The sequence below is a fragment of the Mus musculus genome, chromosome X (assembly GCF_000001635.26).
Source record: "Mus musculus strain C57BL/6J chromosome X, GRCm38.p6 C57BL/6J".
NCBI classification, from domain to species: Eukaryota; Metazoa; Chordata; class Mammalia; order Rodentia; family Muridae; genus Mus; species Mus musculus.
Window position 1 is genome coordinate 30,039,787 of NC_000086.7, and position 72,089 is coordinate 30,111,875.

General features: G+C 41.1%; 1 long non-coding RNA gene across 1 annotated transcript; it reads left to right on the plus strand.

Annotated features, from left to right (window-relative positions):
• Positions 1-31,866: 31,866 nt before the first annotated feature.
• On the plus strand, positions 31,867-48,132 carry E330016L19Rik (RIKEN cDNA E330016L19 gene). Its single transcript, NR_153315.1, has 3 exons — positions 31,867-32,036; positions 46,255-46,365; positions 46,661-48,132. It is a non-coding gene; the product is annotated as an RIKEN cDNA E330016L19 gene (long non-coding RNA).
• The last annotated feature ends 23,957 nt before the right edge of the window (positions 48,133-72,089 follow it).

Below are 72,089 nucleotides of genomic sequence, written 5' to 3' on the forward strand. Positions count from 1 at the left end.
AACAGTGGAGGACTGTTCCTCTTTCTCCACATCCTCGCCAGCATCTGCTGTCACCTGAATTTTTTATCTTAGCCATTCTGACTGGTATGAGATGGAATCTCAGGGTTGTGTTGATTTGCATTTCCCTGATGATTAAGAATACTGAACATTTTTTTCAGGTGTTTCTCAGCCATTCGGTATTCCTCGGGTGAGAATTCTTGGTTTAGCTCTGAGGCCCATTTTTTAATGGGGTTATTTGGTTTTCTGGATTCCACCTTCTTGAGTTCTTTACATATATTGGATATTAGTCCTCTATCTGATTTAGGATAGGTAAAGATCCTTTCCCAATCTGTTGGTGGCGTTTTTATCTTATTGACAGTGTCTTTTGCCTTACAGAAGCTTTGCAAGTTCATGTGGAACCATTTGTCAATTCATGATCTTACAGCACAAGCCATTGCTGTTCTATTCAGGAATTTTTCCCCTGTGCCAATATCTTCAAAGCTTTTCCCCACTTTCTCCTCTATATGTTTCAGTGTCTGGTTTTATGTGGAGCTCCTTGATCCACTTAGTTTTGACCTTAGTACAAGGAGATAGGAGTGGATCAATTTCCATTCTTCTACATGATAACCACCAGTTGTGCCAGCACCATTTAATGAAAATGCTGTCTTTTCTCCACTGGATGGTTTTAGCTCCCTTGTGGAAGATCAAGTGACCATAGGTGTGTGGGTTCATTTATGGGTTGTCAATTCTATTCCATTGTTCTACTTTTCTATCATTATACCAGTACCATGAAGATTTTTATCACAATTACTCTGTAGTAAAACTTTAGGTCAGGCATGGTGAGTCCACCAGAGGTTCTTTTATCCTTGAGGAGAGTTTTTGCTATCCTAGGTTTTTGGTTATTCTAGATGAATTTGCAGATTTTTCTTTCTAATTCATTGAAGAAAGGAGTTGGAATTTTGATGGGGATTGCATTGAATCTGTAGATTGCTTTTGGCAAAATAGCCATTTTTACAATGTTGATCCTGCCAATCCATGAGCATGGGGGATCTTTCCATTTTCTGAGATCTTCTTTTATTTTTTCTTCAGAGACTTGAAGTTCTTATCATACAGATCTTTCACTTCCTTAGTTAGAGTCATGCCAAGGTATTTTATATTATTTGTGACTATTGAGAAGGGTGTTGTTTCCCTAATTTCTTTCTCAGCCTTTTTATTCTTTGTGTAGAGAAAGGCCATTGACTTGTTTGAGTTAATTTTATATCCATGTACTTCAATGAAGCTGTTTATCAGGTTTGGGTAATTCTTTGAATAGTTCTTCTTGTTCCACTTGGTTGATTTTGCCCCTGAGTTTGATTATTTCCTGCTGTCTACTCCTCTTGGTGAATTTGCTTTCTTTTTTTTCTAGAGCTTTTAGGTGTGTGGTCAAGCTGCTAGAGTGTTCTCTCTCTAGTTTCTTTTTGGAGGCACTCAGAGCTATGAGTTTCCCTCCTAGAAATGCTTTCATAGTGTCCCATAAGTTTGGGTATGTTGTGGCTTCATTTTCATTAAAACTCTAAAAAGTCTTTAATTTCTTTCTTTATTCCTTCCTTGACCAAGGTATCATTGAGAAGAGTGTTGTTCAATTTCCATGTGAATGTTGGCTTTCCATCATTTATGTTGTTATTGAAGATCAGCCTTAGTCCATGGTGGTCTGATAGGATGCATGGGAGATTTCAATATTTTTGTATCTCTTGAGGCCTTTTTTTTTGACCAATTTTGTGGTCAATTTTGGAGAAGGTACAATGAGGTGTTGAGAAGAAGGTATATCCTTTTGTTTTAGAATAAAATGTTCTGTAGATATCTGTTCAGTCCATTTGTTTCATCTCTTCTGTTAGTTTCACTGTGTCCCTGTTTAGTTTCTGTTTCCACGATCTGTCCATTGATGAAAGTTTTATTCGATATTTGAATGGCTAGTCCAGCTTGTTTCTTCAGACCATTTGCTTGCAAAATTGTTTTCCACCCTTTCACTCTGCGGTAGTTTCTGTCTTTTTCCCTGAGATAGCTTTCCTGTAAGCAGCAGAATGTTGGGTCCTGTTTGTGTAGCCAGTCTGTTAGTCTATGTCTTTTTATTGGGGGAATTGAGTCCATTGATATTAAGAGATATTAAGGAAAATAATTGTTGCTTCCTATTATTTTTGTTTTTAGAGTTGGCATTCTGTTTTTGTGGCTGTCTTCTTTTTGATTTCTTGAGGGATTACTTTCTTGCATTTACTAGGGCATGGTTTTAGTCCTTGTATTGTTTTTTTGTTGTTGTTGTTTTGTTGTTGTTTTGTTTTTCCTGTTGTTATCCTTTGGAAGGCTGGATTCGTGGAAAGATAATGTGTGAATTTGGTTTTGTCGTGGAAAACTTTCCTTTCTCCATCTATGGTAATTGAGAGTTTGGCTGGGTATAGTAGCCTGGGCTGGCATTTGTGTTCTCTTAGGGTCTCTATAATCTGTCCAGGATCTTCAGGCTTTCATAGTCTCTGGTGAAAATTCTGGTGTAATTCTGATAGGCCTGCCTTTATATGTTACTTGACCTTTCTCCCTTACTGCTTCTAATATTCTCTTTTATTTAGTGCATTTGTTGTTTTGACTTTTATGTGTTGGGAGGAATTTCTTTTCTGGTCAAGTCTATTTGGAGTTCTGTAGGCTTCTTGTATGTTCATGGGCATCTGTTTCTTTAGGTTTGGGAATTTTCTTCAGTAATTTTCTTGAAGATATTTGCTGGCCTTTTAAGTTGAAAATCTTCATTCTCATCTATTCCTATTATCCATCGGTTTTGTCTTCTCATTGTGTCCTGGATTTCCTGGATGTTTTGAGTTAGGATCTTTTTGCATTTTGTATTTTCATTGATTGTTGTGCCAATGTTCTCTATGGAATCTTGTGTACCTGAGATTCTGTCTTCCATCTCTTGTATTCTGTTGCTGATGCTTGTATCTATGGTTCCAGATTTCTTTCCTAGGTTTTCTATCTCTAGTGCTGCCTCACTTTGGGTTTTCTTTATTGTGTCTACTTCCCCTTTTAGGTCTTGGATGGTTTTATTCAATTCCATCACTTATTTGGTCATGTTTTCTTGCAATACTTTAAGGGATTTTTGTGCTTCCTCTTTAAGATCTTCTATCTGTTTAGCAGTGCTCTCCTGTATTTCTTAAGTGAGTTATTAAAGTCCTTCCTGATGTCTTCTACCATCATCATGAGATATGCTTTTAAATCCATGTCTAGTTTTTTGGGTGTGTTGGGATGCACAGGACTGGGTGGGGTGGGAATGCTGCGTTCTGATGACAGTGAATAGTCTTGGTTTCTGTTAGTAAGATTCTTATGGTTGCCTTTCACCATCTAGTAATCTCTGGAGTTAGTTGTTGTCGTTGTCTCTGGTTAGATCCTGTTCCTCAGGTGTTTATGTTAGCCCCTATCAGCAGACCCGGGAGACTAGATCTCTCCTGAGTTTCAGTGTTCAGAATACTTTCTGCAGGTAGGCTCTCCTCTTGCAGGGAAGTTTTCCAGATATCTGGTGTTCAAACCTGCCTCCTGGCAGAAGTTGTGATCTACTCACAGAGTTCTAAATATCCCGTGGCAGGTCCTGTGTTTACCTTACGGGTGTCAGCCTACTCTGGGCCCTAGCTACCCCGGTGCTGGCGGGGAACAGAAGTGACTTGTGCCCCTGATCAGGCCGGATTTTCTGCTTCCCTAATTAATGCAGTCTCAGGTACCTCATGAGTGGATTGGAGCAGACGCTGTGTTCCACTCACCAGAGGTCTTAAGGTCCCATGGCGGGTCTTGTGGGTAGCTTGCAGGTGTCAGCCGACTCTGTGCCCAAGCTACCCTGGTGCTGGCAGGACTGGAAGGGCTCTATAAAAATCTTAATAGAACCACAGAACAAAATTTTATACAAAAAACAAGTAGCTCTTTCTACTTTGAATCCTCAGAGTGCACATGTATTCATTAACCATGTTTTTATTAAATCATATAAGGAAACTGAGGGGAAAAAGTCAGTAAGGAATTAATCATCACCTGATCACCATCTCAGATTTTGCAAAATAAATAAATAAATAAATAAGCATGTTTTTTCATAGTAATTCTTTCCAAGTATACTGATTTAATTATTAATCTGCTCCAGCAGCAATGCTTGAAAATGTTCAATCTAACTGACACTTTGGGTGACAATGACATTGGCCAGTAAGGGGCTGGAACCCCCTCCCCCTTAGAGTTTTTATACATCTCAGATTATAAGGGATGTGATGGTGAGCATAGCAAGCAGAACAAAACTCCACAACAGCATGAAGTCCTCAGGACACATTCCTCGGGGTTCTGCCTCTCTCAGGCACACCTTGCTTGGGCTAACTCCTGGGCAACATTCCATACGTTCTAATGGTTTTGCTGTTCATTTTGCATAGCACCCAACATCTATCTATCTAGTATGATGCTTCAGGTTGTATAACATACATATGGAATTCAGAAGTACATGTAATAATGTCTTGTCTTTCCTTCTACCATACACATTTTGAGGATAAAACACAGATTAGTTAGCATAGCTGCAATTACCACTTATCTTTCTAAACAGTCCCAATAGAATAGAATAGAATACTGTGTTGTAAAACAGACTTAAAGGATTATGTAAACTCTTAATACCAAAGGTATATGATATCATCGATTGCCCCTGTCACCCATGGAATGTGTACACTTCAAATTTTATATGGTTCACCTCACCAAGAATCCATCAAAGCCCAATAGTTCAGAGGTAAAATGTACAGTCCTGAGAGCCCCTCTGCCATGTTAAATTTATTTTTCTTTGTAGTAAAATTTAAAGTAAAGTAATTTCTCATATAATATTACCCTGCTTACTGTCCCCACAAATTTTACTCCCCACAGTTCTTTTTCCACTTCCCCTCGCTTCCAAATCTACTTCTTTTCTCTCATCATTCATCAAATGCCCCTCTCTTTCAACTATCTCTCCCTGCATTCCCTTCCTCAACCCCATCTCCCTCCACCATGTCACCTGATCTCTTTCTTGTCCACCTTGGTCCACTAATAAAACCATTCTATTTCGCCATACCATGGGCATCCATGGGTTTGCGCCAGTGCCTTCCTCTATATCTAACTTCCGTGGATCTACCAATTATAGACTGGTCATCACTTATGTAATGTTGAATGTCTTAGTGTTTCTATTGCTGTCACAAAACACTATGACAAAAGAGCAAGTTGGCGAGGGTAGGACTTATTTGGCTTAGACTTCTTCATTGTTGTTCATCATTGAAGACAGACAGAACAGGAACTGAAATTGGCCAGGAACCTGGAGGCTGGAACTGATACAAAGATCATGGATGGGTATTGTTTAGTGGCTGGTTCCACATGATTTACTCTGTCTGCTTTCTCATAGATAACTCATAACCACAAGCACATTGATGGTAGTAAAAACAATGGACAGGATCCCTCCCCATCAATCACTAATTAAGAAAATGCCCTTCAGTCTTGCCTGAACAGCCTAATCTTATGGACATTTTATCAAATGAGGTTTCCTTTTCTCAGATGACTTTACATTGTGGCAAGTTGACAAAAACAATACAACCCAGTCAATATCAACATATAAATCAATACATAGCATATCTATCTTAATTGGACTAGGTTATTTTACTCAGGAAGAGTTTTTTCTATTTCCATGCATTTGCCTGCAGATTCCTTATGTCAATTTTCTTCATAACAGGTGAGAAATATTCCATTGTTTAGATATACCACATTTTTACTAACTCTTCAGCTTATGGACATGCAGATTGTTTCCAGTTACTGACTATTATGAATACAGCAGCAATTAACATGGTTGAGCAAGTATCCATATGGTAAGATGAAAGCATTTTGTGGATCTTTCCAAACTATCAGGTGTCTGTTATGTCCTTCTCTTGATTTCTGGTTTTAATAATTTGGATATTATTTCTTTGTCTTTTAGTTAATTTGGATAAGAGTTTTTGATTTTAGTGATCTTGTCAAAGAACCAATACTTATTTCATGGATTTTAAAAATATTTTTCTCTTTCTATTCTATTGATATCCACCCCAAGTTTTACTATTTCCTGCCACCACTTCATTTGGGTGTCATTTTTTTCTTTTTGTTCTAGAGCTTTTGGGTGTTCTTTTAAAGTACTAATATGAAATTTATCTAATATTTTATTGGATATTTTCTTTATATACATTTCAAATGTTATCCCCTTTCCTGGTTCCCTCTCTGAAAAACACCCACCCCTTTTCCTCCCTCCCCTTCCTTATCAACCCAGCCACTCCAGCTTCCTGGCCCTGGCATTCCCCCCACATTGAGTCATAGAACATTCATAGGACAAAGGGCCTCTCTGCACATTGATGTCTAACTAGGCCATCCTGTTCTGTATATGCAGCTGGAACCACGAATCCCACCATATGTGCTCTTTGGTTGGTGGTTTAGTGCCTGGGAGCTCTGGGAGTACTGGCTAGTTCATTTTGTTGTTCCTCTTATGGGTCATCAAACTCTTCAGCTCCTTAGGTCCTTTCTCTAAGTTCTTTAATGGGGACCCTATGTGCATGGCTGTGAGGATCCACTTATGTATTTGTTAGTTTTCTGGCAGAGCCTGTCAGGAGAGAGCTATATCAGGCTCCTGTCAGTAAGCAGTTGTTGGCATCCACAACAGTGTCTGGGTTTGGTGATTGTATACGAGATGGTATATTAGTTAGGGTTTTATGGCTGTGAACATAAACCATGACCAAGGCAAGTCTTATAAAAAACCAACATTTAATTGGGGCTGGCTTATAGATTCAGAGGTTCAATTCATTACCATAAAGGTGGGAGCATGGCAGCATTCAGGCAGGCATGGTGCAGGAGGAGCTGAGAGTTCTACATCTTCATCCAAAGGCTACTAGTGGAAGACTGACTTCCAGGAAACTAAGGTGAGGATCTTATGCCCAAAACCATAGTGACACACCTACTCCAACCAGGTCACACCTATTCCAACAAGGCCACACCTCCAAATGGTGCCACTCCCTGGTCCAAGAATATACAAACCATCACAGATGGATCCCCAGGTAAATCAGTCTCTGGATGGTAATTTCTTCAGTCTCCAGTCCACATTTTGTCTCTGTAACTACTTCCATCGCTCTTTTGTTCCCAGCTTCTAAGATGCATTGAAGTATCCAGCAAATAACACCATTAAAAATGGGGCTCAGAGCTAAACAAAGAATTCTCACCCGAGGAATACTGAATGGCTGAGAAGCACCTGAAAAAAATGTTCAGCATCCTTCATCATCAGGGAAATGCAAATCAAAACAACCCTGAGATTCTACCTCACACCAGTCAGAATGGCTAAGATCAAAAATTCAGGTTAAAGCAGATGCTGGTGAGGATGTGGAGAAAGAGGAACAGTCCTCCATTGTTGGTGAGATTGCAAGCTTGTACAACCACTCTGGAAATCAGTCTGGTGGTTCCTCAGAAAATTGGACATAGTACTACCTGAGGATCCCGCAATACCTCTCCTGGGCATATATCCAGAAGATGTCCCAACCGGTAAGAAGGACACATGCTCCACTATGTTCATAGCAGCCTTATTTATAATAGCCAGAAGTTAGAAAGAACCCAGATGCCCCTCAACAGAAATGGGTACAGAAAATGTGGCACATTTACAAAATGGAGTACTACCAAGCTATTCAAAGGAATGAATTTATGAAATTCCTAGGCAAATGGATGGACCTGGTGGGCATCATCCTGAGTGAGGTAACTCAATCACAAAAGAACTCACATGATATGTACTCAGTGATAAGTGGATATTAGCAAAGAAACTTAGGATACACCGGATATAAGATACAATTTGCGAAACACATGAAACGCAAGAAGAACTAAGACCAAAGTGTGGATATTTGCCCCTTCTTAGAATTGGGAAAAAAACACCCATGGAAAGGAGTTACAGAGACAAATTTGGAGCTGAGATGAAAGATGGACCATCTAGAGTCTGCCATACCAGGGGATCCATCCCACAATCAGCTTCCAAACGCTGACACAATTGCATACACTAGCAAGATTTTGCTCACAGGACCCTGATGTAGCTGTCTCTTGTGAGACTATGCCGGGGCCTAACAAACACATAACTGGATACTCACAGTCAGCTATTGGATGGATCACAGGGCCCCCAATGGAGGAGAGGGAGAATGTACCCAAGGAGCTGGGGGATCTACAACCCTATAGGTGGAACAACAATATGAACTAACCAGTACCCCCCACCCCCACCAGAGCTCATGTCACTAGCTTCATATGTATCAGAAGATGGCCTAGTCGATCATCAGTGGAAAGAGAGGCCCATTGGTCTTGCAAACTTTATATGCCTCAGTACAGGGGAACGCCAGGGCCATGAAGTTGGAGTGGGTGGGTGGGGGAGTGGACGGGGGAGGGTGTAGGGGACTTTTGGTATAGCATTGGAAATATAAATGAAATAAATACCTAATAATAAAAAATTAATAAATCTGCTATTCTCAGACCCGCCAAAAGACATATAACAAACCTGTCCTTGGCTAGAATAACACCTGGGGAATTATAATTCCACTGATGATCTGGGACAGGTACTGTCTCTGCTCTCATTGGATATGCTCTATCTTTTGATGAATCTCATTTGCATGTGCTCTCGCTAGTTCCCAAACTCGCCCACGTTCCTTGAGAAGCAAATTGTTAGTAAGTATCATGTGTATACCTTGAAAAGTTAAACTGTACGACTGAGTGATAAACTGAAATTCTTTGATAAACACAGAAGAATTAGAAGTATAGGAGCCCAATCTCTTCTCTATCCAAGAAAGTTTGCTCAGTGAGAAGGGATCATGTACTCTGACCGTCTGGACATTGCATCTACCCCTGCAACCTCCCTTAAGGGAAGGACAGTTGCTGGGTCAGATTCCTCTAGGGTTGGAGAGTTTGGGGTTTTGGTCGTGGACTTAGAGTGAGTGATAGGTGGTGTGAAAGTAGGTGCTAAGGTAGAACATTTGGTGGGACCTGTAGATGGTGTAGAAGGAGGAGAGATGGGGCTGGCAGGCCCCAGGGAGTCTCGGAAGGGGGGAAACCGAGGCAGCAGTTTGGGTTATAAATCTCACAGAAGCTCGCCTACTGCGAAAAGGAGGTGGGTCGTATGTTTGGTCCTGTATCATAATATCATTTAGTGGGAGTTATGCAGGATTTATGGTAATAGAAGTTGAGTGGGAGAGCAAGAAGAAAACATAGCAGGGTGGGAATGGAGATGAATGAAAGATTTTACATAGATAACCTCTTCCCATTTATCAGTTTGCTGGCAGTATGTATAAAGATCCTTTTAATTTTGATGCCTTTAAAGGAGGCGTCAGCTTCAAAGACTTAAGATTTTCTAGGAGACATCCCAGTGGTGTATCTGAGGATACATTTGAAGACACGTTGTTGCCCATATTCTGGAGGTTCCTGGTGTTCGTACCAGCATTCAGAGAAGAGCTCAGAAACCAAAAAGGAAATCAGCCAGGCTAGCGTGCACAAGTCCTCACAAGGACCTCTAGTGGCTACCCAGTAAGCCCTGGACTTACTGTGGAAAGTGTTCCACCCTGGCAAGGGATTTCAGCCAGCAGCTAGAGCCCTGAGGAGAGAGAGCAACTTTCAGGAGAACAGGATCCAGATGGGCAATGTCTGCTTCTATGTCAGCTGGAACGCTAGCCCCTTAGTTCTCAGGCAGAACTGGCCAGGCTCTGTTCAGGGAACTGGAGGCCCTTCCCCACTGATGAGCCCTACTGATGGTATGCTGGTGTCTGCGTGGGAATTTTTAGCGAACCAGTAAAATGGGAGCGTGGAAGCCTGGACTATAAGGCGTGTGGAAGTGGCACAGTTCACTTAGTTTAAATTTTGTGGGTTCCGTGGCAGCTGCGGGTCAGGTGGTAGTAAAGGCAGGCAGAGGCTCTCCTCCCCCGCTGGTCTTTGTGTGAGTGCCAAGCCATTTCTCAGGCAAAGGAGGTCAATTCCCCTTATGACTGGGATTTAAAGACACAGCGGAAGGTGGGGGTCACTAAGAATTCTGGCTTAGAGCAAGGAGGGATAGGGAAGTGCAGACCACTGTGCAAAGTGGGCAGGGCTCAAGACAGTTGGATTCTTACCTTGGATGCTGTGCTCTGTGCCCACCGCTGCGTCCACTGGGGTGCCCCCTCAGGCACACCAGACACTGGTGGCTGGTTGCTCTTTATCTGAGTCTCGGCACCATTTATATGTTAATTAACACCAGATAATATTAATCTATATATTTTGAGCGGATAAACCAAACAGCAGACCAGGCCAAGGTGGTTCCACGTGGGATAGGTTTATTGTGCAGGGATAGGGGCCAGCAAAGCCATTAGAATGGCAGAGAAGAGGAAAAAGAGAAAAAGAGGCTGGAGAGAAGAAAGAGAAGAAAGAGTGAGGAGGGGGTGATCCCCTAATTTATATGAAAAATGTCACACTGGTGAGGGTGGAAACTGAGCCAAGTGGATTGTGGGATTGAGGGTTGTTGTTCTGGCAATGTAAGTCAAGGGTCACATAGTTAGACAGGAGCTTGGAGAGTCCTGGTGCTAACATTTACAGCCTTCAGAATGCTCCAAACTGATTTCTAGAATGACCCCACCAGTTTGAAATCCCAATAAGATGTTGGGATTCCCTTTACTCAGCATCCTCCACCCCAGCCCTCCATTGTTGGTTGTTTTGGTGATCTTTGCTATTTTTACTGTACTCAGGCAGATGGAATCTTTACCCTGTCCAACTAACTACATTAGTGCAGAGGAGGTCTGAGATTGGACAGGGACAAGGGGTCAGAGCTAGGAGTTATGGAGAGGAGGAGAGTCCTAGAGGGTAGGGAGGAGAACCAAGATGGCTTTGTATGTGTACCTGCGTGGCATTTACTAGCCACAAATGGCTATGATTTCACAAGTATAGAAATATTGGGATAAAGGTTTTATCATTATCAATTGTCTCTGAAATTATTGTATTGTACCTTGTAAATTGTGATATTATTGATACATAAATCTGATTGGTTAATTAAGCTTTAAGAGTCGTGATTCTACAAGGCTACTGGGTGTTGTGAGATGCAACCATGATGTTGGCGGTGCCATTTAGTTACTGGAATGTGAGATTGTGACTAGAGGGATTATAGCAGAGAGGGAACTAGTGGCTCAAGGGAAACATGAGCCAGATACTGCAGGGGCAAGCTGCAGAGAGTTGGCAGGCCTGCAGGAGCACAGAAGTGTGGTCCGGCACCAGGGAGATTTGGCAGGTTTATTTTTAAAACATATTTCCCACAACAGTTTTGATATATAATTTCCTAATTACTGGGTACAATCAACAATTTTTGAGTTATTCATAGACATATTTTCATCACTTGATATCTCTGTTCCAGACTCTTTTTTTATATTATTGAGTTTATAATTACTATATTTGTCTCTTACACTTTATGTATTTGAATAGCACGCAGGTCTCATTTCAACAACAAACTAGGCCAAGACAATCACACATGAAAGAGGATTTTTGTTTCTTTGTTTGTTTTATTTTGTTTTGTTTTTCAAGACAGGGTCTCTCTGTAGAACTTGGCAACTTGGCTGTCCAAGAACTCACTCTGTAGACCAGGCTTGCCTTGAACTCAGAAATCTGCCTGCATCTACCTCCCAAGTGGTGGGATTAAAGTCATGTGCCAGAACCGCTGGCAGTCTGGAAGAGGTTTTATTTAGAGGGAGAGACAAGTTGGTGGTAGACAGAGAAGAGGGGGAAAAGAAAGAGAGGGAGGGGTGTTCCCCTTATTTATATGGAAAATGATGTAATGCAGGTAAAGGTGGGAGGTGAGCCAAGTGTATTCTGGGAACATGGTAGCTTACATCTTGGCAACAGTTCTGTAGGTCGCTCTGTCACCTATGTGATGTCATCGGTTTGGGAGGTCCTGATGCCAACATAACTCCCTTCTTGTTATAAAGAAAAGGAAAGAAAAAGGGAAAGGTAATGATGAAAAGGGAATGAAGGCATCATGTCTTTTAAGCTGCTTCCTGCTGAATTTTACCATCTAGATCCTCTTGGTAAATGTTCACATCAGGTTCCTCTGTGGACAGCAGCTCTTCTGTGGGCAGTGGCTGGTAATCCTCTAACACGAACTGATTAGTAGTTTGGCTAGAAACTTTCTGTATTTGTTGTTGAAGAAATATGGAAACATGATGAATGAGGCAGGGAGAAAATTATAATGCCAAGAACATGACTAGGAACGGTGTTATGAAAGGGAGTATCCACTTCCATATAGGATTTTCGAAAATCGTAGAACTGGAGGTTTCATGGTCTCTGAAGTTCTCAATGTCAACTGTAGCTCCTGGATTTTATCACTATCCAGGACGGGTTGGCATAGAAACAGCAATCTTCTTGGATTGTAGCCACATGCGTCCACACTAACTGGGTTTCTGAGTGGGAGGCCAGAGCTTTATGGGAGAGAATGGTGAGAGAAGTAATGGAGACCAAAACATATTTTCTGATCAAGGCCCAAAGTTTAATATGTGTCTGTGCTTATAAAGGGGGGAGGCGAGGCTATCCTCCACCAATCCATTCTTGATGCCTGTCACCAGCCTGTAGGCAATCTGCTGGACAGAACTGGTTTGGCAAGTAGGAGTAAATTACTGGATTGTTTGCTGTCTCTGGAATATCTCAAGAACCTCTCAGCAGGTAGCAGTGTCTTGGAGAAGAGCAGGCAGGTAACAGAACAATAGAGCCATCTATGTGAGAAGGCTCCACCCAGGTGTTCTTATTCTCAGTGACAGTGACTTCTGAATCAGCCTGCTTCAAGGCTGGGGGAGGCTACAGTGGAGGAACAGGCAAAGACCACCTTCTTTAGCTTCAGAATATCTAGCCCCTGTAAATTCTGAAGCACCACCACTGCCAAAGAATCTATCTGTTTCTGGATACTGAGCATATTTTCAGACATTTTTGGAAGATAGCTTTTTAACTGGGAAGTGAACTTATTATATTGGGTCATGGAAGTCATTATCCCTGCAATTCCAGTACCAGCACCTATGGTTATTCCCATAGCAACCAAGAGTAAAATGACTTGAATTGCCCTCTTATGTTGACCAGCTATCATATTTTCAACTGGGATTGGCAGGGGCTCATTTCCCTGGATAACTCCCTGTTCAGGGAATAGGAGTACCATTGTGCAAAGTCCCGACCAGCTGATGGGTAGGCAATGATATTCCTGAGTGCCACAAAGAATTGACGTGTTCAGGACTACATGGCATTATGGCAGGTATGATATATTGAGGGATATGGTTTTATTGAAGTCTAGGGAACTTAGTGTTCCTACAGGACGTGTCCCAGAGGTCTTAAAACAGTTTGCTATGCCAAAGAGAGGGATAGAGATAAGGTATGTAGTCATGGCAACATTGGAGTCAAGGCAACTGACAAAGGCTGAGGTAAAGTTACTTGGCAGTATCACTGGAGAGGCTGTAAGTGACAATTGTGAGTTAGCTCCAGGGGGTACACATAATCAGCATTCTTTAAATTGTTGAGGCTGGTGACATTAAGGAGTTGGTATGCTGAGGTCAAGTTTGAAGCAAAAGGCAAAATGGCAAGTCAGTGCCATTTATGAGGGGTGATATCAAAGAGGTAAGGACCTCAGAGGAGTGTTTGATTATCTCCCCTACTTTTCAGATATCTAGGGGTTGGGCAATTGAGACATATTTTCTTTGGATATGGTTGGTACTTACTAGGGAACTGGGTTGATTTTTACTGTAGAGCTTACCAATAACTCCTACCTCCCACCTGGAATCCCATGAGTCTTATATGTAGAAAAAGATTGTCTTGTGGTGTTGATAGAAGAAATGATTGGTTCATGACCCTAGCATATGTATCTGACAAGACCAATATGGGCAGCCCCCATATTCATCTGACAGTTTTCTACAATAATCTTTTGTCTGGTTAAAGAAAAAGCAAGTATAGAGATCATAATATTTAGATGGGATAACAGATACAGGGATGATATCAATTTGGATCAGTTCCTGGCATCCAGCTATGGAGCAGTTTCCTGACCCTATTTGGAAAGAATGTTTGTTATCTGTGGTGATTTCTTGGACTTTGACCCTCCAGATGTTAGGGCTACCCAGATGGAAATGAACATCAGGGGGGGGATAAGAAACCCGTATCTCATCCAGTGAGGTCAAGCTTGACTGCCAGAGTGGAGTCTCATTTTCTGGGACTGGGGACATGATGGGTGGTCTCAATGTCCTCTGGAACTTAATAGATAGAGAATGGTCCTGTTAGGGTGAATGTGTATGAAGAAGTGTCATTTTTAGGTGGAGGAATGAAAGGTTTGAGGTGAGACAGATGGATCCAATGAGAGAGTCCCTTGGGTTTAGCAGCTGTAGGGGTCACAAGGATTACCTTAAAAGGGCCCTGCCATTTAAGAGAGAGATGTGATGCCAATGATCTGTAGGGGATAGAAGGACTTGATAAGAAGTGGACAGGAGACAGTGTATGGCCATAGTAGATGGTGGTCAGCAAAGTGCCATAGGAGAGAATGAAAGAGTGGTAAACTCAGTGCTCCAAGGTATGCTAATCATAAAGCAGATAGCAACATTCCTTCCTCCACCCACCCGCTTCCTGGGTTCAAAGAGTGTTAATTCAAAGAAAGTTACCCTGACCATTACCAGAACCTGCAATGCAAATGTGCTATTGTTAGGGCCTCTTAGAAGCTGTCTTGAGAGTTAACAATTACCAGGTATTTTTTGTGACACCTGTGACTTTGTACTTCCTTGTGACTCTTAACTGGTATTTTTGGTATTTTCCAACAACGCCCTTCCCACCTCCTTGAGTTGTGTTTTTTTTTTCCTTTAAATACCCCCTTACTCAGCTACTCAGGGCGCCACAGTCCTCTACCCCTACGTGGTGTATGACCCTGGGCCCGAGAGTGCTCTCGAATAAAAATCCTCTTGCAATTTGCAGCAAGAACGTTTCTCATTGGTGATTTTGGGGTGTCGCCTCTCCTGAGTCAGAACGTGGGGGTGTCCTCACGTTGTGGGTCTTTCATTTGTTGCGTTGGCCGGGAAACCTGACCACCCCTCACACCTGAGAACCGACTTGGAGGTATGGGGATCCCCTCTTGTGTGTGTGCTGGCCAGTGTCTCTGTTTTGAGTGTCTGTTTTCTGAAAGGAACATTGGAACATGTGCTTTTTGTGTTGGGTTGTTTGTGTCTTGTCTTATGTTTCTGAAGCATGGCGAAGTCTGAGTTTGGATCCATCTGAGTTTATTGAATTTGTGTCTTGGTTTCAGGGTTACGAGATCGTGGGTTCGAGTCCCACCTTGTGCCTTGGTTTTACACCTGGCAGAGTGAGGAACAAGTGTGCTTCTCTGTTTTTGGTCGTCTAGGTAGAAGTGGATGATGGTGTTTGTAGACGATGGGGTGATGGGGTTTTCTGAAATGCACACGTCTGCATTTGCAGCTGTCCTTTTGGGCCGTAAGGACCGGAGGACTGTGGTCGGCAGACGTGCTAGGAGGACCACAGGCTGTGGCCCTGGGGGACGCCCTGGGAGGTAAGGAGAGCCAGGGACGCCTGGCCGTCTCCGGATCGGTCAGAGGGACCGAGTTCTGTTGAAGCGGAAGCTTCCCCCTCCAAAATCGTCTAATTCTTTTGCCTGCTTGTAGAGGACAAGAAAGGGTCGAGTGTGTCTAGATCTGTTGGTTTCTGTTTTGTGTGTTTTTGTGTATGTGTTTAGAGCTATGTGAAAATCTAGAAAAACAAAGGTAATTCTCATAGGTGCTTTATACCCTGACTAGAGATAGTTTACACCTGAGATGTGAGAAAATGGGTTTTGAGAAAAGCAGTACTCTCCGACTATCGGGATAATTTGGTAATAAAATAAAATAAACAGTATCAATTGGTCTTTGGAGCCCTGCATCTGTAGTTAGAAATCTAGTGTGGCTGGAGAAGCCCTGCTAGGCGCGGATTATAAATGCTGCTCTTATAGGGACGAGCAGCTTCTCAAGTTCTATGGTAAGAGAACAGATGGCTGCTTTTCCTACAAAAATCTCTGTGCTTGTGATTATTAGATTCATCAGGTGACAAGGTGCTCCTCTCTTGAAATTACAGCTAGAAAAATTAAGAATTTTGTTTGGTTTATATGGACAAATGTATACGGCCATTTCATTTTTGTTTCTAAATAGTTTCAAAAGTATAAATATGTTTTATATGTCTTGGTTATAGATTAGTGGCTCATAAGATATTGGTTATGATTAAAAATTTGTAACATTGGTAAGAAAAAGTGGATTTAAAACTGGTAACTCTGAGTTAGAGTAATTTAGAACTACAACATGCAGCATGAGACAACCCATGGGAACAGGTCTCTAAAGATACGCCTGAATTGGGTAATATTCTGTGTAATTCTTATCCTAGAAACCCGATTTATAATAGATATATTGACGGCTACACCTTCTTGTGTTTGTGTGCAGGAACGGACAGCCAAACTTTGTAGCAAGTAATGTTTTTAGAGTTCATTTTTAAATAAAAAATAGATTGTTTTCACTGTTAAAATTGGGTTTTGCTTCTCAAAATTGTGGTTGTATAAAGCCTCCTGAGTGGCCTAGTCCACTACCTCCCCCTTATTCACAGCCTCAACCCCAGCCGCCGAGGGAACCCTGAACCCCTCAGGGTGGCAGGAGGAGGACCGCTGTGGGTACATGGAGCCACAGGGAGCCGCAGAGTGGAGAGTCCGGGCGGACTCTGGTGGACCCGCCCAAACTTTAAACCCTTCAGTACTGGTCATTTTCCTCTGCTGGTATTTATAACTGGAAAATTAACCACCCCCTTTCTCAGGATCCCCAACGCCTCACAGGGTTGGTAGAGTTCCTTATGTTCTCTCATCAGCCTACTTGGGATGACTGTCAACAGCGGTTGCAGATGCTCTTAACAACCGAAGAGCGAGAAAAAATTCTGTTAGAGGCTAGAAAAATAGCCCGAAAGCCAACGGCGGTCTACACAGCTACAAAATGAGATCAGCATGAGATTCCTTTTGACTCGCCCCAGTTGTGACTACAACATGGCTAAAGGTAAGGAGAGCTTAAAAAAAACTATCGCCAGGCTCCGGTCTCCAAGGTGCCTCAAGATGGGCCCACTAATTTGGCTAAGGTAAGAGGTAATGCAGGGGCCAATTGAACCTCCCTCAATGTTCCTTGAAAGGCTTATAAAAGCCTTCAGGCGGTTCACTCCCTTTGATCTTACATCGGAAGCCCAGAAGGCCTCAGTGGCCATGGCCTTTCATAAGGCAGTCAGCTCCCGATATTAGAAAGAAACTTCAGAGATTGGAAGGTGTATTACAAGAAGGAGACAGTTATGCGATCTAGTAAAAGAGGCAGAGAAAGTGTGTGTGTGAAAGAGAGAGAGGCTGGAGACAAAAAAAAAAAGAGAGAAAACAGGAGGGATCATAGACAAGAAAGAAATCTTGGCCGCAGTGATAAGAGAAAAAAAAAACAAAACAAAACAAAAGAGAGACAGGATCTAGACAAGAAACCTGGGCAACTGAAGATTGAGCCTCAGTTAAAGAGGCTCAGCTGTGTCAAACAGAAGTTACTTATTTGGGATACACCCTTCAATGTGGAAAGCAGTGGCTAAAAGAAGCCAGAAAAAGACTGTAACTCAGATCCCCAACCGACTACACCAAGGCAAGTAAGAAAATTCTTGGGCACTGCTGGCTTCTACAGACTCTAGATACCTGGGTTGGCGACCTTAGCTGCCCAGTTGTACCCCCCTAACCAAGGAAGGGGAGGTGTTTGTGTGGACCCCAGGTCACCAGAAAGCCTTTGAAGAAATTACTCCTTACTCAGATTTTGGGACTTTAAAAAAGGCCAGTGGCTTACCTATCCAAGAAGTTACACTCTGTTGCCAGCGGGTGGTTTTCTTGCCTGAAAGCTATTGCTGCCATAACACTGCTTTTCAAAGATGCTGATAAGCTCACTCCGGGACATAGTGGCACCCCACCCCACGCTCTTAAAAACATTATCCAAAAGCCCCCTGACTGATAGATGGTGACCAACGCTCCTGTGACACATCAGAGCTTTTTTGGTGTCTGAACGAGTGACCTTCGCTTCATTCCACCTGCTGTCCCACTGCGTGAGACTGCACCTACTCATCACTGCTCTGACATTCTGGCAGAAGATCAGATCAGCCTTGGCCTGAGGGCAGTAGCCTCGCGGTTGAAGGTAAGCAGAAGGCGGGGACAGCAGTGCGGTGGTGAACAGAAAGCAAGTGATGTAGGCCACCAGCCTCCCTAAAGAGATGTCGGCCCAGAAAGCTGAACTGGTGACTTTAAGACAAGCTCTATAAATAGCAAAAGAAAAGTCTACACTAACAACAGGTATGCTTTTGCCACTGTACGGGGCAATATACAAAGAGGGCTGTTGACATCTGGAAAAAAAGACCTAAGATGCTGTGGCTAAAAAAAAAAAAATCAGGTGGCAGATCTAACCACCAACAGGTGACCCCAAGGAGCAATGATCCTGGCAGTCAAGGAGCCTAAAGATTATTATGACATCAGAGAGATCAGCTTTAGACACACTGCTGAGCACTATCAAGTTATGGACAGTATTTGACTTGGCCTGGGGGCCAAGAAATTCAAAGGTGTGGTTAGGTCCTTTAACTACTATGTTACAGGACTCTCTGACTTGGCAGAAGAAATAGTCAAAAGCTGCAAGGACTGTGCTATGACGAGGTGGAATTTCTAAAAGAAATCTTCCCAAGGTAATGGACCTGCCTTTGTTGCCCAGGTAAACCAGGGACTGGCCAAGATATTAGAGATCGGTTAGAAGTTACATTGTACATGGAGGCCCCATAGCTCAAGACAGGTAGAGAGAATGAATAGAACCATTAAGAGACCCTTACCAAATTGACAGCAGAGACTGGCGCTATGATTAGATAGCTCTCCTACACTTTATGCTCTTCAGGGATAGAAACACCCCTGGACAGTTTAGACTGACTCCCCTCCACCCCTCCAGAGGTAAAAATAGCCACTGTACATAGTGCTGACATGCTGCTTTCCCAGCCTTTGTTCTCTAGGCTCAAGGTGCTCCAGTGAGTGAGACAGTGAGCAAAAAAGCAGCTCCAGAAGGCCTACTCAAGAGAAGAAGGCCTGCTACATTAGACGTCTCCACGCAGAAAACCTTAAGACTCATGTAAAAAGGCCCTTATCTTGTACTCTTAACCACCCTACTTTCTACCTTTATGGGACCCCTTTTGATTTTGTTTCTGCTTTTAATTATAGGTCCATGTGTGTTAAATAGGCAAGTCACCTTTATTAGAACAAGAATTAGTGCAGTGCGGCTTTTAGTTTTGAGACAACAGTACCATGCCCTAAAGTAAAGGATCAAGTATGTCAGGGAAAAGATAGTGTCTAGTTCTAAGATTAGAACTACTAACAAGAAGAAGGGGGGAATGAAAGAGTAGTAAACTCAGTGCTCCAAGGTATGCTAATCATAAAGCAGATAGCAACACTCCTTCCTCCACCCACCCGCTTCCTGGGTTCAAAGAGTGTTAATTCAAAGAAAGTCACCCTGACCATTACCAGAACCTGCAATGCAAATGTGCTATTGTTAGGGGCTCTTAGAAACTGTCTTGAGAGTTAACAATTACCAGGTATTCCTTGTGACACCTGTGATTTTGAACTTCCTTGTGACTCTTAACTGGTATTTTTGGTATTTTCCAACAACGCCCTTCTCGCCTCCTTGAGTTGTGGTTTTTTTTCTTTAAATACCCCCTTACTCAGCTACTCGGGGCGCCACAGTCCTCTACCCCTGCGTGGTGTATGACCGTGGGCCCGAGAGCGCTCTCGAATAAAAATCCTCTTGCAATTTGCAGCAAGAACGTTTCTCGTTGGTGATTTTGGGGTGTCGCCTCTCCTGAGTCAGAACGTGCGGGAGTCCTCACGTTGTGGGTCTTTCAAGAACAGAGATGGCAAAGTATGGGGTGAATATATGGTCTGGGAGTGGAGAACATTTAGGTGAAAGACCAGGAATTAGGAATGAATGTCCATACATGAGTTCAAAGGGTAAGATGAGGAGAAGTCACTTGTGGAGTGCTCATAGCCTAGAAAGAACCAGTGGTTGGAGTTTTACCCAATAAAGGTGAAGTTCTTGTGACAGCTTAACAAGAGTGTATTTTTTTAAAGAGCAGTTAGTTCTTTATACCTTACCTGAAGATTGAGGGTGGTAGGGAATATGAAAATGCCAGGGGATGTCTAGGGACTTAGATACGATTTGAGAAACTTGGCAAGTAAATTCAGGATTATTGTCTGATTAGAGAGAGGCTGGGACATCAAACTGGGGGATGGTCTCTCAAAGGAAGAGGAGATCAGAGCACTTTTGTCATAGAAGTAGAAAATTAAACCTCCGACTCAGTACAGCCCTTATCAGCCTGTTCTAATTTTTGATATTGTTGGAGCAACATAAGAACCTGTACAGCACTGACCCACTGTCTGTTGAAAGCCACTAGCTTGTGAATTATGCAGGGGCCTATGGTAAATAAAAGAAGCAAGATTAATAAGGGGCCCATGAGGGCAGATAGTAAAGTACTCATCCATGGGATTTGGTGAACCAACCTTCAAACCATCCTTCATTAGCTTCTCACTCTCATTTTCATTTTTCTAACCTTTCTCTGAGTTTGGCCATAGAGTCTCTCTAATTGCCCCTGAATGGTCAATATAGAAGCAACACTCTTCCTTTAGGGCTGGTACTGTTGTCTCAAAACTAAAAGCTGCAATGTACTAAGTCTTGCTCTAATAAAGGCTACTAGCCTATCTAACACACATGGACCTATAATTAAAAAGCAGAAGCAAAATCAAAAGGAGTCCCATAAGGGTAGAAAGTAGGGTGGTCAAGAATACAAAATAAGGTCCTTTCCACCGATTATCAAAGTTTTCTGCATGGAGATATCTAACGTAGACAGAATCTCTAACTTGGAAGAGATATGGGGCTTGCAGGTCTCCTTCTCATGAGTAGGCCTCGTGGAGCTACTTCTATGCTCGCTGTCTCAGCCACTTGAGTGCCTTGAGCCTAAAGGACAAAGCCTGGGGATGCAGCACATCAGCACTATGTACAGAGGCTATTTTTACCAGTGGAGGGGATTCCCCATAGAGTGATCCATAGGGGGTCAGTCCAAACTGTCCAGGAGTGTTTCTAACCTTGAAGAGCACAAAGGGTATGAGAGCTATCCAATTATTAGCACCAGTCTCCGCTGTCAATTTGGTAAGTGTCTCTTTAATTGTTTTATTCATCCTCTCTACCTGTCCTGAGCTTTGGGGCCTGTATGCACAATGTAACTTTTAATCAATCCCTAGTATCTTGGCAAGTCCCTGACTTACCTGGGCAACAAAGGCAGGTCCATTATCAGACCTGATTACCTTGGGTATCCCAAACCTCAGGAAGATTTCTTCTAGGATCTTCTTGGCCATCACTTTGGCCGTCTCAGTCCTGGTAGGAAAAGCTTCTACCCAGCTTGGAAAGGTATCTATAAAAACTAATAAGTACTTCTTGACATTTCTAGCTGGCTTAATTTCTGTAAAATCTCCCTCCCAGTAGGCCTCAGGCCGGTTGCCCCTGAACCTCTTATCAGGAGTATACATAGAGTTCCCTGTATTAGTCATAGCACAGACCTTGGAGCTTTTGACTATTTCTTCTGCCATGTCAGGGAGTCCTATAACATAGTAGTCAGAGGACCTAACCACACCTTTTAATTTCTTGGCCCCCAAGTGTGTCAAGTAATGTAAGTTGGTACCAGTCCTAATTTGTCCATAACTTGATAGTCCTCAAGGGTGTATCTAAAGCTGGTCTCTCTGATATCATAATAATCTTTAGGTTCCTTGACTGCCAGGATCATTGCTCCTTGGGCTGCCTCTTTGGCGGTTAGATCTGCCATCCGATTCCCTTTAGCCACAGCATCTTAGGTCTTTCTCTGCAGATGTCAACATCCGTCTTTGTCTGAATATTGCTCCGCTCAGTGGCAAAAGTATACCTGCTGTCAGTGTACTTTCCCTTTGCCATTCTTGGAGCTTGTATCAAAGCCAAAAGTTCGGCTTTCTGGGCAGATGTCCCTTCAGGGAAACTGCTGGCCTAGATCACTTGCTTTCCATCTACCACTGTTGCTCCTGCCTTCCACTTTCCTTCAACTATGAAGCTACAGCCATCCCTGTATCAGCTCAGACACCCAAGCCAAGGCTGATCCTTCAGATCATTTCGAGTACCAGTTTCTTCTGCCAGAATGTCAGTGCAGTGATGAGTAGGTGAAGAGTCATCAGTCTCTGGCAGTAGGGTAGCCGGATTGAGGACAACAGGGGAAGCGAAAATCACTCGTTTAGTCAACAAAATGCTCTGATAATGTGTCATACGTGTGTTGGTCATCCATCGGTCAGGAGGCTGTTTTATAATGCTTTCAAGTGTGTGGAGTGCCACTACAGTTATTTGCTGTCCCAGAGTGAGCTTATCAGCATCCTTGACAAGCAGAGCAATACCAGCAATAGCTTTCAGGCAAGAAAACCACCAGCTGGCAACAGGGTCTAACTTCTTGGATAAGTAAGCCACTGGCCTTTTCCAAGGTCCCAAAGTCTGAGTAAGGACTCCTCTGGTGACCCCTGTTCAGTGGGGCCTTTTTAATTTCTTCAAAGGCTTTGATCTGGAGTCCACACAAACATCTCCTCTTCCTTGGTTAGGGGGGTACAACAGGGCAGTTAAGGTCACAAACCCAGGTATCCAGAACCCGCAGAAGCCAGCAGTGTCCAAGAATTCTCTTAATTGCCTTGGTGTAGTTATGGTGGGGATCTGAGTTTCAGTCTGTTTTCTGGCTTCCTTTAGCCACTGCTTACTGTCTCAAAGCGTATATCCCAAATAAATAACTTCAGTCTGACACAGCTGAGCCTTTTTAGCTGAGGCTCGGTACCCCAACTCACTCAATTCTGTTAAGCACACTGTTCTTCAGTTGCCCAGGTTCCCTATCTGACTAGTTCCTTTCTTTTCTTTCTCTCCTAACACTGTGTCCAAAATTCTAGTCAAATTTCTTTCTTGTCTATGATCTCTCCTGTTTTTTCTTTCTTGTGCCTCCCACCTCTCTCTCTCTCTTCCACCTCCCATCTGTCTCTCTCTCTTTCTCGTATAACACCTTCTCTTCCCCTTTCACTAGATCATGTCTCTATCTTGTAATACACCTTCTCTTACCTCAGCCAAATTAGTGGGCCATTTTGAGGCACCTCAGAGACCAAAGCCTGGTGATAGGATTTCAAGCTCTCCATACCTTTAGCCATGTTGTAGTCCCAAACAGGGCAAGTCAAAGGGAATCCCGTGTTAATCTCATTTTGTAGCTGTGTAGGCCACCCGTCGGCTCCTGGGATATTTTTCCTAGTCTCTAACAGAATTCTCTCTTGCTCTTCAGTTAGGGTTAGGCTGCAGCATCTGCTGAAAATCATCCCAAGTAGGCTGATGAGAGAACATAAGGGACTCCACCAACACTGTGAGGCATTGGGGATCCTCTGAGAAGAGGGGGTGGTTAGTTTCCCAGTTATAAAGGTCAACAGAGGAAAATGAACAGTACTGAAGGGGTTTAAGGTTGGGTGGGTCCACTTGAGTCCATTCGGATTCTGCACTTTCCAGCTCAGTGTACTCGGAGCAGGTACGTAGACCTGGACACTTGGGTGTGGGGGGTTGGTGGTGGCGACTCTGGACAGTGGGCCCTTCTTGTGGCACAACTGCTCCTGAGGAGCCCAGCGGGTGCCGCACAGACCCCAAGGCCTCACCCTCTCCCCTCCCCTCTGCCCATCCTGTAGGCACAAGGTTCATGGCATGGGGGTGTTCCAGGACCTCCGTGTCACTGTTCCCCTGCCAGGTCTGCCTCCCCCCGGCCCCCACGCTGTGGTTTTCCATGGGAGCCTCGCCTTGGCCATTACCTTGCAGCAGACTTAGAACTGGTGCTGAATCAGGGAAATCTGACTATTAAATTAAAACAAAGCATTGCAAAGGCCTGCAGCAGGTGTTGAGGCTGTAGATAAGGGGGAGTTAGTGGACTAGGCCACTCTGGAGGCTTCATAGATTTTTGGAGGAGCCAATGGATTAGCTGGTGGCTCTGATTCGGGAGAAGCCTTCACTTTTGATTTCTCTTGTAGCACCAGAACACAACAACAATTTTGGGAAGCAAAACACAATTTTAACAGTGTAAACAATCTATTCTCTTTAAAAATCAACACCAAAGATGCTTAATTTTCTTTTCTTTTATGATGCACTGTGTTTATTCTCTGATAGTGCTATTTAGTTGAATAAACTTCCATAGGTATATATGGAAAAAAAAAATCAACACCAAAAACATTACTTGCTACAAAGTTTGGCTGCCTGTTCCTGCACACAAACACAAAAATATGCAGCCCCCAATACTTTAAAGAGACACTGCCCTAAATCCTATCTTTTATAAGTCTGGTTTCTAGGATAAGAATTACATAGAGTATTACCCAATTTAGGCATATCTTTTAGAGACCTGTTTCCTTGGGTGTTCTCATGCTGCATATTGTAGTTCTAAATTAATCCAACCCAGAGTTTCCAGTTTTAAGCCAACTTTCTGTTACCAATGGTATAAATTTTTAATAATAACCAATAATGTATGAGCCAATAATCTATAACCAAGATACATAAAACATGTTTATACCTTTTAAAACTATTCAGAAACAAAAATGAAAAGGCTGCATATATTTGCTTATTTAAACCAAACAAAATTCTTAATTTTTCTAGCTTTAAATTCAAGAGAGGAGCACCTTGTCACCTGATGAATCCAATAATGACAAGCACAGAGACTTTTTTTTTAGGAAAAACAGCCATCATTTCCCTTACTATAGACTTGAGAAGCTGCTGGTCCCTTTAAGAGCGTTGTTTACAATCAGCTCCTAGCAGGGCTTCTCCAGACACACTAGACTTCTAACTACAGGTGCAGGGCTCCAAAGACCAATATGTACTTTTTATTTATTTTTTTTCTTTTTCTCTTCTGTGAGTTTTTGGAAGACTAGGACTCGGGAGCCTGGCTTCTGGACCAGGTCTTGCCATTACTGTAATGTACAGCTGTTGGTCAGGGTGCGATTTTGGTCCTTCCTGAAAGATCATGGCTTAGTCAAGACCAAAGTTCCCTCCAGTGGCCAGTCAACGTCAAAGGTTGGCCACTCAGATGCACAAAAAGTCTGCCAAGGTCCTTTCTTGATCTCCACAGGGAGGTTATGGGTTCTATTCCTAACATCAGTCCAATGATTAAGAGTCAAACTAGGGTGGTCATCACAGACTGTCTCATCATCTTAGTGACAAAGAATACAAAGAGCACACAAACTGTCAACAAACACAAAGACCAAAACCAGAGAAATGACCCAGAGGATCGCTGAATCAGATGGCCAGTTCTCAACAAGAGGGTTACAGTATAAACCAGACTCAGGCAGATCAGAATACAAAACTCAGGGTGATCAGAATAAACTCAGACTGATCCAATCTCAGGCTGGACCATGCTTCAGAAACAACAGACAAACAAACCAACACAACAAGTGCACGTTAATTTCAGAAAACAGAAACAGACACTCAGAACAGAGACACTGGCTGGCACGCACACATTCCAGAGGGGATCCCCATACCTCCAAGTTGGTTCTCGGGTGTGAGGGGTGGTCGCGATTTTTGGCCAATGCATCAGTGGTAGAATTCCTTTTTGACATCTACAGATAGATTGTGAGCCCTAGTCTTAATTTCAGTCCAATGGTCAAGAGTCAGTCCAAGGAGAGTACTAATGGTCTATCCCATTGACCAAGTAATGTACAGGGAAACAAACAAAACACACAAAAATACCAAGAAGACCGAAACCAGGACTCGCTTCCTGCGGGACTTCCAATACCAAGAAACATAATCAGACAGCCAAGTGGGCACAAAATCTCTCCTCTCCAGGAGGGATTTAGGTTCCAACTTGGCACCCAGATGGGAAATCTCCAGGCATCCCTGGAGCTCCCTCAGAATTCCTGGGACATCTCCCAGGGTGGCAGCCAGTTATCCCCTGACATGTCTGTCAATAACCCTCCCTTCCATCCTGGTCTAGGAGTTCATTGCTCTCACGAGCTCTGATGACTGCAAACTGAAACTGAAAGTACCAAATTCAAACACAGCCAGCAGAGAAAGACATAGACAAAAACAGAATCTTACCTCCAAGAGGGGTCTTTGAGAAATGGGTTGGCCACAAAATCCCATGATGATCCCCCAACTGAAAGACCCCCATTTTGGGGAGAACCTCGCTCAAGTCCTGGGATGAGCCGGCACCCCAATAACGCAAGAGAAACCATTCTTGATGCAATATTGCATGAGATTTATTCGGGATGCTGAGGCCAAGCTCATAACACACACAGGGGCAGAGGAGATCGACCCTCAGCAGTTGCAGTTGAGGGTTTTAAAGAATAAACCACAAAGTGAGGGGAGGATAAGACCACAAAGAATGGGGAAGCCAAGTAAACATAAGAATGGGGATGGGGAATTAGAGCTCATCGCTCATGGAAAGGTTACAGGCTATCTTTGGCAAACATTCTTGGTCCCTTAAAGAATGGGGAAGCTGAGTAAACATCATAAGAATGGGGATGGTGAATTACAGCTCATCTCTCATGGAAAGGTTACAGGCTATCTTTTTGCAAACATTCTTGGTCCCTTACATTATGGGTCAGGTGCCTGGGTGGGTTACCCAGTGGTCATCTTTCTCTCAGGCTGAAGGCAAAAGAACAAAGAACTCCATGATGGGCTTCCTTTCTAGGGGTCTAAGAAACACATTGAGTTGGGGTCTTACACCTATCCCTGGATGGTTAGATATAGTTGTTTTTACAAGTATACTATCAAGTATGCTATGGGTGCAAAAGAAGGTCCCAGTAGATAACCTAAAACTCCAAGGGCAAACCCCTCTTTTTCAGTAATGTAGAGGAAAAAAGGATGAGTCAGGTCAGTGAGATGAAAAGCTAGAGCCTTAAGGAGATCCTGTTGGAGCCTTTGAAAGGGCTTGGTAATAGGATTGAGGAGAGGATTGTGGGTGGGTTCTAACACTGCTTCATATAAGGGATGAGAAAGAATGGAAAAGGAAGGAACCCACGAATGTAAAAACAAACAAACAAACAAACAAACAAACAAACAAAAAACAAAAAAAAACTGGCTATTCCTAAGAGTGATAAAATCTCTTCCTTTGTAGAAAAACATTTAGAGGCTGAATCAGACTCTTTCTATCTAAGGTAATAGCCTTGTGGGTTGGGGTAATTGTTAGTTCCAAATAGGTAACCTGAGGTGTGGACAATTAGACTTCAGAAGGAGAGACCCTGTAGCCTCAACTGGAGAGGAAATTTAGAAGAGCAGAGGTGTCAACTTGGCTAATTTCTAGAGAGAGACTAAATAGTAGGACATCATCTATGTAAAGTATAATTTTAGATTCAGGGACAGACAGAGATAGTAAGTCAGAAACCAGGGCCTGACCAAATATGTGTGGGTTGTCGCAGAATCCCTGAGGTTGAACAGTCCAGTTTAGTTGTGTAGTTAATTGGGTATCAGGATCTGTTCAGGTAAAGGCAAGTATATTCTGTGACTGGGCATCTAGAGGAATAGAGAAAAATGCATTCTTGAGATCTATGACTGAGAAATGAGAAGTCCCCAAGGGGATAGTGGTAAAAAGTGTGCAAATGTTAGCCACAACAGAATTGAGAGGAACCATTGTAGAATTAATGTGCCTGAGGTCTTGAACCAGGTGATCATACCATTAGGTTTCTTAACTGCTAGTGTAGGGGTGTTAAAGAGGGAAGAGGTATGGCAAAGGAGTTTTTCTTTCCTCACGGGGTCAGAAAAGATAAGATTAAGTTCCCTGAGGTTCTGGAGAGAGAGAGATGGTTGAGCTTGGGAAACGTACCTTGTAGAGTGCAGTAATTGGATGAAAACAGGAGAATGATGTTTATCAACAGAGGGTTTCTGTATGTCACAGACTCAGGGAGCTATATGAGAAGCTGGTAAAGGAAATGACATGGTAGTTTTACTAGGTTAGCTGGCTAGAAGGAGGAGAGGAACTGTTGCTGAGCTTGGATTTAAGTGAATGTGAGGAGCAAAGGAAATAGAGTTTCCCAGTCTGGCTAGAAGATCCCTTCCCAATAAGCAGACAGGACATGTTGGCACTATCAAAAATGAATGGGTGAGAGGTACACCCCTAAAAATGCAAATAAGTTGTGAGGTCTGGTGTGGGAAGTAAGGCTGTCCTCCTATCCCTACAATAGGAAAATTAGAAGGAGTAGTGGGTCATCCAAACTCCATCAGAACCTAGTAAGTGTCTTCAGGGTCCAAGAGAAAGGAGATGGGCTGCCCACAAACTACAATGTGTATTCTTTAGTTGAGGTTTTTGTCACAGGGAGCTCTGGGGGTACTAGTTAGTTCATATTGTTGTTCCTACTATGGGTCTGCAAATCCCTTCAGCTCCTTGAATACATTGTCTAGCTCCTTCATTGGGGAACCCGTGCTCTGTCCAATGAATGGCTTTGAGCATCCACTTCTGTATTTGTCAGGCACTGGCAGAGTTTCTCAGGAGACAGCTATATTAGGCTCCTGCCAGCAAGCTCTTGTTGGAATCCACAGTAGTGTCTGTGTTTGGTAGTTGTTTGTGGGATGTATTTCTTAGAGCCGCAGTCTCTGGATGGTCATTCCTTCAGTGCTTCTCAACAATTTGTCTCTGTAACTCCTTCCATGGGTATTTTGTTCCTCCTTCTAAGTGTACACACTTTGGTCTTCCATCTTCTTTAGTTTCATGTGTTTTGTGAATTGTATCTCAGGTATTCCAAGCTTCTGGGCTAATATCCATTTATCAGTGAGTGTGTATCATTTGTGTTCTTTTGTGATTGGGTTATCTCACTCAGGATGATATCTTCCAGATCCATTATTTGCCTAAGTATTTCATAGGTTTATTTCTTCATAGCTGCATAGTACTCCATTGTGTAAATTACCACATTTTCTGTATCCATTCCTCTGTTGAGGAACATCATGTGAGGATGTGGAGAAAGAGGCACATTCCTCCATTGCTGGGTAGATTGCAAGCTGGTACAACAACTCTGGAAATCAGCTTGGCAAATCCTCAGAAAATTTGACATAGTACTACCATAGGATCAAGCAATACCTCTCCTGGGCATATACCCAGAAGATGCTCCAACATATAATAAGGACATATGCTCCATTATGTTCAAAGAAGCCTTATTTATAATAGCCAGAAACTGGAATGTCTGTCTTTGCTTCTGGCAAATACATGGCTGTTCAGGATCCCAGTGTAGCTCTGAGCCTTACTTAGTGAACTTTTAAGCACACAAAATTTGATCTGTGGTATGGGGTGACATACCTTTGTTGTCAAGATCAATTGCTCAGAAGTGGAACGACAGAATCCGAAAAGCAAAGTCAGTTCATTTCGAGAATGTCCCAGAACTATGGACTTTGATGGACCAGGTCTTTGTTTTCATTTTGGCAGGTGGTGCTGTCTATATGCTGACTTTTATGAACTAAATGGTGCTTCCACCGTGGAGCCAATCATGCTGAGGTCTGGGGGCCTAAGATTTAGGGACCTGTTACATTTGCACTGGTCTTAGTGAATGAGACAAATAATAGGCTCAACCTGTTTTAAAAAGATGTGGTTGATCCTAAGGACCATTCCTTTTACTATATATATACTTGATTGCCTATAAGAACAGAGACTAGTACTATTTTTCTAATTAATGTCTTTGTTTCTTTTTCTCGTTTGAGTTATTGTTTGTTTGTTTGTTTTTACTCCTGGTGACTTAGTACAGAAAGAATATGTTCTTTCAAAGCCATATGTAGTCCCCCTTATCTTGTGAGAAGTAAGTCTAAGACTCTCCACTTTTGTGCCATTTCTAGAAGGGAATCTAAGTATAGTTTCAATAGATCTAGGTCCTGATCAACATGTCTACCTAGTTTGTAATGCATCAGAAGAGGCATATTGAGTCAAACCATTGTTACATTTCCACCAATTGGTCTCAGTAATATGGCTGTTGTCCAGAAGATTCAAGCCATAAGGCAGAATAATAGGCATCAGAGTAAGGAGAAGTGCCTAAGTTAAAGGTTTTGGATATTAGACAAGTCTCATCCCATTATAAGTCCTCTAATGTTAATTTGGGCTACCACAGTCACAATGAGTTTTGTAGGTTAGTGGACTGACATACTAGTTAATTAGGGAAGGGCTTGGTATCTAAGCATAGCCAGCATTCTTGGCACATTTCTGGCGGATAGTGATCAATTTCATTCCTCAGATCCCATCCTGTGGAACAGAATCTTGTTTCCCCAGGTTTTTCTTGTTATCCAAATGCAAGATTTTTTTTTTTTTTACCAAAAATTTTAGATGTTTTCATTTTATGACCATTGAATTATATTTTTCTATGGTGTATTTTTTTGGGGGAAGGGACTTCCTATATATTCATCTGTGTTTTTTTAGGAAGCCTCTATTTTACAACCCGAATTTTTGAAATGGATTCTCTGTTTCTGGGGGCAGCTACAGGGCTTGTATAGAACTGTAAACTCTGTATTCCAATCTCAAAAAATAAATTCCAACATCATTCCTTTTTCTCGTGCAACTAGACATATAAAGTAGATATCAATGACAAAAGTCAAGATAAATATGGGTTTCTGGTCTGTAGTCATGCTAGCTAATACCTTCCCTGTATTTGTCTTCCTTAGTTTCCAAGTCCAGTCCTGAGAGCCATGGGTTTGGATGATTACCCTATCCTCATACCAATAGGGCAAATCATAAGAATAGAAGACCAGGGAGTGGAAGAATCTTGGGACTGATGAAATGGATCCATACTCCAAGATATATTCCATTTGGCAGGAACATCCATGGCTTCAAATTTCTTGATCTGGAAAGGGTGGATCCACGACGTAGTGTCAGCAGTTACCTTCATAATCATAGATGTGGAGAAAATCACCATGTAGCATCCCTTCCAAGCAGGTTCCAGCTGTTTTCAGTGCCCCTATGGCTACCTGTTTGACCCATACTTTATCTCCAGATTTGAACAAGCAGAAACTGGTGATGGCTTTAGATGTAGACTGAATCTCTCAAATATCCTGATAAATACTCTTTATGGGGAACTAGAGATCTTGTAGTAGCTTGATAATGAACATTAGAGAGATCTATCAACTGCTGGCCTCTGAGCTTGGGAAGCAGTGGGGGAAATCTTTCAAATGTAAATTCATAGGGACTAATTTATTATCTATATGGGGTACAGAAGCCCAAAGCAAAGGAAGGTCTATTTAACATTTGCTGGACTCTAATGAGAGCTTTGCTAAAGTTTCTCTTAATGTCCTCTTTTATTTTAACCTGCCCAAATTCTGAGGATTATATGCATAATAATGTTTTCAATATGTGTGCAAATCTTTTGTTAATTGTTAAGTTATGGCTATGAATGCTGGGTCACTGTCAGACGCCATTGCTAGAAGATAATCAGGAGACCAGTTCCTGGAGGAACTTTTAAGCTACTATCTGAGCAGGTTTAGTCCAGATGAATGCTTCAACCCACCTGGAAAAGGTGTAACCTCCCCCCCACAGCCTGAAAACAGGCTGAGCAGGCTTGACTTGTCACTAGGAGATCACCTGGAGTGGAGCCTGCCACCCTATTATTCTACCACTGCTGCTGCTGCTACCTGCTGCCTAGCTGTTCCATTGCCTACATGTGGACACATGCAGCTGGACTCCAAGGATGATTCAGTGGGAGTGGGCCCCCCTCTTTATAAGCACGTGTTCCCCTATATTAAAATTGAACCTTGATCAGACTATTGTCTTGGTTCCATCCTTTCTCTCATAGCCTAGATTCCCTCTTTTCTTCCAGATTCCAAGATGCCTTCCAGGCTCGAACCCGGACATGTGAGCCACTGGCCAGCCTCAACAATTTGGCGAACCAATGCAGGACCTGAGAAAGGCAGAGGACATTTGGAAGAAACACTGCTGATTTGTAGCTCCATGCAAGAAGAAAAGAATTAAAATTTGTACCACAGAAGGTTGGTATGGGATAAGATGGATCAGTGCTATACCAGCACGCTGGATTCACTTAGGTTTAGCAGTGAGCTACCGGGAACTAGGAACTCAACAGGCAGGCCTTTGGCTGCAGCTTCTAGAAGCTGTTTTTTTAGGAGAGAGAAATATTAGGTTTTAATAAAAGGGATTTAATAATCAGGCAGATGGCCGCAGTTGGAAACTGCATTAGGCAGAAAGAAAGTGGATTTTGAAACTCTCCCAGGGACAGAGAGAAAATTGGGGAATCCCCCTCTTGTGTGTGTGCCAGCTGGTGTCTTCATTCTAAGTGTCTGTCTTATGTTTCCGGAATTGAACATGTGCTTGTTGTATTGGTTTGTTGTCTGTGTTTTGTTTCGTGCCTCTGAAACATGGTGCAGTCTGAGTTTAGATCTGCCTGAGTTTGTTTTCTCTGGTGTTTATAGACAATGGGATTTTATGAAATGTGCGCTTGATATTTGCAGCTGTCCCTTCAGGCTGTGGTCAGCAGATGTGCTAGGAAGACTGTCACCTCACCAGGGGACACCCTGGGAAGTGGGAGAGCAAGAGTCACCTGGTGGTCTCCAGAGATTGGTCAAGATGGACCAAGTTTTGTTTATGAAAAGGAAGCTTACCCTTCTAATTCTTTTGCCTGCTCATTGAGGACAAGTAGGGGTTCCACATGTCTGGAGCTGTTGGTTTCTGCTTTGTGTGTTTTGTGCATGTGTTTAGAGCTATGTGAAAATTTAGAAAAGTGCTGGTATAGCTTCTTCTTCTTCTTCTTCTTCTTCTTCTTCTTCTTCTTCTTCTTCTTCTTCTTCTTCTTCTTCTTCTTTTTAACTAGTAATATGCTCAGTGTGTCTTCACAATCAGCTCATAAATTATTGGTTAAGATTAAATAATTGTTATATTGGTAACAGAAGTTTAGCCTTAATTTGGCAACTCAGGAATCTTTTCAAACATGTGGTGGAGCAGGCCAAAAAACTGGGCCTCCTAAGATACTTTTAACTGAGATAATATTTAATGTGATTGTTATCCTAGAAAGTAAGATTAAGATAAAATTTAAAGCAATGTCTCTTTTATGAAGCGTTAAAGCTTACATTGTCATGCATTCATAGATATAAATTGGCAGCCAAATTTTGCAATGTAGTAGTGAAGTTTTAATGTTGATTCTTAAAGTGATAAATTGTTTTGAAATTGGGTTTTGCTTTCCCAAAGTTATAGATATAATCTAATGTTGCAAAAGAAACTTAGTAATTCTAATATCATCCTCATGGCAAGAGGAACTAAGCTCAGAGCAGCTTTTGCTTGGTTTGTGTGACTTTCCTTTGTCTTGCAAACAGTGCCTAGGGAAGCTCTGGAGATTTGCCTCCAGGGGAAATTCCCTTTAGCTAAAAGAGCATCTTTGCAGATCTAGCCAGATGCTGTTTTAATAAAGTTCAAATCCATAGTTTATAAAGGATCAATCAGACTGTAAAATTTATAAAGGCATTATAATCTGGCTTGCCTACATTTTATATAGTTATTATAGATATAAAAGTGTGTTTCTTTTTTCTCTCTCTCCTTTGCATCTTAATGATTGTAAAGGTTTTGCTTCAAGTAAGTTTAAAATAACTGGAATATTTTGCCTCTAGATATGGATAAATATTGATCTACATTATGTACGAAATTTTTATCATTTCTGCTTCTATACAACAAGCCAAGAGTTTGAATCTTCCAGTGTACATTGTTTTCTAAGTAGAAATATTTTATTAGCTAATGCCTCTCAAGGGAAGTTTACTTTAAATCCTTGCTCTCACACAAGGAGCTTTTAAGTTTTGGGGAGTAGCTGTTGCTCCTGAAAAGATTCAGAGGCGATATCTTTTTATTACTTAGGGTTTTAGTTTACTACAGAAGGCTTTGCAGAAAATAAAGAAAGCTTTTATAATTGTTATTAATTATTTTTATTAGGTATTGTCCTCATTTATATTTCTAATGCTATCCCAAAAGTTCCCCATACCCTCCCCCCCACTCCCCTACCCACCCACTCCCACTTTTTGGCCCTGGCATTCCCCTGTACTGAGGCATATAAAATTTGCAAGTCCAATGGGCCTCTCCTTCCAGTGATGGCCGACTAGGCCATCTTTTTATATATATGCATCTAGAGTCAAGCGCTTCGGGGTACTGGATAGTTCACCTATATATATAATGTTGTTCCACCTATAGGGTTGCAGATCCCTTTAGATCCTTGGGTATTTTCTCTAGCTCCTCCATTGGGGGCGCTGTGATCCATCCAATAGCTGACTGTGAGCATCCACTTATGTGTTTGCAAGACTCCGGCATAGTCTCAAAAGTGATAGCTATATCAGGGTCCTTTCAGCAAAATCTTGCTAGTGTATGCAATGGTGTCAGCCTTTGGAGGCTGATTATGGGATGGATCCCTGGATATGGGAGTCTCTAGATGGTCCATCCTTTTCTCTCAGATCCAAACTTTGTCTATGTAACTCCTTCCATGGGTATTTTGTTCCCAACTCTAAGAAGGGGCAAAGTGTCCACACTTTGGTCTTCCTTCTCCTTGAGTTTCATGAGTTTTGCAAATTGTAACTTATATCTTGGGTATTCTAAGTTTCTGGGCGAATATCCACTTATCAGAAGTACATATCACTTGAGTTCTTTTGTGATTGGGTTGCCTCACTCGGGATAATGCCCTCCAGGTCCAACCATTTGCCAAGGAATTTCATAAATTCATTCTTTTTAACAGCTGAGTAGCACTCCATTGTGTAAATATACCACATTATTTGTATCCATTCCTCTGTTGTGGGGCATCTGGGTTCTTTCCAGCTTCTGGCTATTATAAATAAGGCTGCTATGAACATAGTGGAACATGTTTCTTTCTTACTAGTTGGTACATCTTCTGGATATATGCCCAGTAGAGGTATTGCGGGATCCTTCAGTAGTACCATGTCCAATTTTCTGAGAAACAGCCAGACTGATTTCCAGAGTGGTTGTATAAGCTTGCAGTCTCAATTGTTATTAATAATAATCAATGTTAATCAAATATTAGCTGTGCCAACAACAATTCTTTGGCAAGAGAAAACATTATTGTAAAGTCATTTTCTCATCCTCCCAGCCAATTGTTGGCCCACGTGGAGCCAGCTAGCTGCTGGCTGCTGTGGGGCGGGACCTTGGGGCACACAGCTTTCCCTGAGCTGTAGTGGTTCGGGAGGTCTCCAGAAAGTGGGAGGCTTTGTAAGGAACTCAAGAGAGGGCTGCCCTTGCCATTGCCCCATAAGCCTCCACCTGTCCCGACCTGGGTAGCCATAATTTTTGCACTAAGACTCAGGGTGGGCTTTCTGGCCTACAACAGATTGGGCTGCCTTCAGCCTCTTCTGCCTGAGAGGAAGGCCAAGGGTGTGCAAGGCCGAGGTGTCGTTCACCTCAAAACACAGTTTCTACATCCTATTAAAACTACTTTGGTACTAATAAAGGATTGTAAGATATACTTGTGTATTTTAGAAAACCTATAACAAAATTTGTGTCTTAAAAACCTGACTAAGTGTCTGTTCTGTGTTCAAAACAGCAATTAATTTAGTTATTACAAAATATTAATCTATTGCATACCATCATTTTAAATAAGATTGACAATCAATATCCCAAAGATAAGTTAAGAATTGTTTTTATGCATGCTTCTGTAGCTTCTATAAATCCATGCATGCATACATCCCAATTATTGTGTTTAAAAACAACCCCTGTATGGGAAGTAAGTAGATGTAAATTAGATCACATGCTTATTCTTCCCACTGTTTCAGCACAGATAATTACGTTGTGTGCTGTAGATGGTGTTTTAAAATGCTGAACAATCAAACCTTCATTTGTATATTAATAGTAAATATTATGTCAGAGCTCACAATTGCTTAAGATTTTTCGTCCTTCAGATGCTATTAATCTCAAATTTGCAATTGCTTATGCATATACAACTCATAGAAAAAATGCTGTCCTTTTAAGAAGGCTGGTTTTAGACATTTAATAAATTTTTCTCGATTGCCTAGATAACTTAAAGCAATGCCATGTTGGATTTATATCTCAGGCAGTCTATAGGTCCTACATATTCTTTATATATTCAAAACAATTATGGTTTAATATAATATTTTAGTATTCTTGAAAATTGTGCCTATAAAATTCTTTCCTCAGTGTCCTAAGTTACTACTTGTTTCCACATAAGGGTGTGAATTCTTGAGGAATTAGACTTAATAAATTGCTGCAAATAAATGCTCTTATTCCTAAGTTAATAAATAAATTATGCACATGTAACTATTAATAACTTTTCAAGCCTTCTAGTTACAACCACTCATTTTTTTTATTTCTACTTCATTCTTTTTTTTAATTAGGTATTTTCCTCATTTTCATTTCCCAATGCTATCCCAAAATTCCCCCATACCCACCCCCCCCCACTGCTCTACCCACCAACTCCCCCTTTTTGGCCCTGGCGTTCCGCTGTACTGGGCATATAAAGTTTGCAAGTCCAATGGGCCTCTCTTTCCAGTAATGGCCAACTAGGCCATCTTTTGATACATAGGCAGCTAGGGACAAGAGCTCCGGGGTACTGGTTAGTTCATATTGTTGTTCCACATATAGGGTTGCAGTTCCCTTTAGCTCCTTGGGTACTTTCTCTAGCTCCTCCATTGGAGGCCCTGTGATCCATCCAATAGCTGACTGTGAGCATCAACTTCTGTGTTTGCTAGGCCATGGCATTGTCTCACAAGAGACAGCTATATCTGGGTCCTTTAGGCAAAATCTTGCTAGTGTATGCAATGGTGTCAGCATTTGGAAGCTGATTATGGGATGGATCCCTGGATATGGCAATCACAAGGTGGTCCATCCTTTCATCACAGCCCCTAATTTTGTCTCTGTAACTCCTTCCATGGGTGTTTTGTTCCCAATTCTAAGACGGGGCAAAGTGTCCACGCTTTGGTCTTTGTTCTTCTTGCGATTCATGCGTTTAGCAAATTGTATCTTATATCTTGGGTATCCTGAGTTTCTGGGCTAATATCCACTTATCAGTGAGTACATGTTCTGTGAGTTCCTTTGTGATTGGTTACCTCACTCAGGATGATGCCCTCCAGGTCCAACCATTTGCCTAGGAATTTCATAAATTCATTCATTTTAATAGCTGAGTAGTACTCCATTGTGTAAATGTACAACATTTTCTGTATTCATTCCTCTGTTGAGGGTCATCTGGGTTCTTTCCAGCTTCTGGCTATTATAAATAAGGCTGCTATGAACATAGTGGAGCATGTGTCCTTCTTACCAGTTGGGACATCTTCTGGATATATGCCCAGGAGAGGTATTGCAGGATCCTACGGTAGTACTATGTCCAATTGTCTGAGGAATCACATTTCCAGAGTGGTTATACAAGCTTGCAATCCCACCAACAATGGAGGAGTGTTCCTCTTTCTCCACATCCTCGCCAGCATCTGATGTAACCTGAATTTTTCATCTTAGCCATTCTGATTGGTGTGATGTGGAATCTCAGGGTTGTTTTGATTTGCATTTCCCTGTTGATTAAGGATGATGAACATTTTTTTTTCAGGTGCTTCTCTGCCATTTGTATTTCTCAGGTGAGAATTCTTTTTTCAGTTCTGAGCCCCATTTTTAATGGGGTTATTTGATTTTATGGAGTCTAACTTCTTGAATTCATAAATATATTAGATATTAATCCCCTATCTGATTTGGGATAGGTAAAGATCCTTTCCCAATCTGTTGGTGGACTTTTTGTCTTATTGACGGTGTCTTTTGCCTTGCAGAAGCTCTGCAATTTTATGAGGTACCATTTATCGATTCTCACTCTTACAGCACAAGCCATTGTTGTTCTATTCAGGAATTTTTCTGCTGTACCCATATTTTTGAGGCTTTTCCCTACATTCTCCTCTATAAGTTTCAGTGTCTCTGGATTTATGTGGAGTTCCTTAATCCACTTAGATTTGTCCTTAGTGCAAGGAGATAGGAATTGATCAGTTCGCATTCTTCTACATGATAAAAGCCAGTTGTGCCAGCACCATTTGTTGAAAATGCTGTCTTTTATCCACTGGATGGTTTTAGCTCTCTTGTCAAAGATCATGTGACCATAGGTGTGTAGGTTCATCTCTGGGTCTTCAATTCTGTTCCATTGCTCTACTTGTCTGTCACTATACCAGTACCATGCAGTTTTTATCACAGTTGCTCTGTAGTACAGCTTTAGGTCGGGCATGGTGATTCCAACACAGGTTCTTTTACCCTTGAGAAGAGTTTTTGCTATCCTAGGTTTTTTGTTATTCCAGATGAATCTGCCGATTTCCCTTTCTAATTCGTTGAAGAATTAAGTTGGAATTTTGATGGGGATTGCATTGAATCTGTAGATTGCTTTTGGCAAGAAAGCCATTTTTACTATATTGATCCTGCCAATCCATGAACATGGGAGATCTTTCTATCTTCTGAGATCTTCTTTAATTTCTTTCTTCAGAGACATGAAGTTCTTATCATATAGATCTTTCACTTCCTTAGTTCGCGTCACACCAAGGTATTTTACATTATTTGTGACTATTGAGAAGGGTGTTGTTTCCCTAATTTCTTTATCAGCCTGTCTATCCTTTGTGTACAGAAATGCCATTGTCTTGTTTGAGTTAATTTTATATCCAGCTACTTTACTGAAGCTGTTTATCAGGCTTAGGAGTTCTCTGGTAAAATTTTTAGGGTCACTTATATATACTATCATATCATCTGCAAAAAGTGATATTTTGACTTCTTCTTTTCCAATTTTTATCCCCGTGATCTCTCTTTGTTGTCTAATTGCTCTGGCTAGGACTTCAAGTACAATGTTGAATAGGTAGGGAGAGAGTGGTCAGCCTTGTCTAGTCCCTGATTTCAGTGGAATTGCTTCCAGCTTCTCACCATTAACTTTGATGTTGATTACTGGTTTGCTGTAGATTGCTTTTATCATGTTTAGGTATTGGCATTGAATTCCTGATCTTTCCAACAATTTTATCATGAATGGGTGTTGGATTTTGTCAAATGCTTTCTCAGCATCTAAGGAGATGATCATGTGGTTTTTGTCTTTGAGATTGTTTATATAATGGATTACCTTGATGGATTTCCGTATATTGAACCAATCCTGCATCCCTGGGATGAAACCTACTTGGTCAGGATGGATGATTGTTTTGATGTGTTCTTGGATTCAGTTACCAAAAACTTAATTGAGTATTTTGCATTAATATTCATAAGGGAAATTGGTCTGAGGTTCTCTATCTTTGTTGTGTCTCTTTGCTGTTTAGGTATCAGAATAATTGTGGCTTCATAGAATGGGTTGGGTAGAGTACCTTCTGTTTATATTTTGTGGAATAGTTTGTGAAGAACTGGAATTAGATCTTCTTTGAAGGTCTGATAGAACTCTGCATTAAACCCATCTGGTCCTGGGTTTTTTTTTTTTTTTTTTGGTTCAGAGACTATTAATGACTGCTTCTATTTCTTTGGGGGATATAGGGCTGTTTAGATCATTTAACCGGATCTTGATTCAACTTTGGTGCCTAGTGTCTATCTAGAAACTTCTCCATTTCATCCAGGTTCTCCAGTTTTGTTGAGTATAGCCTTTTGTAGAAGGATCTGATGGAGTTTTGGATTTCTTCAGGATCTGTTGTTGTGTCTCACTTTTCATTTCTGATTTTGTTAATTTGAATGCTTTCTCTGTGCCCTCTAGTGAGTCTGGCTAAGGGTTTGTCTATCTTGTTGATTTTCTCAAAGAACCAGCTCCACATTTGGTTGATTCTTTGAATAGTTCTTCTTGTTTCCACTTTGTTGATTTCGCCCCTGAGTTTGATTATTTCCTGTCATGTACTCCTCTTGGGTGAATTTGCTTCATTTTGTTCTAGAGCTTTTAGATGTGTTGTCAAGCTGTTAATGTGTGCTCTCTCCAGTTTCTTTTTGGAGACACTCGGAGCTATGAGATTTCCTCTTAGGAATGCTTTCATTGTGTCCCATAAGTTTGGGTATGTTGTGGCTTCATTTACATTAAACTCCAAAAAGTCCTTAATTTCTTTCTTTATTCCTTCCTTGACCAAGGTATCATTGAGAAGAGTGTTGTTCAGTTTCCATGTGAATGTTGGCTTTCTATTATTTATTTTGTTATTGAAGATCAGCCTTAGACCATGGTGGTCTGATAGGACGCATGGGACAATTTCAATATTTTTGTATATGTTGAGGTTTGTTTTGTGACCAATTATGTGGTCAATTTTAGAGAAGGTACCATGAGGTGCTGAGAAGAAGGTATATCCTTTTGTTTTAGGATAAAATGTTCTGTAGATATCTGTTAAGTCCATTTGTTTCATCACTTCTGTTAGTTTCACTGTGTCCCTGTTTAGTTTTTGTTTCCATGATCTGTCCATTGGTGAAAGTGGTGTGTTGAAGTCTCCCACTATTATTGTGTGAGGTGCAATGTGTGCTTTGAGCTTTACTAAAGTTTCTTTAATGAATGTAGCTGCCCTTGTATTTGGAGCATAGATATTCATAATTGAGAGTTCTTCTTGGAGGATTTTACCGTTGATGTGTATGAAGTGCCCCTCCTTGTCTTTTTTGATGACTTTGGGTTGGAAGTCAATCTTATCAGATATTAGGATGCCTACTCCAGCTTGTTTCTTCATACCATTTGCTTGGAAATTGTTTTCCAGCCTTTAATTCTGAGGTAGTGTCTATCTTTTTCTCTGAGATGAGTTTCCTGTAAGCAGCAAAATGTTGGGTCATGTTTTTGTAGCCAGTTTGTTAGTCTATGTCTTTTTATTGGGGTGTTGAGACTATTGATATTAAGGAAAAGTAATTGTTGCTTCCTGTTATTTTTGTTGTTAAAGTTGGCATTCTGTTCTTGTGGCTGTCTTCTTTTAGTTTTGTTGATGGATTATCTTCTTGGTTTTTTTAGGGCGTGGTTCCCGTCCTTGTATTGGTTTTTTTCTTTTTTTCTGATATTATCCTTTGAAGGGCTGGATTCGTGGAGAGATAATGGGTGAATTTATTTTTGTCGTGGAATACTTTGGTTTCTCCATCTATGATAATTAAGAGTTTGGCTGGGTATAGTAGCCTGGGCTGGAATTTGTGTTCTCTTAGTGTCTGTATAACATCTTTCCAAGCTCTTCTGGCTTTCATAGCCTCTGATGAAAAATCTGGTGTAATACTGATAGGCTTGCCTTTATATGTTACTTGACCTTTTTCCCTTACTGCTTTTAGTATTCTATCTTTATTTAGTGCATTTGATGTTCTGATTATTATGTGTCAGGAGGAATTTCTTTTCTGGTCCAGTCTATTTGGAGTTCTGTAGGCTTCTTGTATGTTCATGGGCATCTCTTTCTTTAGATTTGGGAAGTTTTCTTCAATAATTTTGTTGAAGATGTTTGCTGGTTCTTTGAGTTGAAATTCTTCATTCTCATCCACTCCTATTATGCATAGGTTTGGTCTTCTCATTGTGTCCTGGATTTCCTGGATGTTTTGAGTTAGGATCTTTTTGCATTTTCCATTTTCTTTGATTGTTGTGCCGATGTTCTCTATGGAATCTTCTGCACCTGAGATTCTCTCTTCCATCTCTTGTATTCTGTTGCTGATGCTGGCATCTATGGTTCCAGATTTCTTTCCTAGGGTTTCTATCTCCAGTGTTGCCTCACTTTGGGTTTTCTTCATTGTGTCTACTTCCCTTTTTAGGTCTAGTATGGTTTTGTTCATTTCCATCATCAGTTTGGAAGTGTTTTCCTGATTTTCTATAAAGACTTCTACCTGTTTGGTTGTGTTTTCCTGTTTTTCTTTAAGGACTTGTAACTCTTTAGGAGTGTTCTCCTGTATTTCTTTAAGTGAATTATTAAATTCCTTCTTTATGTCCTCTACCATCATCATGAGATATGTTTTTAAATCCAGGTCTACCTTTTCAGTTGTGTTAGGATCCTCTGGACTGGGCAAAGTGGGCGTTCTGGGTTCTGATGATGGTGAGTGGTCCTAGTTTCTGTTAGTAGGATTCTTACTTTTTCCTTTCGCCATCTGGCAATCTCTGGATTTAGTTGTTATAGTTGTCTTTTTTTAGAGATTATTACTCTGTTGATTTTGTTACCCTCTATCAGCAGACGTGGGTGACTAGCTCTCTCCTCTGAGTTTCAGTGGTCAGAGCAGTCTCTGCAGGCAAGCTCTCCTCTTTCAGGGAAGGTGCACAGTTATCTGGTGTTTGGACCTTCTCCTGGCTGAAGATGAAGGCCCAAAACAGGATTTTTCCCAGGAGCTCTGTTGCTTTGGCCAGGAAGGTGGCCGATTGTCTGGAGCCGAAGTTTGTGCCACCTCAGAAGCTCTCTGGCTCTTGCCTGTTCCAGAAATGGCTGGCCTCTGTATTCCACACCCTTACCAGTGCAGCCTGCCCTCCGCGGAGTCCCGGAGCCAAGGAGGCTCCCGCCGCGGGGGCCTGTGGCAGAAAACTCTCAGGCCGGGCGGACCCCTGTGCTCTCACTAGGAAGGTGGCCGGTTGTCTGGAGCTGTAGATGGTACCACCTCAGAAGCTCTCTGGCTCTCGCCTGTCCCAGAAACGGCTGGCCTCTGTATTCCACACCCTCACCCGTGCAGCCTGCCCTCCGCGGAGTCCCGGAGCCAAGGAGGCTCCGGCCGCCAGGGCCTATGGAAGAAACTTCTCGGGTCGGGCGGACCCCTGTGCTCTCACCAGGAAGGTGGCCCCTCCTGTATTTCTTTAAGTGAGTTATTAAAGTCTTTCTCGATGTCCTCTACCATCATCATGAGATATGCTTTTAAATCCGGGTCTAGCTTTTCGGGTGTGTTGGGTTGCCCTGGACTTGGCAAAGTGGGAGTGCTGGGTTCTGATGATGGTGAGTGGTCTTGGTTTCTGTTAGTAAGATTCTTACTTTTACCTTTCGCCATCTGGTAATACCTGGAGTTAGTTGTTATAGTTGTCTCTGTTTAGAGATTGTTCCTCTGGTGATTCTGTTACCCTCTATCAGCAGACCTGGGAGACTAGATCTCTCCTCTGAGTTTCAGTGGTCAGAGCGCTGTCTGCAGGCAAGCTCACCTCTTACAGGGAAGGTGCACACTTATCTGGTGTTTGGACCTTCTCCTGGCCGAAGATGAAGGGCCAAAATAGAACCTTTTCCAGAAGCTGTGTTGCTTTCACCTGTCCCAGAAGCTGTTAATTTCAGTAGTCCACACTCTCATCTGTGCAGACTACTTTCTGTGAAGTCCCGGAACCAAAATGGCTCCCGCGGATCCTGAGGCTAGGGCCTCTCCGTCCGGGCAGACACCTGACCTCTGGCCGGGAAGGTGGCCGGATGTCTGAAGCCCGAATATGGCGCTGCCTCAAAAGCTCTGTCACTCTTGCCTGTCCCAGAAGCTGTTAGCTTCTGTAGTCCACACTCTCACCTGTGCAGGCTGCTTTCTGCTGAGTCCGGGAACCAAGGTGGCTCCCGCCGCTCCTGAGTCAAAATCCTAGCCTCCCAGGCTGGGCAGACCCCTGTCATCTGGCCGGGAAGATGGCCAGATGTCTGGAGCCCGAAAACGGCGCTGCCTCAGAAGCTCTGTGGCTCTCGCCTGTCCCAGAAGCTGTTAGCTTCTGAGGTCCACACTCTGGTCTGTGCAGACAACTTTCTGTGGAGTCCTGGACATCAACCACTCACTCTTTAAGAGAAACAATTCAAAGTGCTATTAATCACTGCCCATGTTACGTGAATACTGACTATAACAGTCAAGTATTTGAGATGTTTTGTCAACAAGTTATTAATTCTAAAGGACAAGATATTGTGGAACTTTAAAACTTTAACTTTAAGAATGAAGACCAAAGTGTGGACACTTTGCCCATTCCTAGAAATGGGAACAAAACACCCATGGAAGGAGTTACAGAGACAAAATTTGGAGCTGTGACGAAAGGATGGACCATCTAGTGATTGCCATATCCAGGGATCCATCCCATAATCAGCTTCCAAACGCTGACACCATTGCATACACTAGCAAGATTTTGCTGTAAGGACCCAGATATAGCTGTCTCTTGTGAGACTATGCCAGGGCCTAGCAAACACAGAAGTGGATGATCACAGTCAGCTATTGGATGGGTCACACGGCCCCCAATGGAGGAGCTAGAGAAAGTACCCAAGGAACTAAAGGGAACTGCAAACCTATATGTGGAACAACAATATGAACTAACGAGTACCCCGGAGCTCTTGACTCTAGCTGCATATGTATCAAAAGATGGTCTAGTTGGCCATCACTGGAAATAGAGGCCCTTTGGACTTGCAAATATGCCCAGTACAGAGGAACACCAGGGCCAAAAAGGGGGAGTGGGTGGGTAGGGGAATGGGGGGTGGGGTGGGTATGGGTGACTTTTGGGATAACATTGTAAATGTAAACGAGGAAAATACCTAATTAAAAAAAAGTTTACGATAAAAACAAAACAAAACAAAACAAAAAAAAAAACAAAAAAACAAAAAAAAACAAACAAACAAAAAAAACTTTAACTTCTTAAAAGACAAAGAAGGGGGAAATTATATCCCTGTGCATATTATTTAGTGTATTTCTGTGCACATTATTTAAATCATACTTTTATTTTAGAATTTTGAAATTTGGATGTCAAAGAACTTAATGCTTTATAGTATCTTAAAAGGATCTACTTATTGGCATATGGTTTGATCCTAAACAGCTACCTTATTAGGGAAAGGAAAAACATAGGTTCTCTCCATGGAACACTGCAGAAGCATGATGGCTAATTCGTTTGACAAGCTGGCAGGTGAGTTGGCTCAGTGCCCTGACTGAAGTGACAAGGAAGCTAAATTGGGTACATGTTTTCGACCCATCCTTGCTTTCCATTTTTCCAGTTTGGACTAGTGAAGCTCTCTTGCTTCAAGCTTTTAAAACTTTATGGCAAAATGAACATCAGAGACTGTATATTCTGACTAGAAATATTAGTCATATAATAGTCATAATGATTTTTCTCTTTTCTTAAAGGTGACCAGTTATTCTAACACAGTCTTGGACTGGTCTTGTAATAAGTCCAATATTAGAGATTCCTATTGAAGATAGCTAAAAATCTTGATTATCTAGCAAAGTTGATTCAGAGCACAGCCTCCACTTCCAGAGAATCTCTGGCCTTTTTACTAATTCTAAAAGCCAGCTCCCACACACCTGGAGGCCAGAGCCTGATCTTGATTGTTGCTAATTTGCAACTGAATAAAGTACCTGTGCTTCCACAAAGAAACTGTGTACTGTTGCCTTTCACTGTCTGGATTTTGTTTTTCAAGCAGGTCAATCAACACCCTTCAGCCTGACTGTACCAGGTGTGCATCCCTGCCCCCAAGAGTGTGCAGATGGCAGCTACTAATTTTCATTCTAAAAGCATTCCAGTACATATTATGGCTTTTGGTCTGATTCATCAGGCCATAGAGACAATAAAGATGAGGAGGATGACCTCTAGCTCCCAATATAGCCTAAGAGTCACAAATTTTGTTGTGACAATTGGCATAATTCTTGTAGAGGCATTGCTGAACCCATACATGTGAGCTGTTGGCCGGCCTCAACAAAAAGGTACCTGCAAACCTAGCAAGTAAAGTTTTCCATCCCCTGGCAGGCTGAAGCTTGCTGAAGTCAGTTTCCCTAAAGTTGCTGAGGTGTTTATTTCATATTTCGAACCCTTCCTAGGTAAGGGCTCCCTGTTTTAGATTAATTTGAATACAAACCTGGCATAATCTTGAACCAGGATGTCCAGTTTAAGTGAAATGTACTTTAATCTGAGTAACTCAGAAAGTTGCATGGACCCCAGATGCCTGGTGAAGATCAATTACCAACAATCTTGCCAGTTGTTTGTGTGAGAATGATCTTTGCCTCTGATGTCCTCCATCAACCTGTGGATGTGAGCTGTATATTTTTTCTTTACAATGGAGTCTCAGGCGGCACCAGGTTGGGTTATGTCATCAGAATATAATATAAATAGATGTTAGGGGTGTTTGTTGGGGAGCCAGGTCAGCAACCTGGCAGTGGAGGACCACAGTTCATAGGAAAAGTCAAATAGCTTCTAGAAAGTTCAATAAATTCTCTTTGTTTTTAATATCCTGTCTTGTAGTGGTAAGATGCCGCCTTTATCGTTCATACATACATGCAGTGGACAGAGTAGTAAAAATCATAGCAAAGTCCATCTATATGGTAATGGTGTTTCCATTTTCCTATCTGAGAGCTTGACTCAGATTAATAAATTTTTGTTCTCAGGGCCGAGATACCTGGCTTATGACTACGTCATTAACAATAAAGTACCTGCTGTACAGCTGCCAAGCTTGTCATGAGTGCGCAAACATTTGGAATTCAGACCACAAGAATGCTGTAAGTTTAAAGATGCTTGTCCCCCAGTCTTCCCAGGAGAACCCTGTGCTGGTAGATGAGAGAGTTGGTTGTAGCTGAGAGATTAGGTTATAAGGGAAGATGAACAAATGCCAAAAGGGTGAATTCCAACAACCTCAGCTGGGCCCCTGGGAGAGTAGACAGCTTCAATCTACCAGAATATAGCTCTGGGGTGGATTCAGGGCAAAGCACAGGCAGCTCTATTCACATTTTCAAGCTGGAGCCAGGAGATAAGAATATTTGCCAATACCTTTGATTCTTTTTTCCATTAACTAAGGTCTGAGTCTTCAGGCACCCAGTCATCAGGGTCCAGGTTGATGCCGCAGCATGTCTTCCAACCCGCCTACCACCAGAGGGCAGCAGCGTACATTCACAACAATTGTTGAGAAGTCAGGAAGCCCAGGAATCTTATGTGTGGATGAGGACATAGCAAAAGGAGAAGCATTCCATACCACCTGCCTTCATGCCTGCCACGCCCTGGGTTTGGGCCCCCATCTGAACCATCTCCTGCACATAGCCATGCAATCATAATAAGGAATCTCGAGATCTGTGACAATCTCTCTCTTCTCCCCAGCCCACAGCTCCATCACACCCTACTCTAATCACTAAGGATCACTCAAAATACTTCACTGTCTTCTGTTTTTCCAAAGTCCCTAAGTCACTTTAAGACTTTCTATGTCCTCTGTAAACAGTCACATACTCATGTCTGGGGCTAGGTACACATGTGGAGATAGAGTGTAAGAGACAAGAATGAAGGAGAGAAAAGTGAGGAAGGAAAAATAAAGAGCTATTTATGTAGTAGGTCTGTGTGCCCCAAACACCATGGGATGATCCAAGGATATCCAGCATTAGGTGTGACTTCTTCAAAATAGTTTTGAGTAAGCAGCTTAGCCCAGAGAAGACCTAAGGATCCAAAGCATTGCTGCATATTACTACTGTGTGCAAAGAAGCCAGGAAGCTATCCCAGGAAATTTCATCACATCCCTCAATGGCAGATGCATTCTACTGAGAAGAGAGCAACGGGTTCACTTGGCAAATATTGCTGTCACATGATGTCGATGTATATGCATCTCCTATGACTTTAACTCCTGTGGAGCACTGCCTGCCTCAGGAGCCAGCACTTGTCCAAGCTGCCACAGGTCAACCTGGTTCTTGGTTCTCCTAAAGACTCCTTAGTCTGAGGGAACTTACATTCCCATACTTCTGAGACCCAAATAACCCATTTCCCAAATCCATGCAGGAAAACCACACGGAAATATTTGGGGCATCTATGAGAAAATTCTCCTTCAGGTCAAAATCACTCTGTGAAGGCCAAGCTACCTTTACCTCAAGTCTACACCAATGGTAATGAATTTTTAATAAAAATTTCTCAGGAGAAATTTCTTTTACTATGACTGGCCTTTTTGCTTAATCTCAAAACCAGAGTTAATAATATACTCTGAGGTCACTTCAGACGTAGAACAATGCCAACTGTATGCATTTCCTTTGTATAACCTCTCTTTAAGGGACTAATGGAACAACCAACCTTACTTGCCTTGAGTTTTAAGTAACCAATCATTATAATCTGATGTAAGGCATAGCTGTTATTTTAAAATATGTTTTTCAATGCTTCTGACCCAGAGTGTAATGAATGTGTATCTATGTAAGTGTTACAATGATCACATTTGGAAAATGGTAAATAGGATCAAAGCTGTTTTTTAAAAATGAATACCCACCACAAATATTGAATAAAATATATAAATAGTGCATAAAAATGGTATTTGTAATGTTTTTTATCCAGATCAGTTGAAGTCAGTTATTTATTCACTTGAAAAACACTATGAAACATTTCTTTAGGTATCACTAATTTTTCCCCATATGGTGCTTTTTGTGTGGCTCAATGGGGGTAGAGACAGAGAAAGAGAGAGAGGGGAGAGGGAGAGAGAGGGAGAGAGGGAGAGAGACGGAGAGAAAGAGAGCGAGAGGGAGCAAGCGAGCGAGCGAGCGAGAGAGAGAGAGAGAGAGAGAGAGAGAGAGAGAGAGAAATTGATTCTGTTATTCAAGCTGGTAAAGACACAGATTCATGCAACAGAGAGAAACAGTGGAAGATATTGGAGGGAGAGAAATAATAAATTCAAATCTTAGATCATTCTTCGTTAAATTCACCAAGGAAATGCATTTATATTTATTTTCCATAATTGCCACAGACACTCTGGGCCCCTTTGTCTGCTTGGAACAGGTCTCTAGTTGTGGGTGGGCAAAGCGTAGGATGAATTCACAAACAGACACACACAGGAGAGGTTGTGTGAAATCTGAATGTATTTTTCAAATCAAGCATCAGACTTTTTATGCAGAAGACAATAAGGAAGTTGGGTGACATATTCGTAAGTTACAAATTAGGTGACCAGAATCTTACATAAAACAGAGTAATGCAAACACAAGAGGTCTAAAGGGAACCACCTGGGATAGAATTCATTGATAACAACTAGGATCAACAAGGGCTCCACCTAAGATTCACAAATCTTAGATGCCAGGGTCAAGGACTTTGCGCCCTTGCCATAGTTCCTATTTTAGTCTATTGTATAGTCCATCTTCCCCTTACGCCATTGTAAATATGTGTGTGTATAGGTGTAACTTCGCTATAGTTCTAAGTATCTATTCTGGTTACTCTTTTGGTCTGAAACTTCCTTCTTCCTCAGTGATGGTAAATTCCTGTGTAAGGGAGTGACCTAGCCTTTATTCAAAGTGATAGTATAGTACCAGAGGCTATTCTGATTAGCAACATTCTTACTGAATTTCAAGCCCATGGCCTTGCTCAAGGATGTTCTAGGACTGTTGGAACACTGGCAGAAGGCTTTAGCTATGTCAGAATTCAAACATAAAAGGCACTTATAATAGGAAAATACTGAAAGAGAGCACGTGGATCCATACACTAGACTAACTCGGGAATGGAAAATTAATGTATGGGTTAGAGGGAATGCCAGACTCCAGGAGGAGAGCTTCCTTGAAGCTCTTTGCCTCATGAGTGACTTTCAAGCCTCTCAGCTTAAGTTGACTCGACCAGAGCGCATGGCACATAATTTAACACTGATGGTTTTTGGGTGCTCTAAAATCATTTCTACATTCAAACAATTGCATTTTGGTATTCAATGTGGGTGATATTTTTGTATTTTAGGGCACATTGCTGTGTTACCTAGCGATGTCAGAAGGTGGGGACCTTGAATATATTTTGAAAGCCAGATGTCAGCACTTGATTGCTGAGTAGTCCCTGAAAAAGCACAACTTTATCACTAGGATGTAAAAGAATAGTAATGTGGTCCTGTAAATCAATAATAATAATAATAATAATAATAATAAGAAGAAGAAGAAGAAGAAGAAGAAGAAGAAGAAGACAGTTTTGAGTGACCATGTGACCATTGCAGGAGACAAAACTCCAGGCTAAAGAGCATCAAAGTAATGGAGATGGGCATTGACAGAAAGGAGGTCATGTCAACTATTTACCAGACTTTCAGGAATACAGGATATAGGAATATTCCAGGTCTTGAAGTATAACTCTATATGATCTTCCTGAAGTTATTCTTGGATTAGCTGATACAAATGTTTACGTTTGTCCCCTTAATTACACATTAGTGTGCTGAAACAAGAAACCCTTCCATTCAAGAACATTGGATAGGAGTTTTTCAGTAGCTCCTTGAGAAAGAATGTTCTGGGACAGAGTTTTACAACTCCATTGAGACAGAAACTTCTACCCTAAAGAGAGCAAGGAGCCGGGCGTGGTGGCGCACGCCTTTAATCCCAGCATTCGGGAGGCAGAGGCAGGCGGATTTCTGAGTTCGAGGCCAGTCTGGTCTACAGAGTGAGTTTCAGGACAGCCAGGGCTACACAGAGAAACCCTGTCTCGAAAAACCAAAAAAAAAAAAAAAAAAAAAAAAATGAGAGCAAGGTAAGGGGGAAATATAGAGTTGAAAATGTGAGCTTTGCTTTGAAACCTTGCACACACTTATTCTGTACTTTGATGGGGGAATTACCTTTGCCATGAATCCTTTGACTTTCAAAAGTTGGGGAATTGGTATACCAAATAGAAACATCATCTACTGTGCCTACAGTGTCTTTTTTGAGAACAAGTTTGATGGAAACTCGAATATAAAGTTTATTAAAAAATTCAACTGAGTTCAGTATCTGTCTGTGGAATCAGGTTTTTGATTTTGGCAAGTAAATTAAGGATATGTGGAAGGAGTTAACATAGTTGTCAGAAATCTTTATTATTTCAATTATGTATAATTTTATGATTGAAATTACAGATTCCAGCCTAATCACGAACTTTGTTTAGTGGTAGTAATCGTATTTCTTACTGTTTTAGGATTTAGGGATGGAGTTGAGTGGCAAGGTGCTTATTACACTTGATGCAGTGTCTGCTTCTTTAGCAATATTACCTTCTGCTGAGTCAACCCTAGTATCATAGAACTGGGATGTAAGCAACTGTTTCATAATAATGCATTGCCACACACTACCTGATCCTCTACTGAGCAAAACACACCAACTCATTACCTTCCAAACTCACCGTTGGCTACTCAGTATCTTGGCTACTTCTGGCTAGATATGTGCCTCTAAGAATGAGTCATATGACTCAGCCTGGGAGACAAAGACCCCGTTGTGTCACCATTTCCACTGTACTGTGAGAATTAAATTCTCCCAAGGGACAGGAACCATACGATATAACTATCCTTAAGGAACCTTCTCCCTTTCTGGAAAAGAGATCAGAACCCTCAGATACAAAAGCGTGGACACTGGATCCAGGGGCTGAACACAGGCCCTCTCACTTGGATGTTGGTACAGGATCTTAGTTATCATCTTGACTCCTCAAATGCAGAGTGATGCCCTGGGTGGTCATGCCTGCCAAGGATTTGCTATCGCTGTGGTCCATACCACACCCAAAGTCCTAGAGAACATACAGTATAAAAAGGTGGGTCGCTGCCATGGGGGACACAATCACCTACCTCAACTAGTTACTAGGCTCCTAAATAGCTTCAAACCTGGATGGGAGAGGATATATTTCATCTTACTCTGGAAGGGGGAAATGCTGTGGTTATTCTGTTTCCTTAACAAAAGAAAAATAATGATAGTAATTACTAACCAAACTGTGTGCTCTTCTCTAGGGCATATATTGCTCCCACTCTCAACATTCAACAGTTAGCAGTAGTTTTTGTATAGGGTTGAGGCCTCATGGGCGTTCTATGTCCACTTTGCCACATATCCTGTCCATCTTCATCTCATGTTTAAACTATCATACTGGTGAGTCCTGATTAGTATAGAGAGAGTAAGGAGGGATATATGGGAAGGCCTGAAGGGAGAAAAGATAAGCGATAAACAATGTAATTATAGCATAATCTCAAAAATTGAATGAAATTTCCTTCCTCTGGCTGGACTTCCTGGTTGGTCCTCAGTGGGAGGGGATGTGCTTAGTTTGGCTGGGACTACCTGTTCCAGGGCAGGGTGAGACCTGAGGGGACTTCCTCTAATCTGAGAAAACAGGGAGGGAGTAGTGGGGAAGGGATGTAAATTGAATAAATAAATAAATAAATAAATAAATAAATAAATAAATAAATGGAAGAAACCTTTGAAGTTGGTTGTGCTGGCTCATACCTTTAATCCCAGCATTCAGGAGGCAGAGACATTCACAGATCAGAGTTGGAAGCTAGCCTGTTGTACAGAAAGAGTTCCAGGAAAGCCAAAGCTATAGAGTGAAACCCGTCTTAAAAAAAAAAAAAAAAAAAAAAAAAAAAAAAAAAAAAAAGTAAAGAAAAAGAAATAAAGAAAATTAGGAGCTGAAGGGGTTAGCAGCCCCAAAAGAGGAACATTATGAACTAACCAGTACCCCCAGAGTTCCCAGGGACTATATCACCTACCAAAGAGTACACATTGTGAGAATCATGGCTCTATCTGCATATGTAGCAGAAGATGTCCTAGTCATTCCTCAGTGGGAGGAAAGGCTCTATGTCGGCTCTATGCCCTACTGTAGAGGTATGTCAAGGCCAGGAAACAGGCGTGGGTAGGTTGGTGAGCAAGGGGAGGGGGAGGAGATAGGGGGTTTTGGGAGAGGAATATAGGAAAGGGAAAAACATTTGACATGTAAATAAGGTAAATATCTAATAAAATATATTTTGGTCTATAAAAAGTATAAAAAAATAAAATTCAAAAATATTATTAGCTGTGATTCTCCTTCATGGAATGTCACAAGTCCATACATGGGATTCAAGATTGAACATTAGAATGAAAAGAAGAAAAGAAAAGAAAAACCAGCAAAGTAAAGGCAGAACAAAGAAAAAAAAACCTTTAGGGGACCAGAGGCTTTCCCTAAAGTTATATCCTGACAGTGATATCTGTTCCTCAACATAGTTTGACGTGTCTGGCTACAGTGGGAGAAATTCTGCCTAGCCCTACAGAGACTCGATGTACAAGGGTGGGTGGATACCCACAGGAGGCCACTGCCCTCTCAGAGAAAGAGATACAGGATAGTGGTAGGGTCTCTCTAAGGGGGGACAAGCAGTAGGGAACACTTGATATAGATATTTAATTTTAGAAAAGACTTTGATGTCAGTGACAATGATTCTCCCAAAAGTTCTTTTATTGTTTATAATGTTTTGGGTATATTGTTTTTGTTTGTTTGAAATTAAGAATTGCTCTTTCTATTTTTGTGAAGAATTGTCTTGGAATTTTGATGGTATTTGCATTAAATCAGTGGATTACTTTTGGTAAGATGGCCATTTTCACTGTTAATCCTACTGATTCATGAGTAAGGGAGATCTTTCTGTCTTCTGAGGTCTTCCCTTCCTTACTCCAGGGATTTGAAGTTCATTTCATACATGCCTTTCACTTGATTGGTGAGTTACACTGAGGTATTCTATGTTATGTGTGGCTACTTGAATGGTGTTGTTCCCTAATTTCTTTCTCATCTACTTTATCATTTGTATAAAGGAAGGAAACTGATTTGTTTGAGTCAATGTAATATCTAGCCACATTGCTGAAGTTGTTTATCTATTATAGGAGTTCTCTGGTAGAGTTTTGAGGGACATTTATGTATCATATCACCCATGAATAGTCATACCATGACTTCTTCCTTTCCAATTTGTATATCCTAAGATCTCCTTTTGTTGTCTTATTGCTCTAGCTAGAACTTTGCTGGTGGCCAGCCCTGGCAGGTTCTTCTCTTTTGTTTGTTTTGATGAGGCAGCAGAGTGGGGAGAGCATCAGTGGAGTGTAAGACTTCATATTACAAGATACAGGGTAAGACTGTCTTTCAAGATATCTAGAGTTGCTGTATAATAATAAAAAGTTTACTTATCTAAGTCTAAGTTACTTTGCTGCTGTAGCTGACCTGCCTCCTGTGTTTCTCTGAGACCTGAAACTGTGGCCTCTGGCACTTAACACCTCATCCTAAAATAGCATGGGATTAAGTAAAGAATTAATTGCTAGAGACTTTTCTCTTTTGTCCAGATGCCTCTTACTTCTCAGTCTAGGGGGAAGCATGGAACAATAAACTTCTATTGGATGAGAAGAAGAGAATAGTGCTCACAGAAGGAAAAATTTTGCATAAGAAAATATGCATAAACACATAAATTCACATAGAGTTACACAAATGCAAATTCATACATTCCAATTCAAACCAGTTAGGTTCAACTTGCATGAATTGTGTCAATTACATACTTACACGCACATATCCATACAGACCTATGCATATGATGCAAAGATCAAGCACTGGTGCAGGAAACTAACTCATTCTGGATGAAAAATGTGCTCCAACCTTTATTTTATGAAGAAAAAAGTTTCTACCCTTTTAATGCTGAATGAATTTAACACAAGATTATAAGAAAAAAGGTTTGTTCTTTAATAAGGCTAAGCTTGCCTTAGTAAGAAAAGACCTATTCTGTCCATGGTAAGGAGAAACTTGCCTGCTACTTCTGCTATCTCTGCAGGTTCCTTTTCCTCTTTCTCTCCACATTCTGCACATTGCTCTATTAGTTTTTATTTTTTTTAATGTTACATATAGTTTAGAATTTAATCCACTCTGCATTTTTTCTAATCTTGCTCTCTTCTCTTTCCCCCTTTCTCTCAACATCTTCTCTTCCAATGCTATTCCTATACTTCTAAGTTCTTGTTCAGCTCTGTTATGTCCATAAACTGTTCTATCTAAAAATTTCTCAGCTCATTTCTTCTCTCTTCTCTTTATCCTCAGCACTTACACATCTTACAGAATACATGACCACATGTTAAAAAGATCATCAAATGTTCACACATAAAATCATAAATTGAAATAGAATTTTACAACAGAGAATGCTTACATGCATATATACTAGGAGTAATTATCTGGCTAAATATTCATCACCTGTCACAGCTAAGAAGGTTCACTGAAAGGTAAAAACCATAAGTAAGTTATTAGTGAAGTTTTGTATAGTAAACCTAATCAATATTATATTTTCTATACCAGAGCCTTTAATTAATTGTTAGTTATATTTTTACGACCTTTGGTTAATTGTTTTACAACCATTTGGAATGTAGTAGTAGTGCATTGTAGTAGTACAATGTAATAGTAGTAGTAGTAGTAGTAGTAGTAGTAGTAGTAGCAGTAGTAGCAGTAGTAGCAGTAGTAGTAGTAGTAGTAGAAAGTCTGGTTATTATGTAGAGGAATTAACTGGTAACACATGGGAGAATGGCAGAGTTCTCATTGCAGTTTTGACTATCACAAAAGGATCTAGTAGCAGACCCACTATAAAAGAGCTTAATAAACACTGATATAACTTAAGGAAATCTGATAGGATCATTTTCAAGATTTAAGAGATCATGTATTTTCATATATAGCATCACTACAAGCCAGTATATTTTTGTAGATTTGCAGAGATCTGCTCAGAAGTGTGGGCTAATTCCTAGTGTTATGTTCAATTTATATGTTCAATATTAACAAGAAAAGCATTAGCAGGAATCGTTCCTGAAATGATTTTCTCCTGCGACATGCCTATTGGAGCAAATCTCTCGTTGATTATAATCCAAGACAGACCATCTCAGGAAGATCACATATTATTTATTAGCTTGTCATATGATGACTCCTGACAACTTCAAGTACTACATTGAATAAATAGGGAGAGAGTGGGCAGCCTTGTATTGCAACTTATTTTAGGAAGATTGCTTCAACTTTCTCTTCTTTTAATTTGATACTGGGTGCTGGTTTCCTTCATATTGATTTTATTATGTTATATTAGTTGTGTGTCAGGAGTTCCTGATCTCTACAAGACTTTTATCATGAAGGAGCTTTGGCTTTTGGCCTAGGCTTTTTCACGGTCTTGTGAGATGATAATTTTTTTCCTTTGAGTTTGTTTATATAGTGGATTACTTGATGGATTCTAGGGAAAGGGAATGGGGAAGATTTTTCTGTGAGCTGGAACTAGGACACATGGGCTCCAGAAGAATATGCAGTAGAGGATGGTCTTGATGGACATCAATCGGAGGAGAGGCTCTTGGTCCTATGAAGGCTTGATGCCCTACTGTAGGGGAATGCCAGGACAGGGAAGCGAGAGTGGGTGGGTTGGAGATCAAAAGAAGGGGGGTGGGATTGGGGTTTTGGAGGGGAAATGAGAAAAGGGGATAACATTTGAAATGTAAAAAAAAACCTTATAAATAAGAGAAAACTTGAAACACACAAAACAAAACAATCAAACAATCTTGCCAAAAGCAATCTACAGATTCAATGCAATCCCCATCAAAATTCCAACACAATTCTTCAACGAATTAGAAGGAGCAATTTGCAAATTCATCTGGAATAACAAAAAGCCTAGGATAGCAAAAACTCTTCTCAAGGATAAAAGAACCTCTGGTGGAATCACCATGCCTGACCTAAAGCTTTACTACAGAGCAATTGTGATAAAAAACTGCATGGTACTGGTATAGAGACAGACAAGTAGACCAATGGAATAGAATTGAAGACCCAGAAATGAACCCACACACCTATGGTCACGTGATCTTTGACAAGGGAGCTAAAACCATCCAGTGGAAGAAAGACAGCATTTTCAACAATTGGTGCTGGCACAACTGGTTGTTATCGGGTAGAAGAATGCGAATTGATCCATACTTATCTCCTTGTACTAAGGTCAAATCTAAGTGGATCAAGGAACTTCACATAAAACCAGAGACACTGAAACTTATAGAGGAGAAAGTGGGGAAAAGCCTTGAAGATATGGGCACAGGGGAAAAATTCCTGAACAGAACAGCAATGGCTTGTGCTGTAAGATCGAGAATTGACAAATGGGACCTAATGAAACTCCAAAGTTTCTGCAAGGCAAAAGACACCGTCAATAAGACAAAAAGACCACCAACAGATTGGGAAAGGATCTTTACCTATCATAAATCAGATAGGGGACTAATATCCAACATATATAAAGAACTCAAGAAAGTGGACTTCAGAAAATCAAATAACCCCATTAAAAAATGGGGCTCAGAACTGAACAAAGAATTCTCACCTGAGGAATACCGAATGGCAGAGAAGCACCTGAAAAAATGTTCAACATCCTTAATCATCAGGGAAATGCAAATCAAAACAACCCTGAGATTCCACCTCACACCAGTCAGAATGGCTAAGATCAAAAATTCAGGTGACAGCAGATGCTGGCGTGGATGTGGAGAATGATGAACACTCCTCCATTGTTGGTGGGATTGCAGGCTTGTACAACCACTCTGGAAATCAGTCTGGCGGTTCCTCAGAAAACTGGATATAGTACTACCGGAGGATCCAGCACTACCTCTCCTGGGCATATATCCAGAAGATGCCCCAACTGGTAAGAAGGACACATGCTCCACTATGTTCGTAGCAGCCTTATTTATAATAGCCAGAAGCTGGAATGAACCCAGATGCCCCTCAACAGAGGAATGGATACAGAAAATGTGGTACATCTACACAATGGAGTACTACTCAGCTATTAAAATGAATGAATTTATGAAATTCCTAGCCAAATGGATGGACCTGGAGGGCATCATCCTGAGTGAGGTAACACATTCACAAAGGAACTCAGACAATATGTACTCACTAATAAGTGGATATTAGCCCAAAACCTAGGATATCCAAAATATAAGATACAGTTTCCTAAACACATGAAACTCAAGAAAAATGAAGACTGAAGTGTGGACACTATGCCCCTCCTTAGAAGTGGGAACAAAACACCCTTGGAAGGAGGTACAGAGACAAAGTTTGGAGCTGAGATAAAAAGATGGACCATGTAGAGACTGCCATATCCGGGGATCCATCCCATAATCAGCTTCCAAATGCTGACACCATTGCATACACTAGCAAGATTATGCTGAAAGGACCCTGATATAGCTGTCTCTTGTCAGAGTATGCCTGGGCCTAGCAAACATAGAAGTGGATCCTCACAGTCGGCTATTGGATGGATCACATGGCCCCCAATGAAGGAGCTAGAGAAAGTACCCAAGAAGGTAAAGGGATCTGCAACCCTATAGGTGGAACAACATTATGAACTAACCAGTACCCCGGAGCTCTTGACTCTAGCTGCATATGTATCAAAAGATGGCCTAGGCGGCCATCACTGGAAAGAGAGGCCCATTGGACACGCAAACTTTATATGTCCCAGTACAGGGGAACGCCAGGGCCAAAAAAGGGGAGTGGGTGGGTAGGGGAGTGGGGGTGGGTGGCTATGGGGGACTTTTGGTAAAGCATTGGAAATGTAAATGAGCTAAATACCTAATAAAAAATGGAAAAAAAAAAAGAAATGAACTTTGCTGCAAGTAGGGGAAGAGAAAGTAGCTAGGGATCCTGTAGTAAAATGTGTGTGCTTGGGCACTATGTTTTCTATCAGAAAGACTTAGAGGATGCCAGGGCAATATTCCTATATCTCTGAGGATATGTGTAAACTGCTGGGCTGCTATTGTTTGCCATCTCTGATGGACATGGCCTCAAAGGGAAGTGGTATGCTATGCCTTCTGTATCTAGTAGGTCAAGAGATCTGGAGCCCTGTCTGTTTGAGGAGCCTGCACTGACTCTGGCTGCCAGAATCACTAGACCCTTCTTTCTCCCTGGACTTGAAATACTGAAAGAATATTTTGCCCTGCCTCTCTGCCACTCTCAAAACATGCCAAGCAAAGCAAAGCAAAGCACTGGGGGCCTCAGCAAGATAATTAGGTTTCATGATAGTATTTTGTCTAGAATGCTAAACTATCCTTTATCTAGTTCCTTGGACCATTGCTCAGAAAAAACACCCTAAAAAGTGAACTGCCACCAGGCATCTAGGTGGCAACCTAGCATCTTAGGCATTTCAGGCTATAGGTGGATTTCCCAGAGTGAGTCATGGAAATGGCCTTTAAGTCGAAGACCACACAGGGCTCTCATTTCCACTGGACTGAGACAATCTAGTCATGGGTATTACACCATCAAGGCGTAGAGATTATACACATATAAGACAAAAGTAACACCACTCTTAGTTTAAATAGAAGACAGAATCCTCAGACACCAAACCATGAATACTGGGCCCAGGTCCTCTCACTGTGCTACAGCAATATCCTGACTTGGTGTAGCATCCTCAGCTGTAATCTTGACAGTAGCAAGGTAGACTCACATATCTCATCAGTGCTGTGCTGACACTGTGGAACTATAACCAAACTTTTAGAGACCACTGCATATAGATGAAGTTGGGAAGGTGCCACTGCATATATAAGTACCTTCATCAACCAGGGCTTAGGGCAAGAAGTGGCTTCAAAACTTGCTGAAGGCAGGTCTCCTGTGGACACATGGATCATCCTGCACAAAAGCCTCAGAAACAAAACCATGGACACTGAAACCAGGTGTATAGTTCCATTATGCTTTGTTAGGAAATTACAATATCCTGAAATGGACATTGGCCCAGGACCCTCAGCTATCAGGTTGACCCCAGGGTATAAGAAAAACCCCAAGGCAGTCTTACCAGCATTATGGTACACCATGGTTACACTACACAACCAAGGTATTAGAGATCACTGGACAAGGGAAAAGTCATACATGCAGAGACAGACACCTTCATTGTATAAGGGATGGTGTGAGAAAATGCTTCAAACCTTGGTGAAGGCAGGTCTCAGGCAGAGACAGGGGAAAACTTACCCCATTGTCTTTACCTCTGAGGTCTTGTGTTTCTCAGATAGGAGTTCAGATTCTTATGAGAAGGACATTTATTGTCAAATCTCTTTCATCATATTGTCCAAAGACCACAGTCTATTCCATCAGGTACCCTAGGCATGGATTAGTGTCAGTTTAATGCCATCTTTTGCAGCTTGCTCATGGCTCATCAGGGAATACCCCACCCAAAATATATGGTGAAATAAGAGGTTATGCATGATCCCTATCTTGAGAGAAAAATATTTCATAAGAAAAATGCTGCATCTCTGGTTCTTCCTGCCTGTTGGGCTCTGCATACTGACCCATAGGGATCTCCTTGGGATTGCTCATCATCCATTATGATCTCCTGGTCTATTGAAATCTAATACTTCTCCCCACCACATCCCCTCAATGTTACTGAGTATATTTTTATTTTTATATTTTATCTAAGAGTCCCCATGTATCTCTATGGAAGACATAGCCGAATTTAGTATGTAGAATTGTATATCTTAATATATAGAAGGACAATATATTATAAATATAGCAGAAGAATTAATAAATCTTGATGCAAACTGGGTGTGGAGTCAGATAAAAGTTGCTTTTAATGGCAGTTAGACATCACTGGCAATGTGGATAGGATATTGCTATTGGGATAGTGTTTGTCTATTCTCCAAGAAAACATACAAAGATGTGGTAAATTTATTGTGGGGTATGGCCCAGCCAATGAAGCAGGTAAATAACACCATCCACAACAGCCACAAACCACAGAAAACATCTTGGGTAAGTACCCACAAAAATAAAAGTAGAGTATGACAAAACATTTTAAATGTTTATAGAAATAAATCAAAGAGGACACCAGAAGATGATATTTAGATCACTAAATTGCCTAATCATTAGAGAAGCTTCCCATAGCATCTGATGGGTGCAGAGATCCACTGTCAAGCATTAGGTGGAGATCAGGGAATTCCTTGGGATATGTGGAGAAATGATTATAGGAATAAGAGGGGTCAGGATACCAGGAAATCACAGTCTACAGAGTCAACTCATCAAGGCTTTTAGGTGTTCATTAATATAGAAGCAACAACCACAGAGCCCCTGTGGGTCTGTACTAGGCCCTCTACATTCATGATATAGTTGTGAAGCAAGGGGTTTGTGTTGTCTTCCTACCAGTGGGAATGGGGTTGTCTAAAACTCTTTTGACTGTTTGTGGAACCATTTTCCTACTAGTGGATTACTACATACTGTCTTGTTATTAAAGTATATGTTTGGGTTTGTTGCATCTTGTTATGTTCCAGGATTCAGTTTGATTATTTTCCTGAGTAATTTTGCATCAATGTTCATAAGAGAAATAAGTCTGAAGTTCTATTTCTCTGTTGAGTCTTTATATGATTTAGGTGTTGCTATGAACTGTGGTAGAACTATGACACTACAGGGTCGCTGTCGAATCAGAAAATGAGTTTGGCAGTGTTCCTTATCTTTCCATTTTCTGAAAGAATTCAACATACATTGAGTTAGTTCTTTGAAACTCTAGTAGAATTCTGTGTTAAATTGAATTGACCATTGACTTTTTATTTTCTTATTTGTTTGGGAGATTTTTAATGCCTGCTTCTATTTCTTTAGTGTTACTGGGCTGTCTAAAGTGTTTATGTGTAATTGATTTAACATTCATAATTGGTATCTTCTAGAAAACTCTTTTTTCGTTAAGATTTTCCAATTTTGCAGAGTACAGGATTTTTTTTTCTTTTTAGATATTTTCTTTATTTACATTTCAAATGCTATCCTGAAAGTTCCCTATAACCTCCCCTGCCCTGCTCCCCTACCCACCCACTCCCTCTTCTTGGGCCTGGTGTTCCCCTGTACTGGGGCATATAAAGTGTATAAGACCAAGGGGCCTTATGCAATAGTGTCTGAGTTTGGTGGCAGATTATAGGATGGATGCCCAGGTGGGGTAGTCTCTGGATGGTCCATCCTTACATCTTAGCTCCAAACTTTGCCTCTGTAACTCCGTCATTGGGTAACTTGTTCCTTATTCTAAGGAGGAATGAAGTATCCACACTTTGGTCTTCCTTCTTCTTGATTTTCTTGTGTTTTGCAAATTATAGCTTGGCTATTCTAAGTTTCTTGGTTAATATCCACTTATCAGTGAGTGCATGTCAAGTGACTTCTATTGTTATTGGGTTACCTAACTCAGGATGATATCCTCCAACTCCATCCATTTGCCTAAGAATTTCATAAATTCATTGTTTTTAATAGCTGAGTAGTACTCCATTTTGTAAATGTGCCACATTTTCTGTATCCATTCCTCTGTTGAGGGACATCTGGGTTCTTTCCAGCTTCTGGCTATTATAAATAAGGCTGCTATGAACATAGTGCAGAATGTGTCCTTATTACAAGTTGGAACATATTCTGGGTATATGCCCAGAAGAGGAATTGCTGGATCTAGTGGTAGTACTAAGTCCAAATATCTGAGGAAATTCCATACTGATTTCCAGAGTGGTTGTACAAGCTTGAAATCCCACCAGCAATGGAAGATTATTCCTCTTTCTCCACATCCTCACCAGCATCTGCTCTCACATGAACTTTTTACCTTAGTCATTCTGTCTGGAGTGAAGTGGAGTCATAGGGTTGTTTTGATTTGCATTTCCCTGATGATCAAGGATGTTGAACATTTTTCCAGGTGCTTCTCAGTCCTTCAGTATTCCTTAGTTGATAATACTTTGTTTAGCTCTGTACCCCATTTTTAATGGGGTTATTTGAATTTCTGGAGTCCAGCTTCTTGAGCTCTTTGTACGTATTGGATATTACTCCCCTATCATATTTAGGATTAGAAAACATCCTTTCCGAATCTGTTGGTGGTCTTTTTGTCTTATTGACAGTGTCTTTTGCCTTAAAGAAGCTTTGCAAATTTACGAGGTCCCATTTGTCAATATTTGATCTTACAGCATAAGCCATTGCTGTTCTATTTAGGAATCCTACCCCCACCACACTCCGTGCCCAAATTTTTAAGGCTTTTTCCTACTTCCTTCTCTATAAATTTCAATGTCTCTGGTTTTATGTCGATCCACTTAGACTTGAGCTTTGTACAATGAGATAAGAATGGATCAATTTGCATTCTTCTACATGATAACCACCAGTTGTGCCAGCACCATTTGTTGAAAATGCTGTCTTTCTTCCACTGGATAGTTTTGGCTCCCTTGTCAAAGATCAAGTGACCATCAGCATGTGGGTTCATTTCTGGGTCTTCAATTCTATGGCATTGGTACACCTGTCTGTCACTGTATCAGTACATGCAGTTTTTAATCACAATTGCTCTGTAGTACAGCTTGATGTCAGGCATGGTGATTTCACCAGAGGTTCTTTTATCATTGAGAATAGTTTTTGCTATCCTAGGTTTTTTGTTATTCCAGATGAATTTGAAAATTGCCCTTTCTAACTCATTGAAGAATTGAGTTGGAATTTTGATGGGGATTGCATTGAATCTGTAGATTGCTTTCGGCAGGATAGCCATTTTTACTATATTAATCGTGACAACCCATGAGCATGGGAGAGCTTTCGATCTTCTGAGATCTTCTTCTATTTCTTTCTTCAAAGACTTCAAGTTCTTACCTACAGATCTTTTACTTCCTTAGTTAAAGTCACACCAAGATATTTTAGATTATTTGTGACTATTGTGAAGTGTATTGTTTACCTAAATTCTTTCTCAGCTTGCTTATCCTTTGAGGAGAGAAAGGCCACTGATTTGTTGGAGTTAATTTTTATCCAGTTACTGCACTGAAACTGTTTATCAGGTTTAGGGGTTCTCTGGTGGGATTTTTAGGGTCACTTATATATACTATCATATCATCTGCAAATAGTGATATTTTGACTTCTTCCTTACCAATTTGTATCCCCTTGATCTCCTTTTGTTGTTGAATTGCTCTGGCTAGGACTTCAAGTACTATATTGATTAGGAAGGGAGAAAGTGGGCAGCTTTGTCTAGTCCCTTATTTTGGTGGGATTGCTTCCAGTTTCTCTCCATTTAGTTTGAGGTTGGCTACTGGTTTGCTGTATATTGCTCTTATTATCTTTGGGTTTGGGCATTGAATTCCTGATCTTTCCATGACTTTTATCATGAATGGATGTTGCATTTTGTCAAATGCTTTCTAAGCCTCTAACGAGATGATAGTGTGCTTTTTTTTCTTTGACTTTGTTTATATAGAGGATAATGTTGATAGATTTCCAGATTCAAACCATCCCTGTGTTCCTTGGAGGAATCCTACTTGGTCATGATGGATGGTCATTTTGATGTGTTCTTGGATTCGGTTTGCCAGGATTTTATAGAGTATTTTTGCATCAATATTCAAAAGGGAAATTGGTCTGGAGTTCTTTTTCTTTGTTGGATCTTTCTGTGGTTTAGGTATCAGAGTAATTGTGGCTTCATAGAATGAATTGGGTAGAGTACCTTCCATTTCTGTTTTGTGGAATAGTTTAAGGAGAGTTGGAATTAGATCTTCTTTGAAGGTGTGATGGAACTCTGCATTAAACCCATTTTGTCATGTGCTTTTTTTGGTTGGGATACTATTGATGGCTACTTCTATTTCTTTGGAGAAATGGGACTGTTTAGATCATTAATCTGATCCTGATTTAACTTTGGCACCAGGTATCTGTCTAGGAAGTTGTCCATTTCATCCAAATTTTTTAGTTTTGTTGAGTAAAGCCTTTTGTCATAGGATCTGATGATGTTTTGGATATCCTTTGGTTCGGTTGTTATGTCTCCGTTTTCATTTCTGGTTTTGTTAATTGGGATACTGTCCCTGTGCCCTCTAGTTAGTCTGGCTAAGGGTTTATATATGTTGTTGATTTTCTCAAAGAGCCAGCTCCTTATTTGGTTGATTCGATGAATAGGTTTTGTTTGTTTCTTTGTTTGTTTGTTTCCCCTTGGATGATTTCAGCCTGGTGTTTGACTATTTCCTCTTGTCTACTCCTCTTGGGTGAATTTACTTCCTTTAGTTCTAGAGTTTCTAGGTGTGCTGTCAGGCTGCTAATATATGCTCTCTCTAGTTTCTTTTTGGAGGCACTCAGCACTATGAGTTTTCCTCTTAGTACTGTCTTCATTGTGTCCCATAATTTTGGGTATGTTATGGATTCATTTTCATTAAACTCTAAAAAGTCTTTAATTTCTTTCTTTATTTCATCATTGGCCAAGGTATCATTGAGTAGAGTGTTGTTCAGTTTCCCTCTGAATATTAGCATTCCATTATTTTTGCTGTTATTGAAGATGACCCTTAGTCCGTGGTGATTAGATAGAATTCATGGGATAATTTCAATATCTTTTTTATCTGTTGAGGACTGTTTTGTGACCATTTATATGGTCAATTTTGGAGGAGGTACCATGAGATGCTGAAAATAATGTATATCCTTTTGTTTTAGAATAAAACAATCTGTTGATATATATTAAAACCATTTCTTTCATAGCTTTTGTTAGTTTCTATTGTCTCTGTTTAGTTTCTGTTTTCAGGATCTGTCAATTGGTGAGAGCAGGGTTTTGAAGTCTTCCACTATTATTGTGTGAGGTGCAATGTGTGCTTTGATCTTTACTAAACTTTCTTTAATGAATGTGGCTGCCCTTGCATTTGGAGCATAGATATTCAAAATTGAGAGTTCATCTTCATAGATTTTTACCTTTAATGACTATCAAGTGGTCCTCCTTGTCTTTTTTGATGACTTTGGGTTGGAAGTCAATTTTACTCGATATTAGAATGGCTGCTCCAGCGCTTCCCGTCAGTGCCAGCAATGAGTCACCTTGGCGCAGAGTCAGCAGACACCCCCAAGGTCCCTAGGGGATATTCAATTCGATCTTAGGACCTCTGGTGAGTGAAACACAACTTCTGTTCCAATCCAATCACGTGGGACATAAGACAGCATTATGGAAGCAGAAGGCAGTCACAAGTCCCTTCCAGTTGGTTCCAGTACCTGGTCACCGTGGGCATGAAGTCAGCGGATACTCCCAAGGTCCCAAGCGGACAGCTTCTGAGGCAGACCCCATTTCAGGCTACAGACATCAGGACACCTTCCCTGCTAGAGGAGAGGTGTACCTCCCTCCCGGGAGGGCCTTGCCTGAGGACCTGGAGGAGCCATCTTGGTTCCTGGAAACCTCTAAGACTATTCTGCACAAATGAGAGTGTGGACTACAGAAGCTAATAGCTTCTGGGACAGGCAGAAGCCACATAGCTTCTGAGGAAAACCCCACTTCAGGCTCCAGACATCAGGGTACCTTACCTGACAGACGAGAGGTGTCCCCCCCTTCTGGCAGGGCTTTGCCAGAGCACCTGGGGGAGTCATATTGGTTCCTGAATCCATCTGAGACTAGTCTGCCCAGATGAGAGTGTGGACTACAGAAGCTAACAGCTTCTGGGAGAGGCCCTGTTTCAGGCCTTCATCTTCTGTCAGGAAGCAGGACTGAATGGCAGATATCTGTGCACCTTCCCTAAAGGAGGAGATCTTGCCTGCAGAGAGGACTCTACACACTGAAAATCAGGAGAGAGCTAATCTCCAGGGTCTGCTGATAGAGGCTAACAGAATCATGAGAGGACCAAGGTCTAACCAGAGATAACTATAACAACTAACTCCAAAGATGATCAGGCAAACGTAAGGACGTTACTAACAGACACCAAGACCACTCACCATTATCAGAATGCAGCACTCCCACCTCACTTAGTTCTGGGCACCCCAACACACCTGAAAACCTAGACCGGGATTTAAAAGCATATCTCATGATGATGGTAGAGGACATCAAGTAGGACTTTAATAACTCACTTAAAGAAATACAGGAGAAAACTGTTAAGGAGTTACAAGTCCTTAAAGAAAAAACAGGAAAACACAAACAGGTAGAAGTCCTTAAAGAAAAACAGGAAGACACATCCAACAGGTGATAGAAATGAACAAAACCATATTAGACCTAAAAAGGGAAGTAGACACAATAAAGAAAACACAAAGTGAGGCAATGGTGGAGATAGAAAACCTTGGAAAGTAATCTGGAACCATAGATGGGAGCATCAGAAACAGAATACAAGAGATGGAAGAGAAAATCTCAAATACAAAAGATTCCATAGAGAACATGGGCACAACAATCAAAGAAAATGCAAAATGCAAAACGATCCTAACTCAAAACATCCAGGAAAAAACGGACTTAATGAGAAGACTAAACCTACTGATAATAGTGGTAGATGAGAAGGAATATTTTCAAATTAAAGGGCCAGCAAATATCTTCAACAAAATAATAGAAGAAAACTTCCCAAACCTAAAGAAAGAGATGCCCATGAACACACAAGAAGCCAACAGAAGTCCAAATAGACTGGACAAGAAAAGAAATTCCTCCAGACACATAATAATCAGAACAACAAATGCACTAAATAAAGATAGAATATTAAAAGCAGTAAGGGAAAAATATCAAGTAACATATAAAGGCAAGCCTATCAGAATTATATCAGACTTTTCACCAGACACTATGAAAGCCTGGACAGTTATTATACAGACTCTAAGAGAACACAAATGCCAGCCCAGGCTACTATACCCAGCCAAACATAAAATTACCATAGATGGAGAAACCAAAGTATTCCATGACAAATCCAAATTCACACAATATCTTTCCACAAATCCAGCCCTTCAAAGTATAATAAAGAAAAAAACACCAACACAAGGAGGGAAACCACGTCCAAGAAAAAGCAAGAAGGTAATCTCTCAACAAACCTAAAAGAAGACAGCCACAAGAACAGAATCCCAACTATAACAACAAAAATAATTGGAAGCAACAATTATTTTTCTTCAATATCTTTTAATATCAATGGACTCAATTCCCCAATAAGAAGAATTAGACTAACAGACAGGCTACACAAACAGGACGCAACATTTTGCTGCTTACAGAAAACCCATCTTAGGGAAAAAGACAGACACTACCTCAGAATGAAAGGCTGGAAAACAAATTTCCAAGCAAATGGTATGAAGAAACAAGCTGGAGTAGCCATTCTAATATCAAATAAAATCGACTTCCAACCCAAAGTTATCAAAAAAGACAAGGAGGGACACTTCATACTCATAAAAGGTAAATCTTCCAAGAGGAACTTCAAATTTTGAATATGTATGCTACAAATACAAGGGCAGCCACATTCATTAAAGAAACTTTAGTAAAGCTCAAAGCACACATTGCACCTCACACAATAATAGTGGGAGATTTCAACATACCACTTTCATCAATGGACAGATCATGGAAACAGAAACTAAATACGGACACAGTGAAACTAACAGAAGTTATGAAACAAATGAATTTAACAGATCTCTAAAGAACATTTTATCCTAAAACAAAAGGATATATCTTCTTTTCAGATCGTCTGGTACCTTCTCCAAAACTGACCATATAATTGGTCACAAAACAGGCCTCAACAGATACAAAAATATTGAAATTGTCCCATGTATCCTATCAGACCACAATGGACTAAGGCTGATCTTCAATAACAACATAAATAATGGAAAGCCAACATTCACGTGGAAACTGAACAACACTCTTCTCAATGATACCTTGGTCAAGGAAGGAATAAAGAAAGAAATTAAAGACTTTTTAGAGTTTAATGAAAATGAAGGCACAACATACCCAAACCTATGGCACACAATGAAAGCATTTCTAAGAGGGAAACTCATAGCTCTGAGTGCCTCCAAGAACAAACGGGAGAGAGCACATACTAGCAGCTTGACAACACTTCTAAAAGCTCTAGAAAAAAGGACGCAAATTCACCCATGAGGAGTAGACGGCAGAAAATAATCAAACTCAGGGGCGAAATCAACCAAGTGGAAACAAGAAGAACTATTCAAATAATCAACCAAATGAGGAGGTTGTTTTTTGAGAAAATCAACAAGATAGACATACCCTTAGCCAGACTCATGGGACACAATGAAAACATATTTAAGAGGAAAATTCATAGCGCTGAGTGTCTCCAAAAAGAAACTGGGGAGAGCAAACACTAGCAGCTTGACAACATACCTAGCAGCTCTAGAACAAAAGGAAGCAACTTCACTTAAGAGGAATAGACAGCAGGAAACAATCAAACTCAGGGGCAAATAATCAACCAACTAGAAACAAGAACTATTGAAAGAATCAACCAAAGGAGGAGCAGGTTCTTTGAGAAAATCAACAAGATAGATAAACCCTTGTCCAGACTCACTAGTGGGCAAAGGGACAGCATCCTAATTAACAAAATCAGAAATGAAAAGGGAGACATAACAACAGATCCTGAAGTAATCCAAAACACCATCAGATCCTTCTACAAAAGGCTATACTCAACCAAACTTGAAAACCTTGATGAAATGGACAAATTTTTAGACAGGTACCAGGTACCAAACTTAAATCAGGATCAGGTTAATGATCTAAACAGTCCTATATCCCCTAAAGAAATAGAAGCAGTTCTGGAGAGATGGCTCAGTGCTTAAGAGCACTGACTGCTCTTTCGGAGGTCCTGTTTTCAAATCCAGCAACAACATGGTGGCTCACAACCATCTGTAATGAGATGTGGTGCCCTTCTGGAGTGTCTGAAGACAGCTACTTACATAAAATAAATAAATACATCTTTAAAAAAGAAAGAAATAGAAGCAGTCATTAGAAGTCTCCAAACCAAAAAAAAAAAGCCCAGGACCAGATGGGTTTAGTGCAGAGTTCCATCAGACCTTCAAAGAAGATCTAATTTCAGTTCTTCACAAACTATACCAAAAAATAGAAGCAGAAGGTACTCTACCCAATTCATTCTATGAAGCCACAATTACTCTGATACCTAAATCACAGAAAGACCCAGCAAAGAGACCTTGAGACCAAATTCCGTTATGGATATTGATGCAAATGTACCCAATAAAATTCTCCTAACCAAATATAAGAACACATCAATACAATCATTCATTCATTCCAAGTAGGTTTCATTCCAGTGATGCAGGGATGGTTTAATATACAGAAATCCGTCAATGTAATCCACTATATAAACAAACGGAGAGACAAGAACACATGATCATCTTGTTAGACGTGGAGAAAGCATTTGACAAAATCAAACACCCATTCATGATAAAAGACTTGGAAATATCAGGAATTCGGGCCCATACCTAAACACGATAAAAGCAATCTACAGGAAACCAGTAGCCAACATCAAAGTAAATGGTGAGAAGCTGGAAGCAATCCCACTAAAATCAGGGACTAGACAACGCTGACCACTCTCTCCCTACCTATTCAACATTGTACTTGAAGTCCTAGCCAGAGCAATTAGACAACAAAGGGAGATCAAGGGGATACAAATTGGAAAAGATGAAGTCAAAAATCACTTTTTGCAGATGATATGATAGTATATATAAGTGACCCTAAAAATTTCACCAGAGAACTCCTAAGCCTGATAAACAGCTTCAGTGAAGTAGCTGGATATAAAATTAACTCAAACAAGTCAATGGCATTTCTGTACACAAAGGATAAACAGGCTAAGAAAGAAATTAGGGAAACAATACCCATCTGAACAGTCACAAATAATATAAAATACCTTGTCGTGACTCTAACTAAGGAAGTGAAAGATCTGTATGATAAGAACTTCATGTCTCTGAAGAAAGAAATTAAAGAAGATCTCAGAAGATGGAAAGATCTCCCATGCTCATGGACTGGCAGGATCAATATAGTAAAAATGGATATCTTGCCAAAAGCAATCTACAGATTCAATGCAATCACCATCAAAATCCCAACTCAATTATTCAACGAATTTGAAAGGGCAATCAGAAGATTCATCTGGAATAACAAAAAACCTAGGATAGCAAAAACTCTTCTCAAGGATAGAAGAACATCTCGTGGAATCACCATGCCCGACCTAAAGCTGTACTACAGAGCAACTGTAATAAACACCTCATGGTACTGGTATAGTGACAGACCAATGGAACAGAATTGAAGACTCAGAGATGAACCCACACACCTATGGGCACTTGATCTTTGAAAAGACAGATAAAACCATCCAGTGGAAAAAAGACAGCATTTTCAACAAATGGTGCTGGCACAACTGGCAGTTATCATGTAGAAGAATGTGAATTGACCCATTTCTATCTCCTTTAACTAAGGTCAAATCTAAGTGGATTAAGGAACTCCACATAAAACCAGAGACACTGAAACTTATAGAGGAGAAAGTAGGGAAAAGCCTCGAAGATATGGGTACAGGGGAAAATTCCTGAATAGAACAACAATGGCTTGTGCTGTAAGATCGAGAATCGATAAATGGGACCTCATAAAATCGCAGAGCTTCTGCAAGGCAAAAGACACTGTCAATAAGACAAAAAGACCACCAACAGATTGGGAAAGGATCTTTACCTATCCCAAATTGGATAGGGGACTAATATCCAATATATATAAAGAACTCAAGAAGGTGGATTCCATAAAATCAAATAACCCCATTTAAAAATGGGGCTCAGAGCTGAACAAAGAATTCTCACCTGAGGAATTCCGAATGGCAGAGAAGCACCTGAAAAAATGTTCAACATCCTTAATCATCTGGGAAATGCAAATCAAAACAACACTGAGATTCCACTTCACTCCAGTCAGAATGGCTAAGATCAAAAACTCAGGTGACAGCAGGTGCTGGCGAGAATGTGGAGAAAGGGGAACACTCCTCCATTGCTGGTGGGATTGCAAGCTTGTACAACCACTCTGGAAATCAGTCTGGCGGTTCCTCAGAAAATTGGACATAGTACTACAGGAGGATCCCGCAATACCTCTCCTGAGCATATGTCCAGAAGATTTCCCAACTGGTAAGGAGAACACATGCTCCACTATGTTGATAGCAGCCTTGTTTATAATAGCCAGAAGCAGGAAAGAACCCAGATGCCCCTCAACAGAGGAATGGATACAGAAAATGTGCTACATTTACACAATGGAATACTACTCAGCTATTAAAAAAATGAATTTATGAAATTCCTAGGCAAATGGATGGACCTGGAGGGTATCATCCTGAGTGAAGTAAGCCAATCACAAAGGAACTAGCACAATATGTACTCACTGATAAGTGGATATTAGCCCAGAAACTTAGGATACCCAAGATATAATATACAACTTGCCAAACGCATGAATTTCAAGAAGAATGAAGACCAAAGTGTGGACTCTTTACCCTTTCTTAGAAATGTGAACAAAACACCCATAGAAGGAGTTACAGAGACAAAATTTGGAGCTGTGACAAAAGGATGGACCATCTAGTGATTACCATATGCAAGGATCCATCCCATAATCAGCTTCCAAATAATGACATCATTGCATACACTAGCAAGATTTCGCTGAAAGGACCCAGGTATAGCTCTCTCTTGTGACACTATGCCAGGGCCTAGCAAACACAGAAGTGGATGATCACAGTCAGCTATTGGATGGGTCACACGGCCCCTAATGGAAGAGCTAGAAAAATTACCCAAGGAGCTAAAGGGAACTGCACCCCTATAGGTGGAACAACAATATGAACTAACCAGTACCCGGGAGCTCTTGTCTTTAGCTGCATATGTATCAAAAGATGGCCTAGTCGGCCATCACTGCAAAGAGAGGCCAATTGGACTTGCAAACTTTATATGCCCCCGTACA